This window comes from Schistocerca cancellata, chromosome 6, assembly GCF_023864275.1.
Source record: "Schistocerca cancellata isolate TAMUIC-IGC-003103 chromosome 6, iqSchCanc2.1, whole genome shotgun sequence".
Taxonomy (NCBI): domain Eukaryota; kingdom Metazoa; phylum Arthropoda; class Insecta; order Orthoptera; family Acrididae; genus Schistocerca; species Schistocerca cancellata.
Window position 1 is genome coordinate 417,624,945 of NC_064631.1, and position 72,089 is coordinate 417,697,033.

Consider the following 72,089-nt stretch of genomic DNA (forward strand, 5'->3'; position numbering starts at 1 on the left):
GGCAGGGGCGGGCAGGAATCCTGCACATGTGCGGTGCACTTGCACGCGTGCAGTTAACAGGTGTTCCGCGTGCACACAGGGGCAAGCTGGCCACCTGCTTATCTCCCATCCCCACCATACCTTCTGTCCGCTCCTTCCTCTGTAATGCGTTTTGTTTCCTAGCTTGCTTTATTGAGTGAATGTTAAGGTTAGTAGGAGTGCTTGAACGAAATCTTGGTTTGAAAGAGTACCTATTACCTACGATATGTTTTATTTAATTATCACAATACGTTTAATATCTGGAACAAAATTTCTACATACAGTTACGTAAATTTTCATCACTGATGAGACTTATTAATTCAGCAAATGGTTATCCAGCTCTCGCTATATTAAGCGCAGTCTTATAACTTGCACATAATGCTGGGCTATTATTGTTGTCGTCCTGAAAACTTCAAAACAGTGCTCCATAAAATGTTAAATCACTTAGATGAGAGACATGACGAGAGAAAGTCGCAGATCTCTCGTGACAACAGCAACTACGACAAATTCAAATGGCTCAGAGCACTATGGGACTTAACTGCTGTGGTCATCAGTCCCCTAGAACTTAGAGCTACTTAAACTTAACTAACCTAAGGACATCACACACATCCATGCCCGAGGCAGGATTCGAACCTGCGACTATAGCGGTCGCGCGGTTCCAGACTGTAGTGCCTAGAACCGCTCGGCCACTCCGGCTGCCCAACTACGACAGATTCATCTGGTATCGTCAGATCGCTCTTCTTAAGCTCAGTCAATTCCCCATCCACTCAGAATCAGACAATAAATTGTACTCGTCCTTGTGAAATTTATTATAATGGCCTTCAATACTAAACTTCCGTTGACCAGTGAGAATACTGCCACATATTAAACATTTCGAATTTTCACAAAGCAAAAATGATTCTCCCATTACTTTTTAAAAGATAGCAAATCTCCACTTCTCCGTTTCTTGAAATACAACGTTCACTACATAGTGCTCACTTCGCATCAACGTCCGCAGCTTAGCCTGGCACTACACTGCCGCAACCTGTCGGCTGTTGCCACAGCCCCGGTTGACGCCTGCACGCGAGCAGCACACGTGCAGCGCTGTGCACTTCGTGAGCCGCGTGCAACGTTTGCCCGCCCCTGCAATATGGTCTCCTTCAAAGTACTCGTCCTGAGACGCGATACACTTCTGCCAATGCCGTTTCCACTGTTGATAACATTGCTGAAAGTCTTCAGTTGTGATGTTCAGTTGCCATGTAGTTGCCGCCTTGATGGCTTCCACATCTCCCAAGTGCCGCCCCCGAAGTACCATTTTGCATTTCAGGAACATGAAGAAGTCACATGGGGCTAAATCAGGTGAATAAGGCGGGTGGTCTGTCACGGTGATTGAGCTTCGGGTCAAAAACTCGCGCACAACGAGGGACGTGTGAGCGGGCGCATTGTCGTGATGAAGGATCCACCTGCCCACTTTTGCCAACTCTGGTCGAACTCGGGCCACACGAGCTCTGAGACGTGTCAGAACTTCAACGTAAAAATTTCCGTTCACTCTCTGGCCGAGAGGGACAAATTCCTTGTGAACAATGCCCCTAGAATCAAAGAAAACAATCAACATTGTCTTCACATTGGACCTTGATTTTCGCGACTTTTTTGTTATTGGTTCTCCTGCTAGTTTCCATTCCTTGCTTTGAGATTTGAGCTCCACATCAAATTTGTAAAACCAGGACTTGTCTCCAGTGATGACTCCCTTGAGAAAGTCCCCTTGTTCCTCTGCTTCCAACTAATCCTCACAGCACTCAACCCTCCTTGCTTTCTGTTCTGGCGTCAAAGAGCTTCGGCATGATTTTCGCACACAATTTCTTCATTTCAAGTTTTTGTGTCAGGATTTCGTGAACAATTGTTTTGGGGATTGACAGCTCGTCAGCAATCATTCTGTCTGTCAATCTACGGTCTTTAAGAACACAAGCCCGAATTCGTTCAACATTTGCATCGGAACTCAATGTCAACAGGTGTCCTGGACAAGGGTCATTGTTCACTTCTTCTCGGCCATCCTGGAACCTTTTTAACCACTTGTTCACGGGTGGTTCCTTCAGAGAATTGTCCCCGTAAACCTGTTTCAAACACTCAAAAATCTCACGGCCATTCTTGCCTAGCTTTGCAAGAAACTTTATGTTGACACTCTGTTCTTCAATCAGAGAGAGCTCCATGCTGATGGCAGGTAAAAAAGGATAACTGTCAACAAGCTGCCGCACACTCCCACCTTCACGCAAAGAGTGTTCTGACTCGAACTGAGCGTTGATGGGATTGATTACAGCAGTAGTCCTACCTGGCGGTGACTGCAACTTGTAACATAAAGACATTATTCAACTTTTATACATATTTTCCGGACAAACCTCGTACATACATGCTTCTGCTATTATAAATCCTTAATCTGCTCTCCATGTGTCTTTACTTTTGTCCTCCTTAAGTAACACATCTTTTTATACACAGCAATGATTCACCAAAAATTTGACATACAGCAGCAGTCTTTGACATGTAAACATAATGAAAATGTTAAGGAGTGTAAGAGTATTTTCAGTTTTGGCTTAATAGAAACTTATTGACAATACGTTGTCTCCCACAAAATCATTTTTAAAATGCTGCTTGAATTTTTTTTGGTGGTGTAACTTTCTCATGTAAAATGGTGTACTGTTTAACACCAATATGGCACATGTGTCTTCCTTCTTGTTGTTCTCTGTGTATTAAGTGCTATGCTATTTCGGATGTTGAACCTACATCAGCACCTGCCTGAAAAGCTTACAGATTGGCCTGTTGTATAAATTTCATTGGTTTGTATATTAAGGGGGGAGGGGTGTTAGTGTTTGTGAAGTTTTCTGCATACATGATGACGGTGTCAGGGGAGCACAGTGTGTCGTTACTTGGGTAACAAACACACACACAAACTCTTTGCCTTTACAAATGTCTGCTTGTGTCTGTGTATGTGTGGATGGATATGTGTGTGTGTGCGAGTGTAAACCTGTCCTTTTTCCCCCCTAAGGTAAGTCTTTCCGCTCCCGGGATTGGAATGACTCCTTACCCTCTCCCTTAAAACCCAATCCTTTTGTCTTTCCTTCTCCTTCCCTCTTTCCTGACGAGGCAACCATTGGTTGCGAAAGCTAGAGTTTTGTGTGTATGTTTGTGTTTATTTGTGTGTCTATCGACCTGCCAGCGCTTTTGTTGGGTAAGTCTCATCATCTTTCTTTTTAAATATATTTTTCCCACGTGGAATGTTTCCCTCTATATATATATATATATATATATATATATATATATATATATATATATGAATATAATAGAGGGAAACGTTCCACGTGGGAAAAATAAATTTATTTTTTTTTTTACTTTCCGGGACTGGATCAGATTCTGAATGTGGCTCTCCAGCAGGGATACGACTTCCTCAAATCCTGCCCTGAAATGAGATCCATCCTTCATGAAATCCTCCCCACTCCACCAAGAGTGTCTTTCCGCCGTCCACCTAACCTTCGCAACCTTTTAGTTCATCCCTATGAAATCCCCAGACCACCTTCCCTACCCTCTGGCTCCTACCCTTGTAACCGCCCCCGGTGTAAAACCTGTCCCATGCACCCTCCCACCACCACCTACTCCAGTCCTGTAACCCGGAAGGTGTACGCGATCAAAAGCAGAGCCACGTGTGAAAGCACCCACGTGATTTACCAACTGACCTGCCTACACTGTGAAGCGTTCTATGTGGGAATGACCAGCAACAAACTGTCCATTCGCATGAATGGACACAGGCAGACAGTGTTTGTTGGTAATGAGGATCACCCTGTGGCTAAACATGCCTTGGTGCACGGCCAGCACATCTTGGCACAGTGTTACACCGTCCGGGTTATCTGGATACTTCCCACAACACCAACCTGTCAGAACTCCGGAGATGGGAACTTGCCCTTCAGCATATCCTCTCTTCTCGCTATCCGCCAGGCCTCAATCTCCGCTAATTTCTAATTTCAATTTGCCGCCGCTCGTACCTCACCTGTCTTTCAACATCATCTTTGCCTTTGTACATCCGCCCCGACTGACATCTCTGCCCAAACTCTTTGCCTTTACAAATGTCTGCTTGTGTCTGTGTATATGAGGATGGATATGTGTGTGTGTGCGAGTGTATACCTGTCCTTTTTTCCCTCCTTTTTTCCCCCTAAGGTGAGTCTTTCCGCTCCCGGGATTGGAATGACTCCTTACCCTCTCCCTTAAAACCCAAATCCTTTTGTCTTTCCCTCTCCTTCCCTCTTTCCTGACGAGGCAACCATTGGTTGCGAAAGCTAGATTTTGTGTGTATGTTTGTGTTTGTCTGTGTGTCTATCGACCTGCCAGCGCTTTTGTTTGGTAAGTCTCATCTTTCTTTTTAAATATATTTTTCCCACGTGGAATGTTTCCCTCTATTATATATATATATATATATATATATATATATATATATATATATATATATATATATATATATATATATATATATATATATATTGGATAAAATTCGGGGCCAGGTCCCGGAGACCCCACTCATCAAAGTGGCAAGAATATGATGTCCGGTCATGTTGTATGCTTTACGTAAGTAAAAAAAAAAAAGACTGCAACCAGGTGTTGGCATATGGAAAAGGCTATTCGGATGGCAGACTTGAGGGACCCAAGATTATCCACGGTAGAGCAAACCTGGCAGAAGCCACCCAGACATGACGCCAATAGGCCACGAGACTCCAGGACCCAACACAACCGCCAACACACCATACATTCCAGCAGCTTACAAAGAACGTTGGTAAGGCTGATGGACCGATAGCTATACACATCATGCAGATTTTTATTGGGTTTTAGCACCGGAATGATGGTGCTCTCCCATCACCGTAATGGAAAGACGCCATCGCACCACATCCAGTTGAAGATGACGAGGAGATATTGCTTGTAGTCAGATGAGAGATGTTTAATCATCTGAGTGTGGATTCAATCCAGCACAGGAACTGTGTCAGGGCACTGTGCAAGGGCGCTGAGGAGCTCCCAATCTGTAAATGTGGCATTATATGTTTCACTGTGGCGTGTAGTGACGAAGAGGACTTTCCTTTCCAACCACCATTTCAAGGTGCGAAAGGCTGGGGGGTAGTTCTGACACAAGAGGCTCGAACATAGTGCTCAGCAAAGTGCTCTGCAATTGCATCGGCTGAGAGCACGCCATTGATCTTAACACCAGGGCCACCTGTTAGGGTCTGGTCCCCAAAAAGATGTCTGATCTTCATAGAGACTTGGGAATGTGATGTACGGCACCCAATGGTTGACACGTACCTCTCGCAACACTCCTGTTTCCATCGTTTTATAAGCAGGCGAATGTAGGCAAGGAGCCGCTTAAAGGCTATTAGGTGCTCTAGGGAAGGCTGGCACTTACGTCGCTGTAGAGCTCACCGATGCTCTTTAATTGCCTCAGCAACTTCCAGTGACCACCAAGAGACTGCTTTCCCCGGGGGCACCCTAGAAAACGAGAGATCACGTTTTCCGCCGCAGAAATTATCGTTGTAGTGACATGCTCAATTTCAACATCGATGGCACCACATGGGGGAGATTCAACGGTGACAGCAGAGGTGCAGGTGACCCAGGCTGCCTTGTTTAAAGCCCATCTGGGTAGGCGTCCGTGGGCATGACGCCAGGGAAGGGGTTGGTTGGTTTGGGGGATTAAAGGGACCAGACTGCTATGGTCATCGGTCCCTTTTTCCAAAGACAAAGAACACCCACAGAGAATAAAAACGAGGAACAAAAGAGATCACAGACGATACAGGACAAGAGAAACTGAAACAAAGACAAGACAAAACGAACTAAAAGCACACAGAGTGTGACGGTGGTTGGCCGACCAGAGAAATAAAAAAGGAAAAGCCAACCACTGGAAACACATTAAAAAAATCAGTTTAAAACCGGAGGCCAAAGGCCAGAATCAACACAAAACAATAAGATAAAAACAGAAACACTCAGAGTAAAGAATAAAAACCCCCTGCCCGAATAAAACGTAAAACTAAGTCAGCCATAGCCGGGTCATCTGTTAAAAGGGCAGGGAGCGAGGCAGGCAGTGCGAACGATTGCCTGAGCGCAGCTAAAAACGGACACTCCAATAAAACATGAACCACGGATAAAACGGAGCCGCAGCGACATAGAGGCGCATCCTCACGGCGCAATAAGTGGCCGTGGGTAAGCCGAGTGTGCCCAATGCGCAGCCGGCAGAGGACAACAGACTCCTTGCGAGAAACCCGCAAGGAGGAGCGCCACACACCGGTAGCCCCCTTGATGGCCCGAAGTTTGTTGCGTGAAGGCAGGGCGCGCCATTCAGTGTCCCAAAGGTCCAGAATTTTGCGGCGTAGGAACGCCCGCAAATCGGTCTCCGGGAGGCCAACGTCCAGAGGTGGTGCACTAGTCGCCTCTTTCGCCAGCCGGTCAACATTCTCGTTGCCGGGGATCCCAACATGGCCTGGGGTCCACACGAAGACCGCAGAGCGGCCGCAACGCGCAAGAGGATGCAGGGACTCATGGATAGCCATCACCAGACGGGAACGAGGAAAACACTGGTCGAGTGCTCGTAAACTGCTCAGGGAATCGCTACAGATAACGAACGACTCACCTGAGCAGGAGCGGATATACTCTAGGGCTCGAAAGATGGCGACCAGCTCAGCAGTGTAAACGCTGCAGCCAGCCGGCAAAGAACGTTGTTCGGAATGGTTCCCTAGAGTGAGCGCATACCCGACTCGACCAGCAACCATCGAGCCGTCGGTGTAAACAATGCCAGAGCCCTGATACGTGGCCAGGATGGAATAAAAGCGGCGGCGGAAGGCCTCTGGAGGGACTAAGTCCTTCGAGCCCTGTGCCAAGTCTAGCCGAAGGCAAGGGCGAGGAACGCACCACGGGGGTGTACGCAGAAGTGCCCGGAAAGGAGGTGGAACAGGGACAAGCCCAAGCCCGGAGAGAAGCTCCTTGACGCGTATGGCGATCGGACAACCCGACCGGGGCCGACGTTCCGGCAGACGGACGACTGACTGCGGGAACAGGAGACGATAGGTAGGATGCCCGGGCGAGCTTAGAACATGGGCAGCATAAGCGGCCAGCAAACGTTGGCGCCGGAACCGCAGTGGAGGGACACCTGCCTCCACGAGTAAGCTGTCCACAGGGCTGGTGCGGAAAGCACCAGTGGCAAGGCGTATCCCGCTGTGGAGGATTGGGTCCAGCACCCGCAACGCAGACGGGGATGCTGAGCCATATGCCAGGCACCCATAATCCAGACGGGACTGGATTAACGCCTGGTAGAGCCGTAACAGGGTAGAGCGGTCGGCTCCCCAGCGGGTGTGGCTCAAGCATCTCAGAGCGTTTAGATGCCGCCAACACGTCTGTTTAAGCTGCTGGATATGAGGCAGCCAAGTCAACCGGGCATCAAAAACCACCCCCAAAAACCTGTGGGTCTCCACCACAGCAAGGAGTTCGTCGGCAAGATAAAGCCGCGGCTCAGGATGGACTGTTCGGCGCCGGCAGAAATGTATAACGCGGGTCTTGGCTGCCGAAAACTGAAACCCATGCGCTACAGCCCAAGACTGCGCCTTACGGATAGCGCCCTGTAGCTGACGTTCAACAGCTGCAATGCCAGTAGAGCTGTAATAAAGGCAGAAGTCGTCAGCATACAGGGAAGCGGAGACAGAATTTCCCACGGCCGCAGCAAGCCCGTTAATGGCTATTAAAAACAGACAGACACTTAAAACAGAGCCCTGTGGCACACCGTTCTCCTGGACGTGGGAGGAACTATACGAGGCCGCGACTTGCACGCGGAAGGTACGACACGACAGAAAATTGCGGATAAAAATCGGCAGAGGACCCCGAAGACCCCATCCATGGAGCGTAGAAAGAATGTGATGACGCCACGTCGTATCGTACGCCTTCCGCATGTCGAAAAAGACAGCGACCAGGTGCTGACGGCGGGAAAAGGCAGTACGGATGGCCGACTCCAGGCTCACCAGATTGTCGGCGGCGGAGCGGCCTTTACGGAACCCACCCTGAGATGGAGCCAGAAGGCCTCGAGACTCCAGTACCCAATGCAAGCGCCGGCTCACCATCCGTTCAAGCAACTTGCAAAGAACGTTGGTGAGGCTAATGGGACGGTAGCTGTCCACCTCCAGAGGGTGCTTTCCAGGTTTCAAAACGGGGATGACAATGCCTTCCCGCCATTGCGACGGAAACTCCCCCTCGACCCAAAGACGGTTGTAAAGATCGAGAAGGCGCCGCTGGCAGTCCACTGAAAGGTGTTTCAGCATCTGACAGTGGATGCCATCTGGCCCAGGAGCGGTATCAGGGCAAGCAGCGAGGGCACTGCGAAATTCCCACTCACTAAATGGAGCATTGTAAGATTCTGGGTGGTTGGTGCGAAACGAAAGGCTCCGACGTTCCATCCGCTCTTTAATGGAGCGGAAGGCCTGGGGGTAATTCGCAGAAGCGGAACTCATAGCAAAATGCTCTGCTAAGCGATTGGCAATGACGTCGGAGTCAGTACAAACTGCTCCATTCAGTGAGAGCGCAGGGACGCTGGCAGGTGGCCGATAGCCGTAGACGCGTCGAATCTTGGCCCAGACCTGCGAAGGAGTGACATGGAGGCCAATGGTGGACACATACCGCTCCCAGCACTCCTTCTTGCCTTGGCGGATAAGGAGGCGGGCCCGCGCACGCAGCCGTTTGAAGGCGATAAGGTGGTCGAGGGAGGGGTGTCGCTTGTGACGCTGGAGCGCCCGCCGGCGATCTTTAATCGCTTCAGCGATCTCAGGCGACCACCAAGGCACAGCCTTCCGCCGAGGGGACCCACAGGAATGGGGAATGGCAGATTCGGCGGCAGTAACGATGCCGGTGGTGACCGATTGAACCACCGCATCAATGTCATCGGTAGAGAGAGGCTCAAAAGCGGCAGTGGAGGAGAACAAGTCCCAGTCAGCCTTATTCATAGCCCATCTGCTAGGGTGCCCAGAAGAGGGGCGCTGTGGTAGTGACAAAAAGATCGGAAAATGGTCACTACCACACAGGTCGTCATGCACACTCCATTGGACAGACGGTAAGAGGCTATGGCTACAGATTGAAAGGTCAATGGCGGAGTAGGTGCCATGCGCCACACTGAAGTGTGTGAAGGCACCATCATTTAACAGCGAGAGATCGAGCTGCGACAATAAATGCTCAATGATGGCGCCTCGACGTGTTGCCACTGACCCCCCCCACAGAGGGTTATGAGCGTTGAAGTCGCCCAATAGCAAGAAAGGTGGCGGCAATTGGGCGACCAGTGCAGCCAGGACATGCTGCGAGACATCACCATCCGGTGGAATGTAAAGACTGCAGACGGTAACAGCCTGTGGCGTCCACACGCGTACAGCGACAGCCTCTAAAGGCGTCTGGAGAGGGACAGACTCGCTGTGCAGAGTGTGAAGGACATAAATGCAGACGCCACCAGACACCCTTTCATAAGCTGCTCGGTTCTTGTAATAACCCCGATAGCCACGGAGGGCGGGGGTTCGCATCGCCGGAAACCAAGTTTCCTGCAGAGCAATGCAGAAGAAAGGGCGAAGGCTGAGAAGTTGGCGGAGCTCAGCTAGATGGTGGAAGAAACCGCTGCAGTTCCACTGGAGGATGGTATTAGCCATGGATGGGAAAGGCGTGAAGGGACTGGGGAGGCAGATTACGCCTCCGGGGCCCCTGCTGCTACTGAGTCACCACCTGGACAACAGCTATCTACTGCATCCGAGGGACTGGCGAGATCCATGTCCTCAGCGGACGCCAGGATCTCCACCTCATCCTCGGACGCAGAGGGAGAAGGTTGCGGTGGGACAGGTGCCACCGCAATTTCAGGATGCTTGGGAGCCTTTTTCTTTGACTGCTTTGCGCGCTGAGCCTTAGGTGGTTCTGGCTGGGAGGGCCTCACTGGGTCAGTCTCTGGGACTGAAGACGACCGTGACGCCCTACGACCAGCGACCGGTGATTGTTTGACAACCTTGCGGGTGTCCACTTTGGCACTGGGCAAAGCCTGGGATGGGAGGGCCCCAAGGGACCCCTTCCGAGCGAGAGGAGCCGAAGAAGGCTCACGCTTCTCCGGCTGTGAAGGGGGAACAGATGTCCCCGGTGGTTGGGGTGGTGTTGCTCCTGAAGTAGATGGAGCAGGAGCAACAGGGAGTGAAGTGCCCCCCACAACCAAGGGGGCCGGTGAATGCTGACCGAGCTGAGATCGAACTGGTGTTGCAGCAGCGGCATAACTAGTTGGCATTGGCACAGGATGTAGCCGCTCAAATTTCCGCCTTGCCTCGGTGTAGGACAGGCGGTCCAGGGTCTTATATTCCATTATCTTCCTTTCTTTCTGGAAGATCCTACAGTCCGGCGAGCAGGGGGAATGGTGTTCTCCGCAGTTAACACAAATAGGAGGCGGGGCACATGGAGTATCAGGATGCGAAGGACGTCCACAATCCCGACACGTGATGCTGGAAGTACAGCGAGATGACATGTGCCCAAACTTCCAGCATTTAAAACACCGCATCGGAGGAGGGATATATGGCTTCACATCACAACGGTAAACCATCACCTTAACCTTTTCGGGTAAGACATCACCCTCAAAGGCCAAGATGAAGGCACCGGTGGCTACCTGATTATCCCTCGGACCCCGATGGACGCGCCGGACGAAGTGAACACCTCGTCGTTCGAGGTTGGCGCGTAATTCATCGTCGGACTGCAGAAGAAGATCCCTGTGGAATATAATACCCTGGACCATGTTCAGACTCTTATGCGGCGTGATGTTAACTGAAACATCCCCCAACTTGTCACAATTGAGCAACCTCCGTGACTGGGCAGAGGATGCCGTTTTGATGAGCACAGAACCAGAGCGCATCTTGGACAAGCCCTCCACCTCCCCGAACTTGTCCTCTAAATGCTCCACAAAAAACTGGGGCTTGGTTGACATAAACGATTCCCCATCAACTCGCGTACACACAAGGAACCGGGGTGAATAGTCTCCACTGCCTTCTTTTGCCATACGTTCCTCCCATGGAGTGGCCAGGGAGGGAAATGATCGTGGATCGTATTTCCTGCCGTTGAGGTTAGACCTCGATCGCTTAGAGACTGCTGGTGGTGGCCCACCAGCGAGAGATGATGTACCACGCTTCATTGCGGGTCATCCGCCCTGATGCCACCTACTCCGACCAAGGGCCCTCCCCACGGGCGCCACCCAGCCGCAGCAATAGCCACCTGGCAGGATGTCCATTGCCGGGAGTCCTGATGCCCCAGGGAGATGGGCATCTACTCCTTGGCATACATGGGGAGTGAACGGCGCAGGCATCAGTAGAGCGATCCCTGTGTTGTCAGGGGGCTACAACCAAGAGGGTACATGGCGGCCCCACCACAACGGACTGGCTACCGTGCTGGATCTTAGGTGCAAAAATGGCCAAGGTCGTCGTCGCAGTTAAAAGAAACACTGCAGAGTGCAGTGTGGTAATCGCCCAAGAGATCGAAAACGAGCGGGACACCATTGCAACGACGAGAAAGACGGCGAAAGGTCTAATTGCACGACGGATACAGTGCACCATGTAAGGCGCCCTTCCCCAATTGGCTCGCTCTTCGGAATAATTTAGAAAGATGGAGGTCAAACCCGAGAGGGGACCATCACATAAGGCCGAAACATGTGAGACTCCTTTTAGTCGCCTCTTACGACAGGCAGGAATACCGCGGGCCTATTCTAACCCCCGAACCCGCAGGGGGAGCCAGGGAAGGGGTCACTACCACACAGGTCATCAAGCGCTCTTCAGTGGATAGATGGGAGAAGTCCTGGGCTGCAAACTGATAAAATCAATGGCCGAGTAACTACCATGCGCCACACTGAAATGTGTAGCAGCCCCCGTATTCAAGAGGCAGAGGTCGAGCTGGGACAGTAAATTTTCGACATCTCTGCCATAGCCAGTAAGCATGGTGCTACCCAGCAAGGGGTTACTGGTGATAAAATCTCCCAAAATAAGAAAAGGTTTAGGGAGTTGATCAATCAGTGCAGCCAATACGTTCAGGGGTAATGAACCACCTGGAGGGAGATATACGTTGCAGACAGTTATTTCCTGTGTCGCCCATGTCCTTCAAGAGGAGTTTGAAGGGGCACAGGTTCACTACATACCGAGTTCAGGACATAAATGCAAACTCCACCTGACACACTATTATATTCGCTATGGTTCTTGCAGTATCCCCTGTAGCCGCAAAGGGCAGGGGTCCGCATTGCCGGGAACTAGGTTTCCTGGAGGGCTATGCAGAAAGTAGGTGTAAAGCTTAACAGTTGGCGTAGATCAGTAGGATGGTGGAAAAAACCGCTGCAGTCCACTGGAGGATTAAGTGATTGTGATACTGGGAAGCCATGAAACACTCAATGAGGCAATCTACGCCTCAGCATCACCTGCTGCCACCGACTTATTTCCTGAACAGGCCATATCCATTCTGTCTGATGGTTTGGCAAGATCTAGGTCCTCAGCAGACGCCAGAATCCTCACCTCGTGCTCAGACACAGAGGTAGGCAGCAGTGGTGTGGGTGCCACCACAATTGCCTTGGTCTTGGGGGTCTTCTGTCTGGATTTCTCTCACTGATTCTTGTTTTGCTCTGGCTGGGAGTGCTTCACTGATTCAGTCTCCGGGAATGAGGATGATTGCAAAGCCCTACGACCAGCTGCTTTTGGGCACTTCAGGCACTGGCGGTTCTTTCCCACTATCAGAAACCTGGAAGAGAGTGACCCAAGGGACCCCCTTCCTAGCGAGAGGATCCGAAGACGACATACGCTTCTCTGGTTGATAAGTGGGGACTGGTGTCCCCAATGGTTGGAAGGGGGGGTTATGTCAGTGCTCCCGAGGTACGTGGTGTGGGATCAACATGGAGGGAAGTGCCCCCTCACTATCAAGGGGGGGGGGGGGGGACACCGTAGTCTTCTGGCTCTGAGAGCCGACTGGAACTAGTGGAACTGCTGGCATTTGATCACCAGTAAGTGCTGGTGATGACATCTGCTTCATTGATTGTCATCTGCCCTGATGCCACCAACTCCGACCAGGGGCCCTCCTCATCGGTGCCACCCAGCTGCAGCCAAGGTCACCTGGCAGGATGGCCATTGCCGGCAGTCCCGATGCCCCAGGGTAATGGGTATCTACTCCTCGGCACACATGGGAGAGCTAACGGCGCAGGCATCAGCAGAGCAATCCCTGTGTAGTCAGGGGGCTATAACTAACAGGGTACATGGTGGCTCCACCACAACAGATGGGCTATCGTGCTGTATATGAGGTGCAAAAAATTCCATGGTCATTATTGGCACAGAAAACGACACTGCATAGTGGGTGGAGGAAAACGCACCCAGGAAGGTGTCCTTACCCAACAGATGGAGGATAATTGGGACAATGCCAGGGCGATAAAGTAGGCTAAAGATATTAATGCACGTTGGACACAATGCACCACGTAAGGCACCCTTTCCCCAATTGGCTCGCTCTTCAGGAAAATTTTGAAAAATGGAGGTCAAACCCTACAGGGCACCATCACATAAAGGACGAAAGGTGTGAGACTCCTTTTAGTCGGCAGGGATACCTCAGGCTTACTCTAACCCTCGGACTCGCAGGGGGATGTTGTAACGTTACTGAAAACTAAATTTGAGGGCATTCTTGGATGGTTGCAAGATGCAGTTAAAGTAGAAGTCTGTTTCCTTCTTTATCTGCAGGCTGTAACAGCTTCTGGAGCACCCAAGACACATGCACCTAATGACTATGCATGGCTGTCACACTATTTTGTGCAGTCTGGGAACGAAGTTCCTCATAATAACCCTTGCCACTGGGCAACCTGAAACGTGCAAACAGCCCAGTTTCTGTTGCCTTCACTTAACACTTTGTAGTGACTGAGTGACCACACAATAAGTGCAATGGAATAAATAGTGAGAGTGCTTTAATAAAATAAACACCATGGACATAATTTCACATTAAGTTGAAACAAGGTTATTTAGCATTACAGCATGAAATCATATTGAAATTGTCAATCCGCAAGAAATTTTGGTTTGTATTTGACACCGAAGAGAAGAGCGAAAGATATATTGGCTTGTTTTGTGAGTAAAAAAGTGTACTACTAAATTGTACACAAAACTAGCACTTCCAATTTCTTGAAACATATGTTTGAGGATGGACAAAGTGGTGTAATTACTTTTTAAAATACAAAGAGTGATGTAAAAGTTTCTCAAGTTTCGAAGTAGCCATGACATAAAACCCATTAATCTTTTCAACAAACACAACTTAGCTTTCGAAGCTGCGTATGGAAACCGATTTCTCGGGACGGCACAGTTCCTTATTGACTTAGAGCAAGTACAGTACAGTACAGTACAGTACAGTACAGTACAGTACAGTGATTGTCAAGCAACTGTCACCTCATCCAACCACTATTTTCAGAAATTACAAGTAAACTGCCCATTATCTGTGTCAAGCTGTTTCTAATGAGGCGAGGAATATTTTCAGAGATGTAGGAGGGCACTCACACTATGGAGTGATTATTAACGTAAAGTGAAGTACATATGAATAACTGCACAGTATATTAACAGTGAAGGAGGCTATGTTGAGAGCAAGATTACATGAATCTGTCCACGAAAATATTAAACATCCACTGATAATTTTAAGAGTCGTGCAATTTATTCTGCACTTCACAAAATATTTTGCTTATTGCTGCCAGAGATCCAAATATTGTAGCAGCACTTCAATGCAACACTCATGGTCATTGCACCAGGCTCAACACTGTGCTGGATAGTACGACTTGAGCTGATATCAATAATGAGAAGTGATGTACTGTGATCAGTAAATTTTTTTCAAGGTGTCAATGGTAAAAGATCTGGTTGTCTGAACCCCTCTGCAGAAGTCCCTGGTAGAAGTGAACACACGACGGGACACCAAATTCGACATATTTGAGTCAATTAACTAACAGTGGTTCGAAGTACTGGCAATTTTGTCCGAGAAAAAGACGGAAGAACAGTGTACCTTTTGAGACAGGACACGAATTTCTTCGGACGTTGCGTTTCTTAGATGCCACCGCACCTTGCCAAAATGGCGCCCACTAAATCATTTTATGGACGAGATGGAGCTTGTTTTCACTAGGAAACTTCCCTCATCTTGTGAAATGTGCCAGGAGTTTGGCTGCAGGACCTGACAGAAGTGGGTGGGTTTATGGTACAAGTGTCGCACCTGGATCATCCACAGGAGAAAGATTTTTGAAATAAAAGATCAGGAGCAGGTTTGGCATAAGCACGAATCTGGATATTGAATGTTTCACAACATACTACGAAGGATTTGAGGATACATCTTATCTTGGGGCACAATATGAGCCAGTAAAGATGTCTTTCAAAGCCTACATTATTTGCACGAACAGTGAAATATTACAGCATAATATCCCATGAATGATGAGGTCATTTGAGAATTTGGGTTGAGGAGGAATGGAGAGAGACATTGGCCACATTATTTTCTACGCAGTCATCCCTGAATTAGCCTTAAGCAATCCAAATAAACTACAGAAACCCGTGGTGGATGGTTGGACAGGGATCAGAACCTCTTAATCAATTGTGCTCTGCACCATCTAGCTCAGAATGGTGATACGGGGGCCACTAATAGACAGATGGTTCAAGGTGAAAGCAAGTTTTCTTATGTGCCTGGATGAAATGACATGGGACTATGTTTCTGTATTATGTAATCACGGTATTGCTGCCTCTAAAGGTCTTTGGTAAATTTATCCACACAATTGGAAAGCTCCTGCTTCCCACAGCAAATTAAGCATCCATGCACACGTAAGGTCTTATCATATTGATTACTGGATTATTTTCATGCAAACAGATATGATGATAAATGAAAACAGAAAATTAAATTCAGGAGTAAATTCATCAATTCTAAATCTACCACTACTAACCCCTGCACACGAGCTATCCTGCCCCGATGGTGAGCAGAACAAACATTTCATAAATCTATTATGTTAGACACAACATTTCAGTTCTTCAAATTTCTTTAAGCTGGTTTGAAACTTGCAAGCCACGTTTGTGTATCTGCAGCTGTGATTATGGGAGAGTGGCTACAGCAGGCGCAGGAACATTTCAATCAGCAATTTTTTTTACAGTGTAGCACTCAAAACTTTTATTGCAGGTACAATTCTTTTCATTTTCATACAACTTTTAGTATGAGATCATTGACCACATATTGTCAATATTTGTCCATCTATTAATACAACTGACACAAATTATCTTATTAAACTGCTTTATTTGCAAAAGTTACCGAGTATGAAGAATAAAAGACTGGCATGTATCAAGTTACAAATGTGAATGCGCTCACAAATCACAGTTTGTCTCAATCCTCTTTAAATAATGGTCCTCAATAAGGTGGCCTTGGAGGACCTCCACGCATCATTCCTGGAGGTGGTCCTCTCATACCTGGAGGGCCCATTGGCCCACCTCTTCCCATCGCCATTCCAGGAGGCATTCCTACGAGAAAGAAAATTGAAGTGGAAGATAAATATCCCCTCAGCAGCCTAATATAAAAATTTCTCTGAAAATACATTCACATTTACTCATGCATTTTATTTATATGCAAGTCACATCAGACAAGAAATGCTCATGGCATGACAAACCAGGCCATTCTAGCTATGCCTTTATACTGGACAGCCTTCATACGACCATTATGGCACGTTTCTGAAAATGAGTTTTAAACATATTTAAGAAAGAAAATACAGCGGAAATAAAGTAAGACAAATTACCCCTACATACAATCTAACAACTGTCTGTACATTTTGTCTCTCTTCCACATTTTCAAGAAAAATGTCTTTTGAAGCCACATATAATTTTTCCATAATGTTCATGTATTCATTGTTAATAGCATTTTGCACTTACCGTACAAAATTTTCACCACTGTCTACATATTTCATCCCACAATCAAATGTTGTATGCTTACCCAATGAGAAAGGGCTGACTTATTGAAGCACAGTGCTGAACAAATGTTACCTCCAACAGTCCAAATGTAGAGAAAGTAGTGTAGTTTCTGTGAGCTGGGGCGGGCTTTGGAATGATCTCTCTCTCTCTCTCTCTCTCTCTCTCTCTCTCACACACACACACGCACGCACGCACGCACGCACGCACGAACGCACACACACACACACACACAGTTTTCTATGTGGAAAGTTTCACAATATTTTCATCATTAGGGTGATTGTATGCAGTCTACAAAGCTTGATTGCTAGTTTTCCAGGCAATATATCGATATGAAGGGCTAGAATCTAAACTGGCTATGGGGAAAAAAAATAGAGAAAGAAAGAGTCCTGAATTTCAAATCTGCTGGTAGCCATGACTATCTTTTTATTCAACGAAACTGGTCATAAATGCCTTAAAAGCAGCTCTAAAACTGGACTTTCTTAAAAAAACTGCCTGTATCACAACTAGCTATGACCCACATTTATTATTGGAGTTACAGAATAGTTACAGATTTTTCTTTCTTTTTGACTGCCCTTAAAGTCTTAACTGCAACATTTCAATATCTGAAATAACACACAAACATATTAATCAGGTTTTTACACCAACATTCAGTCAAGCACCTTCTCCAACGAACGTTTGTTTTTCAGTAACTATACTAACTTTGAAATTATGTTTCCTTCAAATTTTTCAAAGATGCCACTACATCTGAATCTGTACTTAATGTTACGTCTGTTTGCATGGCCATCTTCCACAGCAACTGTTAAAATCTGTCACTATAGGCTATCTGCCTTGAGCTGACTGCTATTTTATTAAAATGAATTACATCAGATGCATTTCGCTTTTATTTACAAAGCATCTTCCGTGGTTATTGGTGTTTGTTTACATACTCTGCACCTTCCCTCCTTGCTAGCAGTGGCTGGTGTTGAAAGGCTTTATTTCAAATTTGCACTTGGCACTTTTGGCCATTCTACATTATTTCCTGCACTGCATTACTTGCACTTCACTTTCTTAAACTCTGTGTTAGGCTACATTTAAGAAAGTGAATGTGTAAATAATGCAGTGCAAGGAAATACTGCAGAATGGCAAAAACTGCCAAGTACAATGTGAAATGAAGCCTTTCGATGCCACCGGCTGCTACCAAGGAGGCAAGGAGCACAATATGTAAAGAAACACTAATAACCACAGAGAATGCTTTATAAATAAAAGGGAAACACGTCTGGTATAATACTCTGTAATTAAATTACAGTCAGCTCCAGATGGATAACCTATAGTAACAGATGTACCAAATGTTTATGCTACCGACACCAAAGAACCCAAATTTATTCAATAATACTGAGCATGTTGTTTTCAATAAAGAAACATGAGTTAACATATCTATTGCTCTTTCATAGAGTACCACCCCCCCCCCCCCCCCCCCAATGAACCATGAATCTTGCCATTCGTGGGGAGGCTTGCGTGCCTCAGCGATACAGATAGCCGTACCGTAGGTGCAACCACAACGAAGGGGTATCTGTTGAGAGGCCAGACAACACGTGTGGTTCCTGAAGAGGGGCAGTAGCCTTTTCAGTAGTTGCAGGGGCAACAGTCTGGATGATTGACTGATCTGGCCTTGTAACACAAACCAAAACGGCCATGCTGTGCTGGTACTGCGAACAGTTGAAAGCAAGGGGAAAATACAGCCGTAATTTTTCCCGAGGGCATGCAGCTTTACTGTATGGTTAATGATGATGACGTCCTCTTGGGTGAAATATTCCGGAGGTAAAATAGTCCCCCATTCAGATCTCCGGGCGGGGACTACTCAAGAGGACGTTGTTATCAGGAGAAACAAAACTGGCATTCTACGGATCGGAGTGTGGAATGTCAGATCCCTTAATCGGGCAGGTAGGTTAGAAAATTTAAAAAGGGAAATGGATATGTTAAAGTTAGATATAGTGGGAACAAGACTTCTGGTCAGGTGAATACAGGGTTATAAATACAAAATCAAATAGGGGTAATGCAGGAGTAGGTTTAATAATAAATAAAAAAATAGGAATGCGGGTAAGCTACGACAAACAGCATAGTGAACACATTATTGTGGCCAAGATACACACGAAGCCCACGCCTACTACAGTAGTACAAGTTTATATGCCAACTAGCTCTGCAGATGACGAAGAAATTGATGAAATGTATGATGAGATAAAAGAAATTATTCAGGTAGTGAAGGGGGATGAAAATTTAATAGTCATGGGTGACTGGAATTCGAGAGTAGGAAAAGGGAGAGAAGGAAACGTAGTATGTGAATATGGATTGGGGATAAGAAATGAAAGGAAGCCGCCTGGTAGAATTTTGCACAGAGCACAACTTAATCATTGCTGATACTTGGTTCAAGAATCATAAAAGAAGGTTGTATACATGGAAGAAGCCTGGAGATACTGGCAGATTTCAGATGGATTATATAATGGTAAGACAGAGATTTAGGAACCAGATTTTAAATTGTAAGACATTTCCAGGGGCAGATGCGGACTCTGACCACAATCTATTGGTTACGCACTGTAGATAAAAACTGAAGAAACTGCAAAAAGGTGGGAATTTAAGGAGATGGGACCTGGATAAACTGAAAGAACCAGAGGTTGTACAGAGTTTCAGGGAGAGCATAAGGGAACAATTGACAGGAATGGGGGAAAGAAATACAGTAGAAGAAGAATGGATAGCTTTGAGGGATGAAGTAGTGAAGGCAGCAGAGGATCAAGTAGGTAAAAAGACGAGGGCTAGTAGAAATCCTTGGGTAACAGAAGAAATATTGAAATTAACTGATGAAAGGAGAAAATACAAAAATGCAGCCAGTGAAGCAGGCAAAAAAGAATACAAACGTCTCAAAAATGAGATCGACAGGAAGTGCAAAATGGCAAAGCAGGGATGGTTAGAGGATAAATGTAAGGATGTAGAGGCTTATCTCACTAGGGGTAAGATAGATACAGCCTACAGGAAAATTAAAGAGACCTTTGGAGAAAAGAGAACCACTTGCATGAATATCAAAAGCTCAGATGGAAGGAGTATATAGAGGGTCTATACAAGGTCGATGTACTCGAGGACAATAATATGGAAATGGAAGAGGATGTAGATGAAGATGAAATGGGAGATATGATACTGTGTGAAGAGTTTGACAGAGCACTGAAAGACCTGAGTCGAAACAAGGCCCCGAGTGTAGACAACATTCCATTAGAACTACTGACGGCCTTGGGAGAGCCAGTCCTGACAAAACTATACCATCTGGTGAGCAAGATGTACGAGACAGGCGAAATACCCTCAGACTTCAAGAAGAATATAATAATTCCAATCCCAAAGAAAGCAGGTGTTGACAGATGTGAAAATTACCGAACTATCAGTTTAATAAGTCACGGCTGCAAAATACTAACGCAAATTCTTTACAGACGAATGGAAAAACTAGTAGAAACTGACCTTGGGGAAGATCGGCTTGGATTCCATAGAAATATTGGAACACTTGAGGCAATACTGACCCTACGGCTTATCTTAGAAGCTAGATTAAGGAAAGGCAAACCTACGTTTCTAGCATTTGCAGACTTAGAGAAAGCTTTTGACAATGTTGACTGGAATACTCTTTTTCAAATTCTGAACATGGCAGGGGCAAAATATAGGGAGCGAAAGGCTGTTTACAATTTGTATAGAAACCAAATGGCAGTTATAAGAGTTGAGGGGCATGAAAGGGAAGCAGAGGTTGGGAAGGGAGTGAGACAGGGTTGTAGCCTCTCCCCAATGTTATTCAATCTGTATATTGAGCAAGCAGTGAAGGAAACAAAAGAAAAATTCGGAGTAGGTATTAAAATCCATGGAGAAGAAATAAAAACGTTGAGGTTCGTCGATGACATTGTAGTTCTGTCAGAGACGGCAAAGGACTTGGAAGAGCAGTTGAATGGAATGGATAGTGTCTTGAAAGGAGGATATAAGATGAACATCAACAAAAGCAAAACGAGGATAATGGAATGTAGTCAAATTAAGTCGGATGATGTTGAGGGTATTAGATTAGGAAATGAGACACTTAAAGTAGTAAAGGAGTTTTGCTATTTGGGGAGCAAAATAACTGATGATGGTCGAAGTAGAGAGGATATAAAATGTAGACTGGCAATGGGAAGGAAAGCGTTTCTGAAGAAGAGAAATTTGTTAACATTGAGTATAGATTTAAGTGTCAGGAAGTCGTTTCTGAAAGTATTTGTGTGGAGTGTAGCCATGTATGGAAGTGAAAGATGGATGATAAATAGTTTAGACAAGAAGAGCTTTCGAAATGTGGTGCTACAGAAGAATGCCGAAGATTAGGTGGGTAGATCACGTAACTAATGAGTAGGCGTTGAATAGGATTGGGGAGAAGAGAAGCTTGTGGCACAACTTGACTAGAAGAAGGGATCGGTTGGTAGGGCATGTTCTGAGGCATCAAGAGATCACCAATTTAGTATTGGAGGGCAGCGTGGAGGATAAAAATCATAGAGGGAGACCAAGAGATGAATACACCAAGCAGATTCAGAAGGATGTAGGTTGCAGTAGGTACTGGGAGATGATGAAGCTTGCACAGGATAGAGTAGCATGGAGAGCTGCATCAAACCAGTCTCAGGACTGAAGACCGCAACAACAACAACAACAACAACAACAACAGAGTACTTCTTACACTATTAGATCAAGAAGCAAACCCCATTATCCATTCGAGGATATATCCATCTGGAAGAAGCAAGTGTAAGATAGAACCTAGGACAATAGCGATAAAAAACCCACTGAACACCGATTATAAAGAAAGTGAAGGTACAGGGTACAAGCAGCAAGGAACTATCAGACAGAATGCAAGTTCTGATAATGCCATGTAGGTGAACTACCGGTTAAACTAATTTTGAAGAGATCATGGTGTGCAAATACAGTAGGAAAAAATGAGAAGATTTGGCAGGTGTTATGGCCAAATTAGGAAAAAAATGAAAGAAGGCTATATATCAAACACGAGGACAAATTAACAGCATAGAATCTGAACAGGAAAGGGAATAGCATGAAAAAATAATGCAGAAAAGGAGAACTAACAAAGAAACTACAAATTAAAAGAGCCAAGAATATGAGGGAAAGTTCCTATGCCTATGGTTGTGAGAACCGTGATAAGTAGAATAGACGTCTCTTCATTCTTTTTCTTAATGTGGGTAACACACACTTAAGGAACAGCTGATACTTTTCCAGTAACTATTCAATGTGATATATTGGTTATTCCCATTTTAAATATATCAATATACCTTGCACAAATGATACACCACATCACCTTACCACAGGGGTCTCCCCCTATTCCCTTCATGACACACACTCTACCAGTGGCTTAATTCACTGTCAATTACTGGCATATTTCTAAGACAAGTTTTAGACAGACAGAGCCCTCTGATATTATCAAGATTCTCAGGCTACAAGTGGTGTACCACAGCAAAATATTTATACACCACACCTTTTGGTATTACAGCTCTTAAGAAGACTTTAGATGGATGCACTATTGTGTAAGAGCAAGAAAGCTTTCTCATTGTTCTTTAGTCATTATTAACATAGGTGAGGCAGAATAACTAACACTGCAACCCCCCCCCCCTGCCCCGGGTAGACTGAGAATGCTGAAGCACAAACACCACCAACTAATACTTTCAGTAAGAGAGACAGGAGCTACTCATCTTCCACAAAATTCAGTTGTTTAACAAAGCATGATAAACTGAAGCTGTTTACTCACCAACTGCATTTTGAAAACCTAGTAGATTCCGTAAACAGCACGAATTTCACTGTGACAAAAATCTTACCCATCATTCCTGGTGGTGGTCCCATCATGCCAGGTGGTGGACCACCAACAGGCATTCTTGGTGGTCCAGGCTGCTGAGGTCTCATCTGAGGAGGTGCAGAAACAGCAGGAGCACCTCTGCCAGCAGGAGTCATGACCTGCTGAGATGGGCCTCCCACTCCCCGTACTGGTCCTTGTAAGCCTAAAAAAAGTGGTAACATTAACATTTCTACTTTGTTGCTCTAACAGGAGAATTCACAACAATGAAATTAACACCTGGAACTACTGTCCACAATGGTGCTTCTACTCATGTGCAAGGACCACAGAAATCTTTAGCAATGAAAGCACTAGTTTAATATTGTATGTTAATTGACCTTTGTGATAATACAAATAGTTCACATTCTATACCCAACTTAGATTACCGTATTTACTCGAATCTAAGCCGCACCTGAAAAATGAGACTCGAAATAAAGGGAAAAAAAAATTTCCCGAATCTAAGCCGCACCTGAAATTTGAGACTCTAAATTCTAGGGGAGAGAAAAGTTTTAGGCCGCATCTCCAAATCGAAACAAAGTTGGTCCATTGTAATATGAGACACGATTTAGGTCGAATGAATGACGATACTGCTACAGTAGTTTGGTTCGAGTCGTAAGCTTAGCAGTTAAGCTTTACTACGTAGCCATTGCTATGCGTCAGGCGCTCCGTCCGTATTTATACGGGTGCCCTTCCTTTTTCACGTGCTTCGTCTGGTTTGAATCGATTGCTTATTTTGCTTTGAACTGACAAGTGCCGTTTTCTTTGTTATAGGTGTTTGCGTCACTCTTAAGCTGAAAATGCATTACTGCACTGTGTCATGCATTGTTTGTCGCATTCTGATAGTGCGTGTTTACGGCCTGTCGCGGCTCATGGCATGGCTTGCTTTTGTGCGCGCTACCGCCGCGTACAATTAAAAAAAAGTGAGGAATCGTCTCATTAGCGAAACAATGGCAAGAGACTGCTATTTGTTGTTACTTACACTGCTGCTTTTTTGATAATGATCAACAAGAATCAAATAATAGACTGCGTATGATAGAACATGTTCTGAACGAGAGTTAGGCGAAAATTTTTCTCCGTTTGAAAATCTTTGCGGCCGCTTCTTTATTACATCAAATTCTGCACAGAAATTAGAGTCATCTTAGATTTAAAAATCTAGTCACTTGCCGTGCTTCATTTCTGACTGTATCGCTGTTAGGCATAAGAATAATACAAATATAAACATGACACGATACATATATTCTTCCGCGTTTGCTGTTGTCTCACTCTAGTTTCGTAGTTTATTAGGCAGACAGGATTTAAATGAGAGAGCAGCAAACACGAAAGAATACATGGCAAAATGTTTATGTCCGTATTATTCTTATGGTGAAGAGAATACTGTATGTGATTCAAATTTCATCAGGTTCCTATTAGCAACCATCTCTTCTCACAGATAGGAAAAAATTCAGAACGTAGAGTTGGCCATATTGACAAACAGCCCAAACAGTCTTGCCAGTCAGATTTTCGTAGTACACAGAAATTGTGCTACATTCGAAGATGAACAATACGGAATTTGTATTTACTTCGTTGGATAATGTATGAAAATGCAGTGGTCGAAACTCGCGGCGGAGAAAAAAAAACTCGTCTTCCACTTTTTTTTTTTTAATTTATTTACTGATGCAGAGGTTTTGGCGCCAGTATTTATCTTTGTGCCTACAGAGCATGCGTGCGTAGCGCTACATATATTCGACGGCAGAAGTTAGTTGTGGCGGCACGTACGAACATTTTTCATAACTTCCGCTTGCTTTGCACTCGATTCTAAGCCGCAGGCGGTTTTTTGGATTACGAAAACCGGAAAAAAGTGCGGCTTAGATTCGAGTAAATACGGTAGTCATGCAGGGAAAGAGTGCGCTAATGCCTCTTGCTACAGGGAATAGACGTGCTTTGTCCAATGCTGTGTATTAAGTTTTAGATTCCTCGTGGGTTGGCAAACAACGTTGAAGCAAGAAACAGAATTTTCCTTTTTGTGCACTGTTAGTGGTAGTGAACACTGCTGCTTTGCTTTGAGACATTCTGTTTTGTAATGCAGGTAGTGTACGTGATTCATTTCAGGATTAAAAACAGAAACCTTCAGATTCTGATGGTGTTAGGAAAAGGCAAGTACGAGGATAAATGATTACAGTCATGAAGAAATTAAAGAATTCAGTCACACAAACTTGGAGAAGACTGTAATTCTAAGTTAAAGTTTTTTGACAAACTGACGGCTGAAAAAAAAAATCAAATATTATAAGAAAATTTAATAATATGGAAGACTGGAATCAACTATCACTGCATTTGACAGGCCTCATTAGAATACTGCTAGTTCATAGAAGGCAATCAAGGAAGAATGAAGATGAAGCACAGTTTCAAGAGCATTATTTCAACTAGAGTGGAAGATGATAAACAACGGTTCATAAATTTCTGAAATTCGGCAAGTACCCCTGTACATAATGGAAGTGTTAAGCATGAAAAATTACCAAGAAGTGATACATGCTCAACCAGGACAACATACTGTTCCGTCAGTTGATGGTTGCTGAATGAAGGGATAGTGTGGTGCAAACCACTACAGACACCAATTATTTACTATTGGCTACTATTATAAAAGCACGTGAGATTCAATTCCACCCAATTTACACTGATCAAGGAGCCAAAGGATGGTATACTGGAAGTCAGAATTGGCTGCATAAATAGATTACATGCAAAACAAATGGCTGAAGATGTTTCACTTCTCATTTCACACAGAACTTATTTTCATAACTTATGGTTCCAATTTTCCACACGCTAAACAAATGAAACTGTGGTCTTAGGAACTAAATTCACAATATGTGATATTTAATTTATTAATTGTGTTATATTTAATTTTCTTTGATACGGTAAATCAAACTGGAAAAAATTACCAATTTTGTATGGCTTGGTGAATTATTCATGTATTACAACTCAAAGCTACATGTTCCTTTTCAATGAATAGTAACACAAACTGCCCATCTTTCAATTACTCCACAGCATGACAAGCTTTAATTTGTAGTGGCATGAGATCAGTGTTCACTAAAAACGTGAAAATGATGTTCACCAAAGTATAATCTTACCTGCAGGAACACCTGTGGCACCGGCAGGTACACCTCTACCAGCTGCTCTACCAACTCCAGGACCCGGTGCAGCTCCTGGAATAGGCACCCTGGGCAGTCCTTCCTCTGGTGGAGGAGGCCCTTCCACCGTTATCGACACTATATTCTCACCTCTTAATAGAACAAAGCCTAATACACGTTTTTCTTCCCGTTCACCTTGCTTTGTGTTCTTTGGTTTCACCTTACGAAACTCTTCACAATCTCCAAGTATGAGGTTCATATGTTTGTCAAAAGCTGCAAGGAAGAACAACACTTTATCTTCCCCAGAAACAAAAAGAAAACAGGTGATATTTAATAAGGCTACAAGTAAAAAGACCTTTCCAGCTCTTAGTGGGAGAGAAAAACAACAACAACATTACATGAACAGTTTCTAGGAATACAAGCCAATCTGGATAACATGAGTTGAGGCAAGAAAGAAGCTATGGATGTCTCAAACAGGGACAAAGACAGCTTGAAGTTAACTCCCTAAGGTAACTCCCTTATACAATCTATGGGATGATCGTTGCAGCTGCCCAATGATGAGAAAACAGGTGATGAATTTTGAGTAAAACAACCTGCAACCATTCGACATTCTCTGTAGCTACGTCAAGTTGTTGAAAGTCTGCCTCAAATTTCGAAATTAATTGACTGACTGAATTCCCCGACATCAGCTGTATTAGATACACAGAAAAAATACTGACACACAAGAATGTGCTCCTGCTGACCACTAGCTGTCATCTCCAATACTTCGGCTATGAGTCCATGTTGACCAGAATGACCTGAAATTCCGCAAGTATAGATACTCAACATTAATAGAATCAAACAATGGAAAATGCAGAATGGAATGTAACAATATAATGAAAAGGAAAGTTGGTACTCACCATATAGTGGAGATGATGAGTTGCCGATAGGCACCACAAAAAGACTCACACAATTAAAGCTTTTGGCCATTAAGGCCTTTGTCAACACACACACACACACACACACACACACACACACACACCAGCAGCAGCGAAAGTCATCAACATACAACGCTGGGGTAACCCAGAATCCCAACAGAAGTAACAAGCCCGTTGATGGCTAAGAGGAAGAGCAAGACAACACAGACCCCTGTGGGATACTGTTCTCCTGGATTCAAGGGGTACTGAGTGAAGTTCCAACTCTAACGTGGAAGAGCCAGTGGGATAAAAATCTGAAAGGGGCTGCAAAAGCCCCAGTCATGGAAGGCAACTAACAATGACAGCGCCAAGCTGTGTCGTAAGCCGTATGTAGATCAAAGAACACTATGACAAGATGCCGGCAGTTAGTAAAAGCCTGTTGGGTTGCTGTTTCCAATCTGAGGAAATGGTCACTTGTAGAGCATCCTTCCCAGAAGCCACACTGATATAGGGGTAAAAGGCCCCGAGATTCAAGCACCCAACATAATCAGAAGCTGACCATTCTCTCAAGTAGTTTACAAAGTATGTTCATCAGGCTAATCAGGTGGTAGCTGTCGAGAGATGTAGGATTCTTCCTGGGCTTAAGGATGGGGATAACTATGCTGTCTCGTCACTGCATGGGGAAGGCACCTGTGAGCCAAATGCAGATAAAGACCCTGAGGAGATGTTCCCTCTGGTTAATGTCTAAGTGTTGGATCTTGTGGTTGTGGATGGAATCTGGGCCTGGGGGCCATGTCATGTGAAGAGGTAAGAACCTGCAAGAATTCCCATTCAGTGAAGGGTTCATTATAGGATTTGGCTTGGTGGGGATTGAAACAGAGGGGTTTTTTTAAATCCGCGTTTCTAACAGAGACATGTAGCAGTATAGGAAGAGAACCTCTATGCTATCAAAAAGTGTGTCACAAAGTGTTCAGCGAGGACCAATGGATCAGTGTATACAGAGCATCCTGTAAGACGAGACCCTGGACAGTTGATTGTCGCTGGCAGCCCAGTAGGCTACGATGCATGGATGACACTTCCGATGAAGAGACACACATCCCCAGGGAGGAAACACAGTGCTCTTATTTTTTTTTACTCTGCTTAATAGGGTAGCGAGCCTTAGCAAGGAGATGCTTAAAAGCGATAAGGTTGGCCTCTGAAGGGTGAATAAGTCACTGCAGTACTCATCGGCAGTCCTGGATAGTGACTGCTACGTCCTTGGTTCACCATGATACTGAATGATGAAGAGGGGGACCTGTGGATACGAGGATAGCAGTACCAGTGGCATGAAGAACAACGGCAGGGCCATCTTGCATGAATTCAATCCCAGAGAGGTGTTGAAGTGCACAGCAAACATATATAAAGGCCAACTGGCTCTGCAAAGTGCCCAATGTGGGGGACTGTTGTCAGCAGGAAAACAGTAGAATCACAGAGAAGCAGTCACTGTCACCAAAATAATCATGTGTTGAACAATCTAGGGAAGCCACAAGAGCAGGGGAGAAGATTATGAGATCGATTGCAGAAAAGGTGAGAGTGGCACTGAAGTGGGCAGGGGAACCATCGTTGAGGAAACTAAAATCGAAGTCTGTAGTAAGTTGGTCAATTAGAAGACCTCTAACGATCGAAGCGGCGCTCCCCCACAGGGGGTGGTGTGTATTGAAGTCCCCGAGGAGCTGGTAAGGTGGCAGGAGTATTAGAGTATTACGGTAGGCAGATCGACATAAGGAAGTGGCCTACCGGGAAGGAGTCAGACATTTCGAATGATGATTGCCGAGATTGTTCTCATTCATACCACTATTGTTTCCAGGTTGGTATGAAGGGAGATCCAGTACCTGTAGTGCATTTAAAATTAGTTGTGACTTTTGATGTTTGGATCACCAGAGGAGACATGATGTCGTTGCACAGGTAATACCAATTGCAAGTCAGATTTCCCTACCACACCGCCCAGTTCGGTTGGTAAAGCACCCCTGCTGCCATGCTGTGGATAAACAGTACCATGTGATGGCTCGCTTTACAGGCATGGAGGTCCATTGGCTCTTGTTGTAAAGTGATATTTTCTGGCGTTGAATGGTTCTGCAGTCATCGGGTATCGTGAACAAGTGTTTCGTGTTGGTGCAGCATTAATAATAAAAGGGAAGCATGTCTCAACACGAGATTTGCAATAAAAGTGGTCAGCCAAGAATACATTCACTGGCTGTAAAGATAACATTGTGTTGCAAAATATTCCTCTGAATTTGAGAACAGCAATTGACAATACGTAGTAGCACTCGGTTGTCATGAATAAAGCTCCTACAATGTAGTGAAGGAAAGTGGCTATTTTTCTCTGGATACAAACGAATGTTCAATTGGATGAAGTTAAACTAGCCTGTGTAATGCAAAGGTAATGGAACTTGTGTTAGTAGACAAGCTAAAATCTCCATGCTACCAGGTCGCAGAAATTGCTGATGCTGAAGAGTACAATTTAATCAGGCTTACAATGTATCATGCTCATTTATATGTGACTGAGAATATATATAGGCCCAGCTGAAAAGTAGTGTTGCCAAAAACAGAAAGAAATTTAAGCTCAGCGAGGGTGAAATGCTGACAAAAGAAGTCATTGCAAATTTACATCGCAGGACTGTGCTGAGTTTTGAGTATTATGTTACTACTCTCTTGTTGCGTTAACATGTGCTTCTTTTGCCTGAACACAGTGGAGTCTACAGGAATACATCTCACTATCATCCAAACGCAGTTTAAACTGTAGCAGAATCCAAAAGCAGCATATTTTAAAACTAGTAATTGAGGGCGAGACATATCAATAGTTATAAGCGAGTGCATTTTCAGTGCAAAAACAAATGTGCAGCTTCTTCACTTATGTTGTTGCAAAACCCACGGCAATTTCTGTTTCGCAGGCTATTGATGGCCCTTAAAAATAACGGTATTTCATTTTTAAAAAATCAGTAGTTGCTTGAATATCATGAACAATATGGAAGTTTCATATATTAATCATGTCAGGAAAAAACTCTTCACTTTGCGTGCTATCATTTGCCAAAATCATATGTTGATGATATTTCAGACCATTTATGAGACACGAGGGATTGATGAATATTTCATTCTGATCTTTTCACTGGTGGCTGATGATGGAGCCCTTTACATAAATACAATTTTTTTAACATTGGACTCAGATAGTGATACCCTTAGGGGTTTAAAGAATAATTTAATATGCTATTTAAATTTCAACACATGACCTAACACACACCAAACGCGAATTCATAGCGACCCCTGTTTTCCCAGAGCAACGTTTCAGAATTTCTTGCAGTAGTTTAGCTAATAATAGAACAATAAGTATGACCATTAACGAAATGGTAGGTAATTCATCCAGAAGTTAACGAAAAGCTATAAGATGTGCGAGACTCACAGAGTTTATTACTAAATAGTTTCTTTAAAATCATTTGATAAAAGATTGCAGATCGACCAGCTTGTGCGGCTGACAGGTTACGTGCAGAGCAGGCCTGGCGTTATCAACACCTGCTGATGCGTTCAACACACATTGGCAACTACATTTCCCTCCATTTGCTGCATTCTGAACTCTCAAAAGTCACAACTAATTTTAACTGCACTATACTGACATTGGTGCGAACCAAAGTGCAGACCCCCTCCAGACACTGTATCAAGGCCGGTAAGGTTATTAACGGAATGCCCGATAAATACGAAACATGGGAGAGTGGTCATCAAGGAAGCGCATTTCTTGAAGTTCAATACAGAACACAGAATAAGAGGAAACAAGGTGTTACATCATTTCCTGTAGGTGACTGTAATATCTTTTGCAATTCAATTCTACTGGATTATCATGTGGCTAGAGTCCAGGTTAGACATACAGAATCCAAGGGAAGTCACGTCACCGCATCCAGTGGTCATAACCAACAAGAATAGGGTACCATCCATAAAAATTGGGTCCGACTGGTTGGTTTAAAAGAGGGGGGAGACACCAAACTTCTACATCGTCGGCCCCTTGTTCCGATTAAAATAATTCTACAAGGGCGGGAGTAAAATAATCGAGACATACAAAAGACAGTTGGAAGAAAGGAGAAACCACAAGAATGACAAGGGCAAACAAACACTAAAATAGACAAAATCGAACAAGAAAACCACAGAGAGGGGCAAGAAACATGTAGAAGAGATCAAAACAAGAGAGCAGAATACAATGGCTGGCTGACCATGAGAATGAAAGGGAGAAGCCAGCCACTCCGCAACACATTAAAACCTCCACCCTAGAAGCGCAAGGGTGGAGGACACAGAGGGACAAAGGACATGGGCTAAAACTTAGATCAAATGATAAAACCCATCCTCACGAATAAAACGTAAAGTAAAGCTGCCCCCCAACACTGAAGGTAAGGTGCTGTGAAAGTTAAAAAGACCCCCACTGAGCGGCTAAAAGTGGGCAGTCCAGCAAGAGGTGGACGACCGTCATTTGTGAGCCCAGTGACACTGGGGTGGGTCCTCCCGATGGAGGAGGGTACCATGCATTAACCACGTATGGTCAATGCGGAGCCAGCAGAGGACAACAGATTCCCTGCGAGAGGACTGCATGGAAGACAGCGGCGGGGTTAACAGAGTCCTTAGGGCCATGCAAAAGGTCCAGACGAAGCTTCGGCTGACGTGTCTCCCCTTAACGACACGCAGTTTGTTGTGCGTACTGTTATGCCATTCAATCTCCCAAAGCCGAAAAACTCTGTGGCGTAGGACAGAATGGACGACAGTTTCGGAGATGCCAATCTCAGAAGCGGTTTACGTGTAGCCTGCTTGGCCAGCCTGTTGGCAAGTTCACTGACTGGGATTCCAATGTGTCCTGGCGTCCACACAAATACAACTGAATGACAGGATGGTTCCAGAACATAGATGTACTCCTGAAAAGACGCTACGAAAGGATGGGGAGGGTAGCACTGGACGATAGTTTGTAAGCTGCTCAAGTAGTCAGAACAGAGATGAAATGACTCACCAGAACAGGAAAGGATGTACTGAAGTGCATGAGATATGGCCACAAGCTTTGCAGAGAATACACTGCAGCCAACAGGTAAGGAAAGCAGTTCAATATGGCTTCTGTGGATATAGGCGAAGCCATCATTACCATCAGCCATCGACCTGTCACTGTAAACAACTTCAGAGCCCCAAAACACGTCAAGAATCTAGAGGAAGTGACAACGGAGAGCGGCGGGCGGGGTTAACGAAGTCCTTAGGACCATGCAAAAGTTCCAGACGAAGCTTCGGCAGAGGTGTACGTCAATAGACCTCAATTAGAGATGGTAAAGGGAAGGACTCCGGTTCGGAGAGAAGGGATCACAAGCGAACCGCAATCGTGAGCCCTGACCTGGGCCGCCGACGTGGGAGATGAACTGCAGTGGGTGGGAAATGAAGATGGTAATTCGGACGCTGAGGAGAACTACGAATGTGTGCAACATAACTGGCGAGCAGTTGAGCACATTGGATCCACAAGGCAGGGACTCTGGCCTCCACCAGGGTACTGATCACTGGACTCGTTTTAGAAGCTCCCGTTCCTAGGTGAATGTTACAGTAGTACACTGGGTCGAGTAAACGCAATGCTGAGGGGGGCGACAACCCGTAAACCCGACTCCCATACTCAAGGTGAGATTGAATAAGGGCTCTGTAGAGCTGCAGTGGCATAGAGCAATCTGCACCCCAGTTGGTGTTGCTCAGGCAGCAGACAGCATTGAGGTGCTGCCAGCACTCCCCCGCTTAAGCTGATGAAGGTGAGGTAGCGAAGTCAATCGGGTATCGAAAACCAGTCCCAGCTTACTGAGAATGTTGGTGAGGTTGGTTGGTTGGTTTGGGGGATGAAAGGGACCAGACTGCTACGGTCATCGGTCCCTTTTTCCAAATACAAAGGACACCCACAGAGAATAAAAACGAGGAACAGAATAGATCACAGACGATACAGAACAAGAGAAACGGAGACAAGGACAAGACAAAACGAACTAAAACCACACAGAGTGTGACAGTGGTTGGCCGACCATAGAAATAAAAAAGGAAAAGCCAACCACTTAGAAACACATTAAAAGATCAGTTTAAAATCATAGGCCAAAGGCCAGAATCAACACAAAAAATAAAATAAAACAGAAACACTCAGATGAAAGAATAAAAACTCCCTGCCCTAATAAAACGTAAAACTAAGGCAGCCATAACAGGGTCATCAGATAAAACGGCAGGGACCGTATCAGGCAGCGCAAATGTCTGCCTGACCACAGCTAAAAGGGGGCAGGCCAACAGAATGTGGGCCACCGTCAAAGCTGCCCCGCAGCGACATACAGGAGGGTCCTCCCGGCGCAGTAAATAACTGTGTGTTAGCCGGGAGTGGCCAATGCGGAGCCGACAAAGGACGACTGAGTCCCTGCGGTTGGCTCGCATGGAGGACCGCCACACAGTCGTCGTCTCCTTAATGGCACGGAGTTTATTGGGTGTAATCCGATCGCGCCATTCAGCGTCCCAAAGCGCAAAAACTTTTCGGCGGAGGACTGCCCGCAAATCAGCCTCTGGGAGGCCAACATCCAGAGATGGTTTACTCGTGGCCTCTTTCGCCAGGCGATCAACATGTTCATTGCCTGGGATACCGACATGACCGGGGGTCCACACAAAGACCACAGAGCGGCCGCAACACGCAAGAGTATGCAGGGACTCATGGATAGCCATCACCAGACGAGAACGAGGAAAACACTGGTCGAGAGCTCGTAAACCGCTCAGGGAATTGCTACAGATAACGAAAGACTCACCTGAGCAGGAGCGGATATACTCTAGGGCTCGAAAGATGGCGACTAGCTCAGCAGTGTAAACGCTGCAGCCAGCCGCCAAGGACCGTTGTTCGGAATGGTCCCCTAGAGTTAGCGCATACCCGACACGACCAGCAACCATCGAACCGTCGGTGTAAACAATTCCAGAGCCCTGATACGTGGCCAGGATGGAAGAAAAGCGGCGGCGGAAGGCCTCTGGAGGGACCGAGTCCTTCGAGCCCTGTGCCAAGTCGAGCCGAAGGCAAGGGCGAGGAACACACCACGGGGGTGTACGCAGAGGCGCCCGGAAAGGAGGTGGAACAGGGAAAAACCCAACCCCGCAGAGAAGCTCCTTGAGGCGTACGGCGATCGGACAACCCGACCGGGGCCGACGGTCTGGCAGATGGACGACTGACTGCGGGAACAGGACACGATAATTTGGATGCCTGGGCAAGCTTAGAACATGGTCAGCATAAGCGGCCAGCAAACATTGGCGCCGGAACCGCAGTGGAGGTACACCTGCCTCCACTAGTACGCTGTCCACAGGGCTGGTGCGGAAAGCACCAGTGTCAAGGCGTATCCCGCTGTGGAGAATTGGGTCCAGCACCTGTAACGCAGACGGGGATGCTGAGCCATAAGCCAGGCTCCCATAATCCAGACGGGACTGGATTAACGCCTGGTAGAGCCGCAACAGGGTAGAGCAGTCGGCGCCCCAGCGGGTGTGGCTCAAGCATCTCAGAGCGTTTAGATGCCGCCAACACGTCTGTTTAAGCTGCTGGATATGAGGCAGCCAAGTCAACCGGGCATCGAAAACCACCCCCAAAAACCTGTGGGTCTCCACCACAGCAAGGAGTTCGTCGGCAAGATAAAGCCGCGGCTCAGGATGGACTGTTCGGCGCCGGCAGAAATGCATAACGCGGATCTTGGCTGCCGAAAACTGAAACCCATGCGCTACAGCCCAAGACTGCGCCTTACGGATAGCGCCCTGTAGCTGACGTTCAACAGCTGCAATGCCAGTAGAGCTGTAATAAAGGCAGAAGTCGTCAGCATACAGGGAAGCAGAGACAGAATTTCCCACGGCCGCAGCGAGCCCGTTAATGGCTATTAAAAACAGGCAGACACTTAAAACAGAACCCTGTGGCACACCGTTCTCCTGGACTTGGGTGGAACTATAGGAGGCTGCAACTTGCACACGGAAGGTACGATACGACAGGAAATTGCGGATAAAGATTGGCAAAGGGCACCGAAGACCCCATCCATGAAGCGTAGAAAGGATGTGATGACGCCATGTCGTATCGTACGCCTTCCGCATGTCGAAAAAGACAGCGACCAGGTGCTGACGGCAGGCAAAGGCAGTACAGATGGCTGACTCCAGGCTCACCAGATTGTCGGCGGCGGAGTGGCCTTTCCGGAACCCACCCTGAGACGGAGCCAGAAGGCCCCGAGACTCCAGTACCCAATTTAAGCGCCGGCTCACCATCCGTTCGAGAAGCTTACAAAGAACGTTGGTGAGGCTAATGGGGCGGTAGCTGTCCACCTCCAGAGGGGTCCTTCCAGGTTTTAAAACGGGGATGACAACGCCTTCCCGCCATTGCGACGGAAACACCCCCTCGACCCAAAGACGGTTGTAAAGATCGAGAAGGCGCCGCTGGCAGTCCACTGAAAGGTGATTCAGCATCTGACAGTGGATGCCATCTGGCCCAGGAGCGGTATCAGGGCAAGCAGCTAGGGCACTGCGAAATTCCCACTCACTGAATGGAGCATTGTAAGATTCTGGGTGGTTGGTGCGAAACGAAAGGCTCCGACGTTCCATCCGCTCTTTAATGGAGCGGAAGGCCTGGGGTAATTCGCAGAAGCGGAACTCATAGCAAAATGCTCTGCTAAGCGATTGGCAATGACGTCGGAGTCAGTACAAACTGCTCCATTCATACAGTGAGAGCGCAGGGACGCTGGCAGGGGTCCGATAGCCGTAGACGTGTCGAATCTTGGCCCAGACCTGCGAAGGAGTGACATGGAGGCCAATGGTGGACACATACCGCTCCCAGCACTCCTTCTTGCCTTGGCGGTTAAGGAGGCGGGCCCGCGCACGCAGCCGTTTGAAGGCGATAAGGTGGTCTAAGGAGGGATGTCGCTTGTGACGCTGGAGCGCCCGCCGGCGATCTTTAATCGCTTCAGCGATCTCAGGCGACCACCAAGGCACAGCCTTCCGCCGAAGGGACCCAGAAGAACGGGGAATGGCAGATTCGGCGGCAGTAACGATGCCGGTGGTGACCGATTGAACCACCGCATCAATGTTGTCATTAGAGAGAGACTCAAGAGCGGCAGTGGAGGAGAACAAGTCCCAGTCAGCCTTATTCATAGCCCATCTGCTAGGGCGCCCAGAAGAGTGACGCTGTGGTAGTGACAGAAAGATCAAAAAGTGGTCACTACCACACAGGTCGTCATGCACACTCCATTGGACAGACGGTAAGAGGTTAGGGCTACATATTGAAAGGAGTATGTACCATGCGCCACACTGAAGTGTGTGAAGGCACCATCATTTAAAATCGTGAGATCGAGCTGCGACAATAAATGCTCAACGATGGCGCCTCGACCTGTTGCCACTGACCTACCCCACGGGGGGTTATGGGTGTTGAAGTCGCCCAATAGCAAGAAAGGTGGCGGCAATTGGGCTATCAGCGCAGCCAGGACATGCTGCGAGACATCACCATCCGGTGGAAGGTAACGACTGCAGACGGTAACAGCCTGTGGCGTCCACACCCGAACAGCGACAGCCTCTAAAGGTGTGTGGAGAGGGACAGACTCGCTGTGCAGAGTGTGAAGGACATAGAGGCAGACGCCACCCGACACCCTTTCATATGCTGCCCGGTTCTTATAATAACCCCGATAGCCACGGAGGGCGGGGGTTCGCATTGCTGGAAACCAAGTTTCCTGAAGAGCAATGCAGAAGAAAGGGTGAAGGCTGATAAGTTGTTGGAGCTCAGCTAGATAGTGGAAAAAACCGCCGCAGTTCCACTGGAGGATGATATTGTCCATGGCTGAGAAAGGCGTGAAAGGACTGGGAAGGCAATTTACGCCGCTTGTTCACTCACTGCCACCAATTCAGTACCCGTACGAGAGGCATCCATGGCGTCTGAGGGACCAGCGAGATCAAGGTCCTCAGCGGACGCTAGAATCTCGACTGCATCCTCAGACGCAGAGCGCGAAAGGTACGGTGGGGTTGGCGCCACCGCAAGTTCTTTGGCCTTAGAGGTCTTTCTCTTGGACTTCTCTCGCTGAACCTTGGGTTGCACCGGCTGGGAAGGCTTCACCGATTCAGTCTCCGGGACAGAGGAGGATCGTGAAGCCCTACGCCCGGCCGCTGGTGAGGACTTATGCCACTGGCGGCCGTCATCCTTCCCGCTGGTGGAACCGTGGGAAGTGAGGGTCCCAAGGGAACTCTTACGGGCGAGAGTAGCCGAAGAAGTTAGACGCTTCTCCGGCTGAGAAGCGGGGACGGACGTCCCCGACGGGTGGGAGGAGGTTGCTCCTGAGGTAGGTGGTGCAGGAGCAACCGGTTGGGTAGAGCCCCCCACAGGCAAGGGGGCAGGAGGAGTCTTACTGCTTATCGAGCTGGCTGGAAGTCTCTAAACTGATGGGGCTAGCACAGTTGTCGTAGCAGCTGCATAAGAAGATGTCATTCTCACAGGATGGAGTCTGTCATATTTCCTTTTGGCCTCAGTATAGGTCAGCCGGTCCAGGGTCTTAATATTCCATAATTTTGCGCTCTTTCTGAAAGACTTTGCAGTCAGGCGAGCAAGGTGAATGGTGCTCCCCGCAGTTGACACAGATGGGAGGCGGGGCACATGGAGTATCGGGATGAGACGGGCGTCCGCAATCTCGACATGTGAGGCTGGAAGTGCAGCGGGAAGACATATGGCCGAACTTCCAGCACTTGAAGCACCGCATCGGGGGAGGAATATAGGGCCTGACGTCACATCGGTAGACCATCACCTTGACCTTTTCCGGTAACGTATCACCCTCGAAGGCCAAGATGAAGGCACCGGTAGCTATCTGATTTTCCTTCGGACCCCGATGAACGCGCCGGACGAAATGTACACCCCTGCGCTCTAAGTTGGCGCGCAGCTCTCGTCATCAGACTGCAAAAGAAGGTCCTTATGGTAAATAACTCCCTGAACCATATTTAAACTCTTATGCGGCGTGATCGTAACAGCAACATCCCCCAACTTGTCACAAGCAAGCAACCGTCGTGACTGGGCAGAGGATGCCGTTTGGATCAGGACCGATCCAGAGCGCATTTGTGACAAGCCCTCCACCTCCCCAAACTTGTCCTCTAAATGCTCAATGAAGAACAGAGGCTTTGTGGAGAGAAAAGACTCCCCATCAGCTCTCGTACGAACTAAGAATCGGGGCGAATAACTATTACCTCCATCCTGAGACTTACGCTCCTCCCACGGCGTGGCCAGAGAGGGGAACGTTTTCGGATTGTACTTTTCAGCATTAAATTGAGCCCGAGAACGCTTAGAGACTGCTGGTGGCTGGCCGCCAGCGAGAGATGATGTACCACGCTTCATTGCGGGTCATCCGCCCTGATGCCACCTACTCCGACCAAGGGCCCTCCCCACGGGCGCCACCCAGCCGCAGCAATAACCACCTGGCAGGATGGCCATTGCCGGGAGTCCTGATGCCCCAGGGAGACGGGCATCTACTCCTTGGCATACGTGGGGAGTTAACGGCGCAGGCATCAGTAGAGCGATCCCTGTGTTGTCAGGGGGCTACAACCAACAGGGTACATGGCGGCCCAACCACAACGGACTGGCTACCGTGCTGGATCTTAGGTGCAAAACTGTCCACGGTCGTCGTCGCAGTTAAAAGAAACACTACAGAGTGCAGCGTGGGAATCGCACCCAGGGACGTATCCTCGCCCAAGAGATGGAAAACGAGCGGGACACCATTGCAATGACGAAAAAGCCGGCTAAAGGTCTCAATGCACGACAGATACAGTGCACCACGTAAGGCGCCCTTCCCCAATTGGCTCACTCTTCGGAATAATTTAGAAAGATGGAGGTCAAACCCGAGAGGGGACCATCACACAAGGCCGAAACATGTGAGACTCCTTTTAGTCGCCTCTTACGACAGGCAGGAATACCGCGGGCCTATTCTAACCCCCGAACCCGCAGGGGGAATGTTGGTGAGGCTGATGGGCCGATAGCTATACACATCATGTGGATTTTTACTGGGTTTTAGCACCGGAATGATGGTGCTCTCCCACCATTGGGATGGAAAGACTCCATCGCACCAGATCCAGTTGAAGATGACGAGGAGATATCGGTTTTAGTCGGACGAGATATGTTTAATCACCTGACTGTGGATCCGATCCTGCCCAGGATATGTCGGGGCAACGTGCAAGGGTGCTGAGCAGCTCCCACTCTGTAAATGCGGCGTTATAGGTTTTACTGTGGTGTGTTGTGAACAAGAGGACTTTCCTTTCCATCCACCGTTTGGGGATGTGAAAGGCTGGGGGCAGTTCTCTGATGTAGAGGCTCGAGCATAGTGCTCAGCAGCGTGCTTGGCGATCGCGTTTGCGTCAGTAGTGAGCACACCACTGATGTTAATGCCAGGGCCACCTGTTGTGGTCTGGTAGCCAAAAAGACATCAGATGTTCGTCTAGAATTGGGAAAGAGATGGTCAACACATACCTCTCGCAACAGTACCGTTTTCATTGTTTTATAAACATGCGAACGCAGGCACGGAGCCGCTTAAAGGCTAATAGGTGCTCTAAGGAAGGGTGCCACTTATGTCACTGTTGAGCCCGTCGATGCTCTGTAATTGACTCAGCAACTTCCGGCGACCACCAAGGGACCATCTTTCACAGGGGGCACTGTAGAGGACGAGGGATTGTGTTTCCCGCTGCAGAATTTATCGTTGTAGTCACCTGCTCAATCAAAACATCGATGGCAGCACATGAGGGAGATTCAACGGTGACAGCAGAGGTGAAGGCTACCCAGTCTGCCTTGTTTGAAGCCCATTTGGGTAGGCGTCCATGGACATGACGGCGTGGGAGTGACAGAAATTGGGGAAATGGTCACTACCACACAGGTCATCATGTGCTCTGCAGTGGATAGATGGGAGAAGTCCTGGGCTGCTAACTGATAAATCAATGGCTGAGTAACTACCATGCGCCACACTGAAATGTGTGGCGGCCCAAGTATTTAAGGGTGGTAGGACATCAAACGGGCCGACTTCGAGAAGGAGAGGCACCACAGGACATTTTAATTTGCACTATCTATACTTTTACAAATAAATTCATGAAACTCTGTCAGCATGACCTGGAAGGATCCAGGATTCACACTCATAGCAGTGGAAGTTCAAAAACACACAAAAAATATTTTTTAAATGTGAAATTTCATGATTTTTTTCACTTACTGTTGGCTGCATTTGTTGCTATAGGTACACTTTTCTTCATAAGTGAGAGAGATTCTTTGATGAATGTTGCACAGCTTACAAACCATACTTACAGGTGTATGAAATTCTCCAATTTATTTAATCTATGGAAAAATCGATTAGGCTGTTACGTTTTAAGCTTCGTGTTTAGAGAACACTCTAATTTTATAGTTAATTATCTCAATTTTTACCATAGTTTTTAACAGATTTGGAAAATTCTAGAGTTTCATACACCTGTAAGTATGGTTTGTATGCTGCGCAAAATTCATCAAAGAATCTCTCTTATGGAGAAAAGTGTACCTATAGCAACAAATGCAGCCAATACCAAGTGAAAAAATAATGAAACTTCACATGTAAAAACAATTGTTTTGTTATGTTTTTTAACTTCCTCTGCTGTGAGTGTGAATCCTGAATCCTTCCTGGTCATGATAACAAAGTTTTATGAATTTATTTGTAAAAGTATAGACAGTGTAAATTAAAATGTCCTGTTGTGCCTCTCCTGCTCCAAGTTGGCCCGTTTCACGTCAGACCCCCTTAAGAGGCAGAAGTCGAATTGGGACAGTAAATTTTCGACATTTCTGCCACGGCCAGTATGCATGGTGCTACCCCACAAGGCGTTATGGGCGATAAAATCTCCCGAAAGTAGGAAAGGTTCAGGGAGTTGATCAATCAGTACAGCCAATACATTCAGGGGTACTGCACCATCTGGAGGGAGATATGTTGCATGCAGTTATTTCATGTGTCGTCCATATACTGACAGTTGCAGCTTCAAGAAGAGTTTGAAGGGGCATAGGTTCACTACACACAGAGTTCAGGACATAAATGCAATCTCCACCAGACACACTATTATATTCGCTATGGTTCTTGTAATATCCCCTGTAGCTGCAAATGTCAGGGGTCCACAGTGCCAGGAACCAGGTTTCCTGGAGGGCAATGCAGAAAGCAGGTGTAAAGCTGAACAGTTGCCGTAACTCAGCCACATAGTGGAAAAAACCACCGCAATTCCAATGGAGGGCGACGTGATCGTGAGACTGGGAAGGCATGAAACACTCAATGAGGCAGTCTACGTCTCAGGATCACATGCTGCCACCGACTTATTTCCTGAACAGGTTATATCCAGTCTGTCTGATGGTTTGATGAGGTCTAGGTCCTCAGCGGATGCCAGAATTCTCATCTTATGCTCAGACACAGAGGTAGGCAGCATTGGTGTGGGTGCCACCACAATTGCCTTTGTCTTAGTCGCCTCTTACGACATGCAGGAATACATCAGGCCCATACTAACCCCCGGACCAGAAGGGGGAAAGTGACTGATTTGGGATGAGGAGGAGGGGACATTGCCTTCTTGTCCTTTAATTTGTGCAGCCACTTCTTCACCCTAGGAGGGAGGGAGGAGGTATTATCAATAACGGAATAAGGGGTGGCAATGTCGGGATTGAACAGTGAGTGAGCAGCATTTGGGGCCCATCGAGCATAGGTCACCTGAGGTTGCAGGTTTCATATCTGAAGAACACCAGAGGAAGGGGTTACAAGGGGGGAGGAGGGATTGGAGCTGCAGGGGGTAGAAATGGGAAGAGAGGCAGGATGGGGGTAAGGAAGAGGGGGAGGAGAGGAAGACGTAACTGAGGCAAAGGTAGAGGAGAGATGCACAGGGTGAAGCCTGTCAAAATTCTTGCGGACTTCAAAGCACCTGAGACAGTCAAAAATCTTTATTTCCTGAATCCTTTTTTCCTTTGTATGTATTGGACACTGGTGAGAGGATGAATAGAGACCAGTTTACACAGTTAGTGGTATGGTGCAAGGGCTGCCCACATTGAGAGGGTGGCCAGCCACCAAAAATTGGAGTGGCACTGCATCGCAAAGGCATGTGGCCGAACTTGAGGGAATGAAAGCAAAACATGGAGGTGGGCAGGGTACTCTCTCAAATGCCAGAACGAAAGCAGCAGTGTCTACATGATGGCCTTTGGGCCTCTGGGCACACTAGATGAGATCAAGCCCACATCATTCCAGACTAGTCCTAAGTTCATCATTCGACTGGAGGAGAAGGTCCCTATGGAAAATTACACTCTCATACTGAGGAACTTGTGAAGAGGGACTGAATATAAAAATATGATTTTTGCATACCTATATGATAGCAATGTACTGTAAAAATTTCAACATTGATATCTGACCGTGAACAAAGGTACGAATTTTTGAAAATGAGGAAATAATTCACAGTACTCTACAACTTATCTTATGGCTGTTTCATTGTAATAAATTTTAATGGTAACATATATTTAGTTAACAAAATGACCTAATGTTCATTTAGTTTATTTATTTTTAATAATGCAATATTAAACAACAGGAGCTTTCAATTTTGTTCTTTGGTAATAAAAATGCCCATTTAAGTTTAGGTTTATTGCCAATAAAGACGTACATTATTGCTGGGTGAGGCATTGTTGTAGTCAGTCTGGTCTGAAACTTCTGTCAGGTACATACTTTATCGAGGGTGTAGAATGTGTTATGTGCTTTGTTCTGTGTGTAATTTGTAATTAATTTTCAGAGATTAACTGGAATTCAATAACATGGATGAACAGAGCTCTGTTGGAGAGATAGCAAGTGAAGTGTGTCACAAGACAGTTTATGGTTCAGTTTCAAAAAACTCGAAAAATGTCAATGAGTTTGATGAAGTTAGACAAAAAAAGGTTTGGGGGAAATAAAACTTGAACATTTGTCCTTGTTATGTGAAACAGCTTCCCAAGTGAAATGTAATGTGATTCCTGGAAATACCCTGTTCCCAAATTGTTACTCAAAAATATCTGTTGTGAATCCAGAACGAGAATCATGTAACCTTGTTAATGACATTTATATTTGTAATGAGGAAGCTGTTAGCATATTGGATTTTACTTGTTCTAAGTTAGACACATCTCCTGCTTCGAAAATAATAAAATTAAGTAACAGAAAAAGAAAAGCAACTATTGAAAATAAGATACAACAAATTTCAGACAAAATCAGAAGAGACTTGGAATCACGCTTTAATAATACAGATACCAACATTATTTCTAAAAAGAAGAAAACCTACCACCAGCATCATCTGACATTGAATATTTGAGCTTAATACAGAAATTCAAAATTAAATGTTCAGTGACATCTAAACAGGAAAAAATTAAATTTTTAAGTTTGCTCCCTTACTCATGGTCAAGAGAAAAATAGTTCATGAATTCAACGTTTCTCATCATTTGGTTAAACTAACACGAAAATTTGTGAAAGAGCAAGGCATTCTTCCACTTTTAGGAAAGAAGATAGGAATAGGTATAAGTGAAGAAAAAAAAAAAGATTCAGCAGTTTTTTGAAGATGATGATAACAGAAGAATGTGCCCAGGTTGCAAAGACAGCAAAAGAGTTGTTATAAATGGAGTTAAAGTAACAAAGCAGAAATGACTAGCGCTGTCAAATTTAAATGAGCTTTACGTAGCTTTCAAAAATTCTCATCCTGAATGCATAACTGGAAGGTCAAAATTGTGTGATCTCCACCATAACTTGTGTATTTTGGCTGGATCCTCAGGGACACACTCCGTAAGTGTTTGTTTATATCATCAAAATGTCAAACTGATGATTGCAGGTGCATAACTCTGTGATCTTAACTATGAAGAGTTACTAGTTAATGGTCTGTGACAACAGTTATGACTGCATGAGGCATTTGTGTAATAAATGCTCTGGTAAGGAAACCATGAATCATCATGAATATGATGAAGAAATGCAAGACAGTATTACCTTCAAACAGTGAGTCACAACTGACAGGGCAGAAATGATAACAGTGGTTAAATCTCAAGACGAGTACTTGGAATCTTTCCTGATAACTTACAGAAAAACAAAAGTCACCACTATGTTTCTAAAATCCAGAGTAAGTTTTTGAAGGGAAAAAAATGTACAACTTCATGAAACTGAATGCAAAGTGCTATCTGATTTTGCAGAAAATGTTACATTTGTGATTCAGGATGCAATACAAGGGTACCACTGGGTCAATGACCAGGCAGCAGTGCACCCATTTATTCTCTACTTTAAAAATGAGAAAGATGAATGTAATAAATTACATAAAAGAAAATTTTCCCAAGCTTGAGAAGCTGATATACTTTTCAGATGGAAGTGACAGTCAGTATAAGAACAAAAAGAATATTTCAAATCTGTGCAACCACAAAGTAGACTTTGGGTTGGAGGCTGAATGGCACTTTTTTTCCATCTTGCCATGGTAAAAATGCATGTGATGGAGTAGGAGGTACAGCAAAACTTTAAGCAAAGCCAATCAACAAAGACCAAAAACAGAGCAAATTCTCACAGTATATGACATGTATGTCTTTTGCAAGGATAATATTAATGGCAGTACCTATTTTCTGATCAAGAAAGAAGAAGCGGTTCTACATATGAAAACACGTCAGGCATTCCCACAAATTCCTTGGCATTGCAGAAAACTTAGTTTGATGCTATGTAACATCAGAAACCGAAATTTATGAGGATCATTGTGCCAGTAAAATTACATCTCTGTTTTTAATGTTGAATGAAATAGTGGCATGTATGTATGATGAATAGTGGTGGCTTGCAGAGGCTGAAAGAATAAGTTTGGAAAACAATGATTTTATGGGCATTTTTACCACCCTGCTGTCCCAAGACCATCAGTCAAGAAATCTATTAGTGACAAAGTTTGGATACCAATGAAAAATGTTTTAAGGAAACTTTCAGTGCTTGAACTTACCACAGCAACTGGGAGGTCTTATTCTATTTCACAGAAGCTGCCCAAAGAAAGAAGTGTTCGTAACATTCGCCACCAGGTTTAAAAAGTTAACATCTCGAAGGACGTTAATTGAAAATATTTATTTTAAGTATGTCAAAATAATATAAATGTTAATTTCAGCAATGTTTCCACTTTTTGTATGTAATTCACTACCTTACTTCAATAATAATTGATTATATCCCACCAAGATCACACATGAATAGGCAACAGCCATAAGATCAGTTTTAGAGTAATGTGAATTATCTCCTCATTTCCAAGAATTTGTATCTTCGTTCACAGTGAGATACCAATGTCGAAATTTTTACAGTACGTTGCTATCATATAGGTGTACAAACTGTGCAAAAATGTTATTTTTATATTCAGTCCCACTTGAGATAACTAACACAAAACTTTACAAAAAATGAAAATTTTCAAATTTCAAACATTCATAAAAATTAAGGAAACATTTTTAAGTGTTCTTGCTCTGTATCAGACTAGTAGTGTATGGTATCTAACTACAGGAAGAAATAGACTGTCATAAATCACTCCCTATTTGTTATTTTTGGGCCTAAAAAGTGGATTTTTGAAAATTTGGATACCAAACTTTGGAGGTCATTTATGAATTTAGGGTATTTTGTGTAATAAACAATGTTGTAGAGGACACTTTTCTAAAAACAATCATGCCAATTGCAATGTTGTAACTTAAGCTAGTGCAGAGATAGTAATATTTTTGCTAACATCTCTAAACTGAAACATCGTTGCATGCTTACAAACTAAAATAAAGTAAAGTAAAGTAAAGATGAAAGGTAAATTTTTTTAAAAACTGTTTTGAACTTCTCAATTATAGGGTAATCACATATAAAAAATTAAAATATTTAAAAATGGTCAAGAAACCAACTTCATTTTTATTGGACCACTTCATTTGGATTGAGCCATTGTAGGAAACATATTACCAATAAAACTAATATGTTACAAGTGGATAAGGTTTGAAATATGTAAATTATTGTCCATGCCCCTCTGGGATAAATTTTTGTGGTGTTTACCTCTCTTAGCAGAGTTAAGGAATACATACAACTAAGCGATAATGGTTTCAATTTGTAGGCCAGAGTGTGCTGAACTAAATGCTTTTCGTTTGAAAGGCCTAGGGCAATCTATTACTGAATAATAAAAACACAGATGCTTGCAAATGCAAAAAATACTTGCAGACTGAAACAAAAATGCCCACAACTTCTACCAAATGATACACAATAAATGTTTTAGAAAATATTTTTGAGTCAACTCAACATTAGGGAATTCGCCCAGTAAATATAAAATTTTTCCGAGATGGTCAAGCCACCAGTTATTTCTTTTCTTGACTACGACCCATTCTTCCTAGTTCTCATGTGCATTTCATCATGTTCTACATTTCTAAACTGCTTCCACTGTCTGTCCACCCCTCCTCAGAACTTGTTGACCGGCTCCTCTTTTGATTGATAACTTCATAGCTTTTGTTTTCTCTCCCCCCCCCCCCCCCCCCTTCAGACTGCTCCTCCAACTTCTCTCTTCCCTTAAATTCATGACACACACACTTTTCACTAATCATAAGAATGGGTGTGTATTCTTTCTATCTATCTCTGCCTCCTTGCTCAGGTTCTTGCCAGATCATACCATTTACAGAAAATGTTGCTACCAATCGAATATTCATCAAAGACTGGATGTTCAAGTACCTTAATTCTCTGAAGTGTGCAGAAAGGAAGCATCAATTTGCTTTTCGACACACAAAAGACACATTTGATAGATCTCTGCAGTTGGGGCTAGTGAACTACAAACAACTATCCACATTATCTGCATTAAATGGAAACGGATCACTTACTCAGAAACCAGGACGCATATTTCCCACCTCTTTGGGTTCTGAAACAATTTGTGAAAACAGTAGGTACATCAGATTTTGAAATTTTAGGGCTCTTATTGTCATGAACATTTCTGAACACACTTCTTCCACGTTTTCTTGTCTGCTCCAAAGACTGCTACATCTAGTGGTTTCAAGATTTGCAGAATGGGGATAAAGAGCAGCTAGCATGCTCTTGTTTTCATGATAATGTCTGCTCAAATTAAGTGTCAAATGAGAGCAGCCTTTACCTAAAAAAATTACAATAGGTCAAGGATTTTTTTTCTTTTTTTCAAGAATGGACAAATATATTTGTTACGTACTGAAAGAAACTTTCATCTGATATTCATCCATTTTCTGTTTCTCCAATGCGCCAATTGAAGAACTATTTTCATTAATGCTGTTGGAATTCTTTTGTACTTTACAGTTATTTGCTGAGGGATGTGCAAATATTCCACCAGCATTCGCAGCAAACATATTACATTATCTTTACCAGAATTAGAAAACTTAAATTTTACAGCCATGAGGACCTGTGAGTATCAAAGTAAAAAAGATGTTTCATTCACACCAAAAACTGTCAGGACCATTTAACACAAAGAGTTTCAGCTACTTTCTGAAACAAATTTTTCATTTTCTCCCCTGTAACAGAAGCTCTTGTCCTATTAACAAATTCAGCATGTTTTGGGGAAAACTCTGTCTCTTAAGAAATGAATAATATTTTTTCCAGATAGATTGTTTGCAAATGCAGTCTTACAACATGTCAAATCTGTCCTAGCACATACATACCCGAGATTTTCCTCGGCTAGTGGAAACCTGATGGAAGAGTTGAAACCCAGACCATAAACTTTTTCAATTTTGTTTCTTAGGACAATCTAGGCCAAAGTGCCCAGCGAATTCTTGCAAAAATACACAAAAATTCTATTTCTTAATGTTGTAATTGGGGTACAGTGCAACTTGCTTGCTATACCAACTTTCATTTCCTACCCAATAGCCTTTAGCACATCTTTAACATTGCTGGGAGAATACTGAAGTCTTATCCTTTGGATGACTTTATAATCCTATAAATATTGCACAAATACCTTGAGTTAAAAACGTTACATTTTTATAGTTCCCATTGCACATTTTATTATATTATGAGCATTAATAATTTTGAGAAATGCCCAGGCAATATAAATTATGTCTATGTAGGTATAACGATTATTTCAATTTTTTAAAACTTTTATTTAGCCTAGTTATATTGTATGCAAAGTCTGCACTATAGATGTTTTATATCAATTTATTATGTGGCCATTAATTTATTAATAAATGTGTCCAAAAAAGGATACACACATACTTTCAGCAACATGCATGGTCATAACAGAGAACCAGTACCAAATATTGGTCTGTTAATTGCCACTGAAGTCTAACAATGTGTTCTTACATTTTAACTTTTTAGAAATTAAAATAATTAGCCATATCCTTCAACAAATTATGTACCTTCTTAGGTTCTGTTTAAACAAGAAAAGCACGATTCTACGTCACAGAAAGCAAAACTTCACATCAACAAATCTTTTCCCAAAATTGAGACTCCAAACAAAAAGAAATGCTTCTCAACACAACTGAATAATACTTTTTGTAAGAGGCTACAACTGGGTTGGTTGGTATTCAAAAGAAACTTTAAAATTCAGCAGTTACATCAAAGTGGCCACAATCGGCATACTAGCCAAAGTTGGAGCTTTCCTCCACTTTTACATTCAAATGTAGTTTGCCGTTACAAAGTGGGCTTCAATGTTTCTGGATGCAGATGCCGAGCACAACCAGACTGTATGCAGAGCTCCACTTACCTTTGAACGTTCCAATAAAAGTCCTGGAGTCTTGCAATATAATTCTGACCCTGTAGTTGATATGCTGAAGCATCTTATTATTTTTCCCGATCGTCTACAACAAAAATTACGTAACATACATTTCCAGCAATGAGTAAGGACCGAAAACAAAATTTCATGTCAACAAAACTCTAAATTTATAACATTTTCTTCTAAATTTCATTCATTTAGCATATGATTTGCTGGACCCGCCAAGGTAACCATTCAACTTAACTGTTGGGTCATTCCATGTAAAATCAACAAATTAAAAATATTTTCAACCTTACCCTATTGGATTTAACCTGAAATGAAGCACAACCGTAGCATTCACATACAGTAATGTGAGAATTTTTTTTCACATTTTCTGACAAAAGGTTGCCAAGTGATGAGTGGGCCGAGAAAATAAATTTTTTGCCTTGCGGAATAAAACTGATTTGTTCACAACTTGTGTTTTAAGTAAGCTACAACATGAAATTGAGTTCACTGGAAGGAACTTTGTTTTCAAATGATAAACGTAATCAGTTGAAAACAAATATTCTATTTTTATGAAAACATTATTGAATTTTGGAACCAGAAATGTAAGCCAAAGATACTCTTTTCCTCTACACATTAGGAGAGTTTCAACTCAGAATGAGCATGTGGTCACTATCTAAAGTAATTTGAAGTGTAAGAGTGTGCAATGAAACAGCTTTAAAAATTAATCTGTTTTAAGTATTAGACCTACTTCTCATCAGCTGTGTGTTGTATAGCTGCACGTGGCCAACAAAATAAAATAAATTATTTATCAGTGTCAAATTAAAAAACAGAAGCTGCAAACATAAAAAAAAATCAGTACAGCTGAATACCAAAGATACGCCCAAAATCAGATGAGCCATAACAGTTCAGTTTGTCATGCTTCTAGCCAGTCCATTTGTTGCACATCAGCTTTTACACATGGGGTAATGTATATGTTCGATTAGTTGAAATTTCAGTGTTCAAAATTCCCTGCTGCTTACAGAAAGAACTGGAAAAGGTGAAAGATGTGGACGGTCCCTCTAGATGCAGGAAGCAACTGTGATTTAATCTTTTACCTAATTTTTTCTAACTACACAGGCTAACCATCAGTGTTCACTGTCTTCACAAGCAATATATCCTTTAATATCGTCCAACGACACAGGATTACTGACAACAGCTGTCACCTGTTCAATTAGACTTTATAATTCTGATCTTGCTTAGGGGAATTAAGATGAAGACTTCTGAGTTCCTGTAATTGTACAACATTTCTCAAATCTCTTAAAAGTTTCAATTCTTCATTTTCATGATCTTCCATAGTGGTATACTTGAAATTTATCCACTCAACATTATCAATGGCAAACAACTGTTCGGGTGCCACGATTTGATCAGTATATGGGCACTGATTGGGCACGCAGTCACGTAACTGTTCCACCAATACCATCGCTAATTCCTTTAGCGTGAGAGCAGAGTGAAAAATGGCACTGGGCTTCAAAATGGAACAGCACAAGATGGTTTAGTTTTTTCTATTCTTGTACTGAGCTGCCTCTGTCAGGAGAGTAATGTATTTTACTTTTTTTAATTAAATTTTTTGATCAGAAAGAATTATGTAGGACCGCAACAGGTGCACGGCAACAGTGTCATCTGTGAGGTATTCTGTTACGATATGACTTGTGTGCTAAGGTGTGTCACCATCCTTCTAGTAAGTTACGAAGGGATTAATTATTGTTTGTGTGTTTCTCAAATGGTAAAGATCATCATCTTTTACAACAAATGTGTAATTCTCAGCCAAATCACAAATCTTCAAGAACTCAGCTGCTTTAAGATTATTTTTCAAACCTTTTGGGAAGGCACGTAGTTGACTGGGCACAAAGGAATGTCATGTTTAAATGTTTTGAATTTGTCAAAATAAATAAATAAAAAATAGTAGCAGGATTTCTGTGTCTGTTTCTAGAGATGTTACTTGTGAATATAACGGACACTAGTAATTGTAAAAAATAGGTAAAGGATTAAATCACAGTTAATGTCTTAAATTCATGAGGGACCGTCTATTATCTCTAATTTCCTATAGTCATACAGACATTCTTTACGTAAATAACTGGAAACTAAAGGCAATCTTGAAGCCTCAAACTGCTATAGGAGGAACACACACATTATCCCATGGAGCAAGCAACTAACTGCCAAGAAGCATGATGAATTAGATATAACTCAAATCAGTAACAAGAACTATTAACTGGTTTTCGCGACATCTCTTATATTATGCTGTATCGATTTTTTAAATCCAACACGCTTAAAGCAAATATTTTATACTTCTACTCTAACCTATATTATACTGATGCTCACATTTGGCTATACAATGAAGTAAATAATGAGGTGTAAGACTACTATTTAAAATAAATCAAGTTTCAAAGGTGTTTTACAACACCATCTTAAACATAAAATTACTTTTGACAGTAAACCAACATTCATCCCCAGACGAAACTTCCAGAATTTGTACAAGTAAACATTATCTTTCGAATATAATTCCCGAGAATTTTAAGAATGCAATTTATCAAAATCTTGTAAAGTCAATAATGATATTTTCATAGAAAATGAATACATACTTTCCGCTAATTGGGTCTATCACATGAAACCACTTTAAAATGGCTTACAAATGAACTTAATTTCATTGTTCTCATTTGCTTAGAACAGAAGCTGTTAATAAAAAGATATCGTTCCGCAAACAAAAAATATTTTTTTACACATTTAGCAAACAATACTACGCAATCTTTTGTCAGGAAAATTATTTTGTGCTACTATTTATGAATACTACATTCATACTTAATATCAAATAAATGTAAGACGATCATGTTGCAGCACTTGTTTGATTTGTCATGGAAAAACCCTTTTAGCCTAATAAATCATAGACTTTTGCTACAATTATGTAGTGCATTTGGTGTCCGAGACAAATTCTTGACGAAGATGTCGACAACGTAAGTTTTTTTTGTCAAAGTTGTAAATCACAACAATACAGCATAGCGGATGGAAATCATGTTGCACCGCGTCGCCGGCATTTGCAGAAAATAAATCGTCACTACATAAAATACATATTTTTAAAAATAGATTATGCTAGGATACAAATTATAACTTGAAACATTATTTGCATATTTCCCAACATACCATCTTCGAAGAGTTTCACAATTCCTTTACAACAAGTAACAAACACACCGCCAAAATGGCGCCATCAACTACAAATGCAAACTGTGAACCAAATACGACTCCGCAAAGATATTATTTGGGAAAGGATGTAAGATATGCACAGAGATTAAGGGGCACCCACAGTAGTGAAAACTTGTACATGCATCCACTCTTCATCTCGCCGGTCGAAACATACGATCCTTAGACGGTATATATTACTATGCAGTAATATTGTGCATTATTATTGTTATTTTTAGAATTATAAAAAAGGGCGACTTTTAACGTGATTCGAAATTTTGGAGGATGGATACACTGCAGGTAAGCTAATTGCTCTATTTTCTTTCAAGCAGAAAAAAAAGGTGGAGGAAAAAGTGGCACAATGAGTCTCAAAAATTCATTCAGAAGAAACTGAAGCTGGATGAAGTACATGACATCGGAACTTTTGATCTACAAAATATGTGAGTGAGTGCAAGGTAATGTCAATACTGTCCACAGACAAGATAATATTTCTCAGGTACCGCAATACATTTGAAAACTTCTCGATCTGTACAGTATTATTGCCCAGACCCTCAGCTTAATCTACACACAACCAGAAATATTAAGCAATAATATTGACAGTCTAGTGACCGCTTTAAGTGCTTGCTCTTGTGCAATGTCATTCTTTGCTGGCACTGTATTGCAAATGTCATTGTGCAGAGTTTACATCAAGAGCTTCAGAAACGTGACCAAAAGAACACCATTGCCAAATATTTTGATACGAAACTAGAATACTTGTAGAAAATATTTAGGGGTGTTAAAATTAGTAATAAAAATCTTTTCGACACAGAATGTGTCGTTCGAAAGGCAAATGAACGACTAAAACTGTTTTTGAATTCCTTATCAGGTGTATTTCTGTGCTGTCAAGCAATCAAGAGCAGAATGAGAGTAGATTCACCTAGTGGCATTTGAGTATCTTTTTGATGGTGGTGGGGGCAGGTGCTGAGGACAGTAAGTTGGATGGCTTTTAACATTACTTGTTTGTCAGACAAGGTGATATGACAATGGCGCAGTATGGTATGTCTACAGTGTGGTGGTGGGCGGTGTAGTGTTGTAACTTCGAGTGTTTGCTTTTTCATGAATATTGCATTTCTTGGTCAGTTACCTGCTAGCCATAAATAAAATGCCAGTGAAGTTATTTAGGTTTCCATAATGTATTCCTTGCTGCTTGCTGTCTTCATTGGAGAAAACAGTGATATGACGAGAAGTATTAAGAGAGGCACTTTATCTTCTGGTTAATGACTGTTATACACACATATTGCAATTGTGAACACATGGAATTGGTTATTTAAGCTCAGAAATTGCTATGAACTTATTGTAAAGCCAGGTACTGGGAAAATTGTTCTCAATAAGAGTAAAGTAATTACTGGTGCTTGCATAGTTGATCGCATTAAATGGTTATTTTTTATTTCATTACAGAAAATTTGTGTTTGAGAAGCTTGATGGTGGATTTTATAATGTGCTGCATATTCCATGGTATATGTTGTGATTAATGTTCGGAATGTCCACCCCCAGTAGCTGAGTGGTCAGCGCAACAGAATGTCAATCCTAAGGTCCTGGATTCGATTCCCAGATAGGTCGGAGATTTTCTCCACTCAGGGACTGGGTGTTGTGTTGTCCTAATCATTATCATTTCATCCCCATCGACGCCCAAGTCACCGAAGTGGCGTCCAATCGAAAGACTTGCACCCGACGAATGGTCTACCTGACAGGAGGCCCTAGTCACATGACATTTACATTTACAATGTTCGGAATAACTTCTAATTATTAGTCGGTTTTGTAAAATCAAACTTACACTTTGATGAAGGAGTCCCACTGCACAGATTCACTTAATTATTCATATTGGGATAAACTAATATTTATTCAGGAGACCCTCACTAAATGGTAAAAAAAGCATGTCCAATTATAAAGGGATGCATGTGGCAGTTTTTGTTGCCTGTAGGAATCTTTGATTTAACCAGCACGCTATCACAAATACCATTGGCCATTTAACATTTTCTTTATTGGATTTTAAATGAGTGGTAGGAATGCCAATGACATTGCTATCCTCAGTGGAAGTGAAGAAGAATTACAGGGTCTGATGAATGAAATGAACGGTCTAATGCATTCGAATATAGTTGGGAGTAAATCAAAGAAAGATGAAAGTAATGAAAAACAACAGGAATGAGAACAGTGAGAAATTTAACATCAGAACTGGGGATCGCAAAGTAGCTAACGTTAAGTAACTCTGCTACCTAGGCAGCGAAATAACCCATGACAGATGGAGCAAGGAGGACATAAAAAACAGACTAACACTGTCAAAAAGGTCATTCCTGGCAGAGAGAAGTTTGCTAGTAAGAAGTAGTAGGTCTCAATTTGAGGGAGAAATTTCTGAGAATGTACATTGGGAAAACCAGAACAGAACAGAATCGAAGGCTTTGAGATGTGATGCTACAGAAGAATGTTGAAAATTAGGTGAACTGATAAGTTAAGGAATGAGGAGGCTTCCTGCAGAATCAGTGAAGAAAGGAAGATACAGAAAACACTGACAAGAAGAAGAGAAAGGATGACAGGACATCTGTTAAGGTACTAGGGAATAACTTTCATGGTACTACAGGGATCTGTAGAGGCTAAAAATTGTAGAGGAAGACAGAAAATCAAATAACTCAGCGAATAATTCAGGATTTAGATTGCAATTGCTACTCTGAGATGTAATGGTTGGCACAGGAGAGAAATTTGTGGTGGGCAGAAGATAGATGACTCAAAAAAAAAAAAAAAGAGTGATTTGCAGATTCGGGTGACCTAAAGGACTTGACAGGGCAGCTATATATGTAAGGCTAAGGCAAAATGTTTATTGTATACTTGTGATAATAATAATCAATATTAATAATAGATTTTCATTTTCATTATAGTATTAAAAGATCAAAGTTTATATAAATACAGTGTGATAGTTACCGAAATTACAACATTAAAACACATTCAAAGGCCAATTCATTTAGTCCATCATGTCACATCACGCCAATTTGCAAAGCCGAGTATCCAGACGTTGGAAATGAGCTTATGAGATACGCTCTATCGTACAAAAAGTAGGAGTATAGTATGAGTACTGAGTAACTAACAACGATAAAGTTTATTATTGATCAAAGCAAACTTTATAACATATATTCTGACCAATTTTGTGTGGTAAAATGGTGACAAGTTAAACAGTACTCCAAACATTTACATACTAGTAAAAATATATACATGTGAACACATCAAACAATACTTAACTGTATTTTTCCCTTTCATTAGAGCAGTTGCGTTTTGTTATTATAAAATCTAAATAAGTTTTCGCTTTTAGGTATATGATCTCGATTGTGGAGGAACACTCAGTAGAAAAAAAAATATCCGGGTCATCATGGACCATTTGCAATTGGCCACGAAAACAAAGTGCAATCATACAGAAAAGATTAGGAGAAAAACAAAAGCACGGAATCTACTACTAAAACATAAATCATTGACGAGAAAACGGGTTAACTACCAATATTAGCAGATGATGACACCATCAACATTTTCTTCTTGAGAATCCTTGACGTGACGTGACTTGAAGGACTGTTGACGATCTGTGGGAATGCTCTTATTTGAAAAGCATTTTGGAATGTTTTGATGAGCTCTGTTGTGACATGATGACCAGTATGATTGTGTTCCACATGCCATAGAATTTGTGGACAGCTGACAAATCATATGTGGCTCTGTTTAAATAAATATCCAGGAAGAGCTGATACATTTTGTTGCCTGTAAGTAAATAATTTTTTCACTGGGTGCTAAGAGGCGTTAACCTATCATGACAGTCTGTTATATGACATCTGGACAAGAATATTGTTTCTTGTTCTGTAATAGTGTACCTTTACTCAGCATATTGCTTTCAGCAACTTATTTGTTAAAATGGAAACAGTAATAAACAGATTTACACATAATACTCTATATGAAAATCCGATAGTAGCTTTAATGACACTCTTTGACAATTTTGGCAGCAAAATGTCACACACATAAAGTTACCTCACACAATAACACAATATTCACTTATTTATTCATTTATTTAACCTGATCTGACCAGGGCTATCAAGTGCTTTCTTACATCAGACCATGGTTTCACACATACAGTACCTTTTTTACATCATTGTTACATAAGGAATGACAATTTTAATGTGACAAATAGTATTAAAATGGTTTGAGTGTCTGAAGTGGCAGTGTGAGTAAACTGTACTGACTATGGACTAGTGAAGTTAATACTGCAGCTGCTGCCACTAACAGTGATAATAGTAATAATAAAAATGGCGATAGTATTAATGACAATAATAACAATAATGACAATGGTAGGTAAAAGAAGAATTAATAGTTATACAAAATATATGCTTTCTGATACAGTGAGTCCTTGGGATAGGAAATTTAAGGAGACTGCTTTGGCTAAGAATACTGGGAAATAAGGAAGATGAGGTTGGAGGGAGGAATGTACAGGGCAACAAGTGCTTAAAGGGACAATGATAATTCTTATTGTTGCTTTACCAGATATGTCATTAACTGTCTTCTGAAGCAGGTGGTGTTATTCAGTTCTCTGTTACAATGCAGATGGTGATACTGAGTGATAGAGTGGCGAAGAAAGGAAATTAAATGATCGTATGGCAATTATTGGCTGGGATATCCCGTTTGGGGTTATGCCTCCATATTGCAAGTCTTCTTAGTTGACGCCACTTCGGCGATTTGGGTGTCAATGATGATGAAAATGATGAGGGACACACAACACCCAGTCCCCTGTCGGGAATCGCTGAGCTATGGAGGGGGAAGAAAGGATTTTGCTCTGATGGGAGCAGTATTTCTGCCATGTTGTTTAGACAGGTCATTAAGGTCAATGAGAGATTCAAGGGTCAGCAGTCACTGATAAGACAGTGGACAAGGCAGAAGTTATGGAAATCTCTGTACTTGGCTGCACACAGAAAGGATAGCTGTGCATATGATGGTGAAATGTGATCAAAGAGTCGAACATCACAGGTATAACGAACACAGGCATTCATAACCAATTCCAGCTACCATGAGTTTTCCTAAGAATGGTCTTACACGGTAACAGTACTGTTATCAGTATTGGGAAATATAAGTGTTTGTACAAGTTCCTTTTTCAGGTGAAGAGGGCATGGAGAGGTGCTGATGCTTTCTTGCACACTGCAGTTCTCTGCTCAGTCTAACTTAGATTTTCATCTGTTGTTAATCCTAGACTCTTTGCTATAGGAGGGAAGATGATATTTGCCCTGCTTATGGTTAAACATTGCAGGGACTACCGATATTTTGGTCTAATAAGCCTAGAATGACCAACAAGTACCATCTGGGGTTTGTGTGGTTTGGGCTTTAACCCTATATCCCGTGTCCATTAAAATAGTGCACAGGTCAGTGTTGAGATTTTTGATAGGTATTTCCAGGTTTATTGGTTTTCCATTTGTTTCTGTGGTATTTGCGGTAGCACAAAACTGATGACATATCATTTGTGTACAATGAAAAGAGTATAGGACTTATGCTGAACCTTGGGGGATGCTTGATACTACCTGCCTCCATTGTGACTTTATGGTGCCTGACATGATACACTGCCACCGAGAAATCAGGTATGAAGCACATGATAGTTGGTTGTTGTACATTCATGGCAAGCTTCAGGTTATCTGTTGTACTTATTAAGGCAGATGTTGTGTTGCGATGTTTATGGAATGTGACAGTAGTTTGAAAATGTGCAAAATACGATGTTGTAACATGCAATCAGTGTACACAATTGAAAGCATTGGCTGTAAATAATGGCAAGGAACAGTTAATAAGGAACAGAGTTATTACATTAAAACACAGCATGTGATGAGGTTTACTCTAATTAGTTGATAGTTCCATGATAAACTGAGAAATGACAGCTGTATGTCTAATTTCAGATTCTCGCTAATGGCAACTTTGTCTGGATGTGTGTATGGAAATATTGGTAAGTGCCAACAATATGTATGCCAGTCGTATCAATGTGTGTGGTATTAATGCAACGAAAATGCTTTAGAGGGACGATTTGTGCAAATCTGAGGATGGTGTGGATGACTACGATTCAGATAAAGATCCTGAATATGTTGCTGAACCCATTGCACTTGAAAAGTTGTGGCTAATCAGATAAATGTAGACAATTATTTAAGCAAGTAACAAATGTTAAGTTATGTTCCTTATCATAAGTTACACGATAGTGTGACAGTAGAAGTGTTGAGGGTCATCATTAACATCGTTTATGTGCTGCAATAAGGTGACAGTATAAACTAATTTTATACTGAACTGAATCATAGATTAATTTTTAAGGTTTTTATGCCTTATTGTTGCAAAAAAGATTGTAATGCAAATCTTATTGTCATATCCTTATTTTTTGAAAGGTTTCACAGTAATGTTCCATAAACAAATGCAAGTAAACAATGGTAACTCAGGGGAAATCAACTGACATATTCCCTCATGTGAAAAGAGAAAGTACTGTGATAAAAGTTTATGATCACCATTAATTATTAATTGTGATCATCTGCCTTATGCTTCAATGATCAGAGTAACCACGTTAATTTTTTTGTCTTTGCAATCTTCCTTACTTCTGTATCTTCATCTGGTCTCGTAGCTGAGATCTTTATTCAATTGTAGACCTCTATTAAACGGCCTAAACCAAGGGTAGTCAGTCTTTCTTATGTACCACTTCCTTTCAATATCTGTTAGTAGTAAAATTTTCGAACATCCCGTCAGATCTACAGTATTGGCGATTTATTAAGTAGGGAAGTAAATTTATTTCATAAAATTTATAGAGCAGGGTCAAAGGAAGTTAATGCATATAATGATAATTACTTATCAAATACTTCCTGTCACCATTTTATAAAAACTTAATCAAAATATTTTTGAAACCTATATCACCTATCACCCACTTTGAAAGCCACAGTGCACGCTAGTGGATGATAGGGACCATGTTGACTACAAATGATCTAAACCATTTCTCTAGACAACCGTATATACTAACTCTTGTTTACAACCAGGAAACACTTTGTAATAATTCATGCTAACATTTGTACTCTGTGTGACATGACCTGGATGAGAGATCTGTACAATCTTAATGACACTTCAGCTTCTTCTCTTGTTCCTCTGACGTATTGCTAATTGTCATGGTACTCACTGCACTTGGTGCATGGTGCTTCTCTGAACTTGGTTGAGATTGCATGGAGTAAACTGCCTAAATTAGCAGGCACTGTGAAATGTGATAAAGCAGCTTTGTCATCCTACCTTGCCGATTTCATACTCAAACCAATTGAAACTTCTACACAGTATACAACTCCCATCTCACTACTGAAACTAAAAAAAAATATTTTTATGGTGGCGATCATTTTTATGACATTGTGCAACACATCGTTTTATCAGAATGACATATTACACTACAGCATGTGAAGTGCACTCACTTTGGCAGTAAACAGTGTTAAGTACCTACTGATTGTCTTTTAAGCGTAAAATTTTTGATAAAGCATTCGATTTTAAAAATATATTGTTATTCAAGAAATATTTCTTAACAATAACTTATTTGAATAAAATAATTACAGTGGATGTACTTGCAATATTTTATTTATTTAAACTTTACAGTTTCTGAAAACAACCAACTTGTCTCCTACCATTGTTTATAGCTGGGATCTTCAATTTATAGCCCGCATCTCGTGGTCGTGCGATAGCGTTCTCGCTTCCCATGCCCTGGTTCCTGGGTTCGATTCCCGGCGGGGTCAGGAATTTTCTCTGCCTTGTGATGGCTGGGTGTTGTGTGATGGCCTTAGGTTAGTTAGGTTTAAGTAGTTCTAAGTTCTAGGGGACTGATGACCGTAGACGTTAAGTCCCATAGTGCTCAGAGCCATTTGAACCATTTTTCAATTTATAAGACATGTTAACAAATAATTTACTTTAGGCAATGTAACACTATCATATTTTATATGTTGCTCTCCTGAAAATAAATCATCTCAAATTAATAAAACTATGATAATTAAGACCATTCAATAGAACTCTGTAGTTTTCAAACAAATTTTCTCTTTTTTGAAAACCTCATTTGGCATAGATCAGTAAGATTATTGGAGAATTGTGTCATTACCAAAAGTTTTCAGGTTATTTGCAGAAAAGTATATCATTCATTAAAGCAACATCATGGGTTTCAAGTACAAATACAAGCACACAGCCATCAGATGAGCATTTTACAGTGGTAGTAGACCACAACAATGTTTAAGAATTATTAGTTTCTTAAATTGATAGCGCTGAAGGCTGAATTCTCATTCAAGATCAAGATGAGTTAACACTTCCAAGGAACAGTTTCCTATATTTTAAAGGTAGATTTATACCCAAGAAGAAGGGCAGAAGCGCTCTGTCAATAACACATTGCTACCTACTCATAATGCATTCATCTTTCTGTTTCAAGAATTAAGGTATGTACTTAATCGTATCAAGCATGACCACATAAGAAATGATGGAATTATATCAATGCTCAAAGCATATGTCTCCAAATCAATTCTAAGCTGAATGTATTAGAAGATGCAGGATAGTTTACAGATGGATTGATAGACGCCTACGTCAGTGTCTGTATGCCGCTCACAATGTTAATGGGCTTATTGGAGGGTAATGAAAGTGTCATTATGAATGATAAACAGGAACTGTCTCTATTTCGTATTACTGTGGATAATTATGCAAGAATTCTTTACGGAAATTGTACAACATGTAGCATAAATGTAGAGGTATTACATCACATGTGTCATATCTCACAGTGATGTCTCTGAGAGCAAATATCGTCATCTATATACAGGGATTTTATGATCAGTGTGGACGTTTGTGTTTAAAGATGTTGATATCGCTGCATTTTCCAGTGCTGGACAAGTATTAATGAAGTATTCCACTATTGTTGCTTCACACAAACCTTTTAGTACAGTACACTGTGGTAAGATTCATTGAACAATTTCATGGCTTACTCGCTGTCATAATGGAAAATGGTGGGATGAAGATGGAGCATCATACGAAAATATGGTGATATTGCTCTGAACCTATGATAATAGAGATAGCATAGTTTATGTCAAAGACCATGAAAAAATGTAGGGGTGCATGAAATCTTCATGTATGGATCAATACACAGCCTCAAGCAGTTCCCAAAATTATGCTTATGAACACAGCTGTGTACAATGGTGGTATGGAAAGTTCTTGGAACAGAATAGAAAAAAAGTACATACACCACTGAAAATTTTCTTATTTTTCAATGTAGTCTCCTTGTAGAGTAATGTACTTGGTTCAACGATGTTCCAGTGCCTTGATCCCATCTCGAAAATGAGTTTCCTCCAGGCCTGCAAAATAATTGTCAACTGTGGTTATCAATTCTTCGTTTGAAATGAATCTTGGTCCACTTAGAAAAACTTTCAGTTTTAGGAAGAGATGGAAGTCAAGAGTCATAGCACCCATCTTGCAGATAATTTTTTCAATTCTAATTCTTCAATTAAAATGTGATATACCACTTCAGATGACATCTGGCAAGCATGAGCAATTTCACACATATTCAATCGGCGATTCTTCATGACCATTTTGTGCACTTTTCCAATGATTTCTGAAGTAGTGACAAATATTGGCTGACCACTGTGCAGATCATCATCTAAGCTCTCCTGACCAAATTTAAATTCATTTGTCCACTTGGTAACAGTTGCATATGAAAGAGGAGAGTCTCCCAGTGTATTCTGGAAATTGACCTGAATATCCCTGGCTGTGGATAATAACTGCTGTTAATACTGTTGTGATTCACAAAGGAACATTTGTGTGTCATTGTCAGTAATAATAATAATAATAATAATAATAATTCCCGTGGAGACCCGGGAAAAGAATAGGCCTCCGGTATGTTCTGCCAGTCGTAAAAGGCGACGAAAAGAACAAACCATTAATAGGGCTAACCCCCCTTTTAGTGTGATTACTTGGTTCAGGACCGAACTAAAGAAGCCTCGGACAAGCGCCGTCATGGTAGGGGACGACGCTTGAACCCTATGCCCGCCCACAATGGTAACGACACTGTTAGCCAACTGGAAAATGATTTAAATCCAAATAGAGGTGTTTTGCAGGATATGCTTCCTGCAACCACCCTAGAAGGAAAACAAAGACAGAGGATGAGATGGTCAGATGAAGTTAATCGACACCTCATGTTCTGTTATTACCAAGCAACAAACCTAGGAACCAACACAACTGGATACAGATCACAAGTATACACAACATTTATTACCAGATACCCGGAATTAAAATTTTTAACAGAACAACGACTAGCTGATCAGATCCGTGTAATAATAAAAAATAACAGGATACCCCAGTCAGAATTAGAAAACATCAAACAACAAGTACAACAAATACTGGAACAAAATAATGTGCAAGCAGAAGAAGAAAAAAATACAGTAATGGACTCGAACATCCCAGAGCAAACAAACAAAGACCAACACGCATCAATTAAACAATCAGAGGAAAACGAAATCTTAAGACAGCCACCAGAACAAGCACAAATAGAACACGAAGAGACACACGTGTTAGATATAGAAGAGAAATTTCAGCTGACATATATAGAATACAAAGACACAAATACAGACATTAGACCATTCTTGCATAGACCGCCAAATAACCCACAAGTCGAAACAACAATAAAAACTATCAACACAATCATACATAACAAAATAAATGAAAACACAACTATGGAAGAGTTGCAACTACTGGTTTATATAGGAGCACTCACTACACTAAATATACACACTAGGCAGAGATCAGAACAAACCAACACACAGAAGAAACCCACAAAACCAGCATGGCAACACAGGCTACAGATTAGAATAGAAAAACTGAGAAAAGACATCGGACAGCTAACACAATTTATAAGAAATGAAATATCAGACAAAAAACGAAAAAGGTTAGGTAAAATCTCACAACAAGAAGCGATAGAGCAATTAGATGAAAAAAAAGCAGAAATTGCAAGCATTGGCCAAACGACTTAGAAGATACAAAAAAAGTGAAAATAGAAGGAAACAAAACCAAACATTCAACACAAACCAAAAGAAATTTTACCAAACAATGGATAACACACACATTAAAATAGACAATCCACCAAACATAACAGACATGGAACACTTCTGGAGCAACATATGGTCAAACCCGGTACAACATAACAGGCATGCACGGTGGATACAAGCAGAAACAGACACATACAAGATGATACCACAAATGCCTGAAGTGATAATTTTGCAACATGAAGTCACCCGAGCAATTAATTCTACACACAATTGGAAAGCCCCTGGAAATGATAAAATAGTAAATTACTGGCTAAAGAAGTTCACCTCAACACATTCACATCTAACTAAATTATTTAACAGTTACATTGCAGAGCCATACACATTCCCTGATACACTTGCACATGGAATAACCTATCTGAAACCTAAAGATCAAGCAGACACAGCAAACCCAGCTAAATATCGCCCTATAACATGCCTACCAACAACATACAAAATATTAACTTCAGTCATCACACAGAAATTAATGACACATACAACACAGAACAAAATTATAGATGAAGAACAAAAAGGCTGCTGCAAAGGAGCACGAGGATGTAAAGAGCAACTGATAATAGATACAGAGGTGACATATCAAGCCAAAACTAAACAAAGGTCCCTACACTACGCATACATTGATTACCAAAAAGCCTTTGATAGTGTACCCCACTCATGGTTACTACAGATATTGGAAATATACAAAGTAGATCCTAAATTGATACAGTTTCTAAACATAGTAATGAAAAACTGGAAAACCACACTTAATATCCAAACAAATTCAGATAACATCACATCACAGCCAATGCAGATTAAGCGTGGAATATACCAAGGAGACTCATTAAGTCCTTTCTGGTTCTGTCTTGCTCTGAACCCACTATCCAACATGCTAAATAATACAAATTATGGATACAATATTACTGGAACATATGAACACAAAATCACACATTTGCTATACATGGATGATCTAAAACTACTGGCAGCAACAAATCAACAACTCAACCAATTACTAAAGATAACAGAAGTATTCAGCAATGATATAAATATGGCTTTTGGAACAGACAAATGTAAGAAAAATAGCATAGTCAAGGGAAAACACACTAAACAAGAAGATTACATATTGGATAACCACAGCGACTGCATAGAAGCGATGGAAAAAACAGATGCCTATAAATATCTAGGATACAGACAAAAAATAGGAATAGATAATACAAATATTAAAGAAGAAATAAAAGAAAAATATAGACAAAGACTAACAAAAATACTGAAAACAGAATTGACAGCAAGAAACAAGACAAAAGCTATAAATACTTACGCTATACCAGTATTGACCTACTCATTTGGAGTAGTGAAATGGAGTGACACAGACCTAGAAGCACTCAATACACTTACACGATCACAATGCCACAAATATAGAATACATCACATACATTCAGCAACAGAAAGATTCACATTAAGCAGAAAGGAAGGTGGAAGGGGATTTATAGATATAAAAAACCTACATTATGGACAGATAGACAATTTAAGAAAATTCTTTCTAGAACGAGCAGAAACTAGCAAAATACACAAAGCAATCACTCATATAAATACATCAGCTACACCATTGCAATTTCATAACCACTTCTACAACCCTTTAGATCACATAACATCAACAGATACAAAGAAAGTAAATTGGAAAAAGAAAACACTACATGGCAAGCACCCGTATCATCTAACACAGCCACACATAGATCAAGACGCATTCAACACATGACTAAGAAAAGGCAATATATACAGTGAGACGGAAGGATTCATGATTGCAATACAGGATCAAACAATAAACACCAGATATTACAGCAAGCATATTATTAAAGATCCCAATACCACAACAGATAAATGCAGACTTTGCAAACAACAAATAGAAACAGTAGATCACATCACAAGCGGATGTACAATACTAGCAAATACAGAATACCCCAGAAGACATGACAATGTAGCAAAAATAATACATCAACAACTTGCCATAAAACATAAACTTATAAAACAACACGTTCCCACATACAAATACACACCACAAAATGTACTGGAGAATGATGAATACAAATTATACTGGAACAGAACGATTATAACAGATAAAACAACACCACATAACAAACCTGACATCACACTCACCAATAAAAAGAAGAAATTAACACAACTAATTGAAATATCCATACCCAATACAACAAATATACAGAAGAAAACAGGAGAAAAAATTGAAAAATACATCCAACTGGCTGAGGAAGTCAAGGACATGTGGCATCAGGATAAAGTTGACATTATACCGATTATACTATCAACTACAGGAGTCATACCACACAATATCCACCAGTACATCAATGCAATACAGCTACATCCAAACTTATATATACAACTGCAGAAATCTGTAATTATTGATACATGTTAAATTACCCGAAAGTTCCTAAATGCAATGTAACATATACCATACAGTTAAAAGGAAGTCACGCTTGATGAAGGTCCGCGTCACTTTCCATTTTTAACCAGACCTAGGGTCTGAAAAAGGAAAGAAGATAATAATAATAATAACAAAGCCTCAAATACAGCAAAACAATAATATATATATATATATATATATATATATATATATAAACACCTGTCTGCATGGTATCAGATGACTGAAAACTAATGTGTGATACTACCTCAACTTCTTATGCTGATTCCAAATCTGCATTCAGTTTTTTCCTCTCACCTCTCACATATAGTTTCACTGCAATTTGACTTCAAAGGTATATTACTGTGCCAATAGGTTATGTATATTGTTGGAGGGCAATTCCTCAGTATGGTCCTGTATACCTTTAGGTTGTTACACCTGTTGATGATAGTTGTTGTTGTGTGACCCTGAAAGTGTTGCTTGTCTCACAGGCTTGGATTACCAGTGCTATATTGTGATTAAATATACAGATAGTATTAATAATACATTTCGCCTACTGTTGATACACTCATGCTCATAAATTAAGGATAATTGCAGAATGTGGTGCCACACAATGTTGCACTACATGAAACTGGCGCTGATAGCATAGGCACTTAGGGAACACACATGACACAGATCTGTAAGTCCACAGTATTGGTGATAAGTTGAGAAAACCGTTTCGAAATATATGTGCTACAAAATGCCACTGTTTCCTGCCCATGTACCCCAACATCAGTATGGAATATGATCACCATGCACATATACACAGGCCGCACTAGGGGTTGGCATACTCTGGATCAGGTGGTCGAGCAGCTGCTGGCGTATAGCCTCCCATTCTTGCACCATTGTCTGTTGGAGCTCCTGAGGTGTCATAGGGGTTTGAAGACAATACGTCGACTGAGAGCATCCCATATGTGCTCGATGGGGTTCAGGTCAGGAGAACAGGCAGGCCACTCCATTCGCCTGATATCTTCTGTTCCAAGGTACTCCTCCACGATGGCAGCTTGGTGGGGCCACGCGTTTTCATCCATCAGGAGTAAGGTGACACCCACTGCATCCCTTAAAAGGTGGACATACTGGTGCAAAATGACGTCCCAATACACCTGACTTGTTACAATTCCTCTGTCAAAGACATGCAGGGGTGTACGTGCACCAATCATAATCCCATTCCACATCATCAAACCATGACCTCCATACAGGTCACTTTGAAGGACATTAAGTGGTTGGTATCTGGTTCCTGGTTCACACCAGATGAAAACCCGGCGAGAATCACTGTTCAGACTATACCTGGACTTGTCTGTGAACATAACCTGGGTCCACTGTTCCAATGACCATGTACTGTGTTCTTGACAACAGGCTTTATGGGCTATCCTGTGACCATGGGTCAGTGGAATGTACCTTGCAGGTCTCCGGGCGAATAAACCGTGTCTGTTCAGACGTCTGTAGACTGTGTGCATGGAGACAACTGTTCCAGTGGCTGTGGTAAGGTCCCGAGCAAGGGTACCTGCAGTACTCCGTGGCCGTCTGTGGGCACTGATGATGAGATATTGGTCTTCTTGTGGTGTTTTACACTGTGGACGTACCGTACTGTAGCGCCTGGAAACGTTTCCTGTCTGCTGGAATAGTTGCCATAATCTTGAGATCACACTTTGTGGCACACAGAGGGCCCATGCTATGACCTGCTGTGTTTGACCAGCCTCCAGTCGCCCTAGTATTCTACCCCTCATAGCATCATCAATATGTGTTCTTTGAGCCATTTTCAAAACACAGTCACCAATAGCACTTCTGAAAATGTCTGCACACTTACTCACTGCACCGTATGACATGCATCAACACACCTCTGCGTATGTGGACTACTGCCAGCACCACCGTACGACAACCACAGGGCAAATGCACCACATGGTCACACCCTGAGGTGATTTAAACCCGAAAACCGCCCACCAGAGCGTTGTTTCACCATGTATCAGCATTATCCTTAATTCATGAGCATGAGGGTAGTTACTACCATGTCAACACGCAAGTATGTGAAGAACCTAACTAATTTCTGTTACATTTTTGGAATTATACAGTGGCTAACAGATTTTGTGTAAAAAACTTAACATGCTTATTTTAAAATGAAACTTGGTGACCAGCGTAAGGGATGATCACCAGAGACAGTTTGCCGCTATTGTGTGGGTTGGTTCAGATTGTGGACAAAAGAAAAGAAAACATGTATGCCATCTGTGATTCCAGTGGTATGGACAGAGCTTAAAAATTACCTTAATGACTGTTACTTCCGCTTAGTTAACGTTCAGGGATGCAGTTCTAAAAATAAGAGGGAAATTGTGTATCCAAGCATTGATTCAGCCATTAGGCCAATTTGCACATGGAGAAGATCTGACTTCTCCTTTTCGTCTTGCTGCTGTACAGAATGTGGCAGAAGATGATGAAGAAAATGAAGTTGATGCAATTACCGAAGACGATAGTGATGTCCACCAGCCTGAATTCTATAACTGTTCTCTCAGAGTAAACTTAACGCTCTTGTACAAGATTTGAATTTGCCTAAGGAATCTGCAGCTCCCGGTTAAAAAGTAAGAATCTTCTGGAATCAGGAACCCATTACTCATGGAACATACATAGAGAGAAAGAATTAGTTCATTTATTCTCACAGAATGAGTTAAAGCACTTATTTGGCATTGAACATGATCCTACAAAGTGGAGACTTTTCTAGACTCATTAATGAGGAGTCTGAAAGGCATGTTACTGCATAATGGAAACGTGTATGTGTCCATTCTTGTGGCCCATTCGGTTCCAATGAAAGCAACATATGAGAAAATGAAGATACTCTTCACAAATAACCAGTATGAGGAACACACTTGGCTTATCTGTGGTGACTTCAAAGTTAGCGGAATACTATTAGGACAACAAGCTGGGTTCACAAAAATGCCTTGCTTTCTATGCGAATGGGACAGTCAGGTAAGGCAAAGTCAATGTAGTGTAAGAGTTTGGTCTGACAATGCAGACAATGAAGAAAAGAGAAAAAATTGCATGACCACCTTCCGATCAGTTACTGAGAACTTTCTATGGAATAACAAAGATCCTAATTACAAGGCTGTAGTTGAAATAAGTTGCTAGATTTCAAGAAAATGGGTTATTAAATGTGTAAAAGTCCATTTTCTACACTCACATATCGGCTACTTTCCGGAAATTTGGGACATTACATTGAAGAGCAGAGCGAAAGTTTTCCCCGAGATGTTAAGGGGAGGTACCAGCAGCACTGGGTAGCAGCTGTGTTGGCCGACTGCTGTTGGATGTTGAAGAGGGACAGTCGTCATACACAAGGATCTGCAAGGAAGTCAAAGAAGAAAAGTTTAAAAGTTATGGAATACTGTTGACTTCTTGGTTTTTATACAAGGTAGTCAAGAAACAAATTAGGGGAACTCCGAGGAGTATTTTTAAACGTATTCTTTAACCCTTTCAGACCTGGTGGTCACAATTGTGTACATAAAGTTTGTTCACTAATATTTCGCTGACAAGAAATGTCACATGCATCCAAACCCACTTTTCACATTTGTGTATGTTTCTTTTAGCCATGCTCCAGCAGCTGCTGCTCTCTTGTGAGCAGTCTGTGAACCACATAGCAAAATATACTCTCTGGTGTTGTCTCTCTGTGGGAAGCTATTAGTCATTGACTTTATTGCTATAATAGTCATGTTGTGGGTTTTGTCTATGAATGTTTTGTGTGATTTCCTTCTTTGGGAAATATTAGATATTCTTTCAGTGGAATTTTCAGCAATTTTATTCACTTTATATTTGTGTTATGTATCAGGTAAGACTAATGTACACATTTGTGTACAACAGGTCCTTAATGGTGTAAAATAGGAAAAATAACCTAAAATGTGTGTCAGCTATATTTGCATGGCTATGGTAGTTATGTATGGAAATGTTACAATTAATTTCAGTATCAGCAGCAAGAAAGGAGAATAACTGACCTGTACATATGATTTTATTTTATATTGCTGGCTTTTGTCTTACAAATATGGATAAGGAATATCTTTCTGTGGAGAAAGATTGGGACTTGATTATGGACCTAATTGAAAATGGTGGCGTTTCTGAGATAAGTTTGAGAGGAGATGAGGATGACAGTGTACCACTTATTGAAAGGCAGGCTCCACAAATAGTAAGACGTGTTGGAGCAAATAAAGTGGGCGTGAAAGATGTGTGTAGAGACACCATATCTGAAGATGAAGATGATGGAGAGGTGGTGGATGATGAAATGAACTTCTTATGCAATGAAAACAACCCACAATTGAATAACCTGTGTGACAACATGATGGTGACACCTAAAGAATCCATAAATTGGAAACGCAAGCCTCTAAGTACCATTGCAGAAACATACAAAGCTCCAAATTTCGAAGAGTCTCTCTTGTGTTCTCCAATGCAATACTTCAAAAGATATATAAAAGATGATTTGTTCACTAGCATGGCAGCACGTACTCATATTTATGCATTACAATGAGGCAAAACCTCATTCAAGCAGACAACTCCTCAAGCATAAGAGATGCTATTTGGTTTGCATATATTGACTGGCACATTGAAATTTCCAGATTATAAATGTGTTGGGATACAAGCATGAAGGTAAATGTATTTTGGGAAAACATGTCACGAGACAGATTTTTAGAATTACAAACAAATTTACACTTGGTGAACAATCTGGAAAAGCCACCTGAAAATAAGTATAAACTTTACAAAGTTAGGCCAATTTACTCAGCCATTCGAAAATGCTGCAGTGAACTACCTATAGAAGAGAATGTTGGTGTCAGTGAAGGAAATATTCCTTTCACTGGGAAGTTTTCTGCAAAGCAGTATGTCAAAGGGAAACCAAGTCCATGGGGAATCAAAGTCTTCATGTGAAAAGAGTGGAATAGTGCAAGATTTCCTTTTGTATCAAGGTATCAATGCATCAGGTACTGTCCATCAAAACAGATCTAGAAAGAACTTGCCTTTTTCAGATGATAAAACAATAATGAAACAAACCAGAGGTTACTGGGAAGAAATCACTAGTGCTGATGACATTACCATGTGTAAGTGGTTAGACTATAGGCCAGTTGTATTGTGTTGAAACTTTGTTGGTAAAGGCTCAGTGGATAAAGTTGAGTGTTGGGACAAAAAACACCATAAATATGTGACAGTAGAAAGACCTGAAATAGTGAGAAGATATAATCATGCAATGGATGGCGTGGAACTATTTGATCAATTGACAAGCTACTACAGAGTTTTCATCAGATCTCGAAAATGGGCTTTACATATGATTTTTCATGCTGTTGACTTTGCCATCATGCAAAGTTGGTTGGCATACAGATAAGATGCAGACAACCTGTCTATCCAAAAGAAGAAGCAAATGGACCTTCTATCCTTTCATATCAGGGTAGCAGATGGATTGATACTGTGCCAGAAGAAAGTGACTGAAAAGAAGAGGGGGCGTCTGTCTGATGAAGAACTGGCTTCAGACATGAGAGTCATACCAAGAAGAAGAGAAGAATTATGAACAGCTACAGAGATACAGTTTGATTCCATTGATCATTTGCCTTTGCATGATGTAGGAGCTCCAATTCGCTACAAATTTCCAAAATGTACAGGGCGTTCTAGAATTCAGTGCAGAAAATGTAAAGTACATTTATGTCTCCAAAAGGACAGAAATTTTTTTTGCAGTTTCATGCAAAACTTCAAAATCAGTGTTTTGACCATTGTTGTTTAAATAAGAACTGTAATTTGGAATTATTTTTATTGTTTCTTTTGTTTTAAAGGGAAATAAAGAGTGGCATACTTGATCCATAGTGTTAACTTCCGTAATGTATGACATGAAGCTCAAGACCTGATGAACACAATTGTGTACATTAAATATCTAGAAAACTAGAGATCAGGTGAAATTTTTTCTTAGAAAAATGTTGTCAGGAGAGTCACCTGAATGTAAAAATGATGTCAGATTTTTTAAATAAGTAAATAAAAAATCAGGTCTGAAAGGGTTAAAAATGTATTTGGTTAGAAACTCACCTTGTGTGAGATGTTGTTAGAATATGTAGGTGGGCTGAGAAGTGAAAATCGTCAAAATATTACTACTTATTTTGTGTAAAAACCTGACATCATAGACAAAAACTGTAGTTAGTTCTAGAATCAGCATTAAAAATTGATTCAAGAACACTTACTTTCAACAAATCATCAGACAAAAGGTTTTAAAATACAGACTAGTGTAATAATTAGAGATAGTTTTCCTCTTCCCATCTGAGAGCTGCTGCTGTTGGCGGTTCTTCATACTGACTGGACATACAGATTATGAAGAAATGACTGTGCACACAAAACTGAACTATAAAAATTAAAATTACTCGAAAGGTGAGGGACTGATATTGCACGCCATTAGCGCCCCAGGGCCTCTCGGCCTAATGCCACTGGCACCAGGGGGAGGGAGAGGGATAATATATAATTGCAGAAGTGCTGGACGCTGGAGTCAGCGATTCTGGGAAAGCCGATGCTGATATCATCGATTCTGGGAATTCTGATGCTGACAGAGCCGGCCGGTGTGGCCTTGCGGTTCTAGGCACTTCAGTCTGGAACCGCGTGACCGCTATGGTCGCAAGTTCGGTTCCTGCCTCGGTCATGGATGTGTGTGACGTCCTTAGGTTAATTAGGTTTAATTAGTTCTAAGTTCTAGGCGACTGATGACCACAGAAGTTAAGTCTCATAGTGCTCAGAGCCATTTGAACCATTTTTGAGTGATGCTGTAACGATCCCCTGTTCTACGCTAACTTAGTCGATAAGTTCGATTCTGTTTGTCAGCAACAGATCTAAGATGTTATCTTCAAGATGGTTAAAT

General features: G+C 42.4%; 1 protein-coding gene across 1 annotated transcript; it reads right to left on the reverse strand.

The window, feature by feature from the left end:
* Positions 1-16,291: 16,291 nt before the first annotated feature.
* LOC126191228 (small nuclear ribonucleoprotein-associated protein B) lies at positions 16,292-51,778 on the reverse strand. Its single transcript, XM_049932033.1, has 5 exons — positions 51,671-51,778; positions 48,503-48,596; positions 25,929-26,201; positions 22,814-22,993; positions 16,292-16,532 (listed from the first exon to the last, which is right to left on the reverse strand). The coding sequence occupies exons 1-5, from the start codon at positions 51,671-51,673 to the stop codon at positions 16,423-16,425; spliced, it is 660 nt and encodes a 219-aa protein (XP_049787990.1). The 5' UTR covers positions 51,674-51,778; the 3' UTR covers positions 16,292-16,422.
* Positions 51,779-72,089: the final 20,311 nt, after the last annotated feature.

What these genes read in the sequence shown, in the direction of transcription:
- LOC126191228 (XM_049932033.1), bottom strand. An exon ending in TGCCACAGGTGTTCCTGCAG is followed by an intron (nt 22,994 to 25,928) that starts GTAAGATTATAC and finishes CACTTTTTTTAG; the next exon opens with GCTTACAAGGACCAGTACGG. An exon ending in ACCACCACCAGGAATGATGG is followed by an intron (nt 16,533 to 22,813) that starts GTAAGATTTTTG and finishes TCTTTCTCGTAG; the next exon opens with GAATGCCTCCTGGAATGGCG.